Raw genomic sequence first — 70482 nt, 5'->3', positions numbered from 1 at the left:
CGGTTATTTTACCCAGCCGGACTGCAGCACTACAAAGCCTTCTTATCACCTCAATTTAGAAGGTACCTCATTAAATTGCTTTTAGCCAATTCGCTTTCTAAAATACTCACATTTCACATACAATAAAAAAATTTCTTTAGCTTTACTCTTTTAACTTGCACTTGATAGCATACAGGCATTCATTAAGTTTTACTGTCAGCAGAACAGCACAAATTTAACAGTTTTGTGATCCATTTTTACTAAATAACAGAAGAGAAAGTGTTATGTTAAGGGCAGTGTGAGTTTAATTTTCTGTATCATTTAAAATTACTTAAGTGCATCCCCAAAGAAAACTAATATATTGATCAGATATAATTCACTTCAATGTTAATAAAACCTTAGCATGAATTGTTTGCATATACTAGCAAAAGATATATAAGTGAAAATAATCTACGAAGGTTCATAATGCTTATATAGCACACAAGAAATCTATGGGATAATAATAACAAGAGACAAAATTTGATGTGTATAAGAAGAAATATATTTTAGTGAAAAAAGTTTGATATTTAATTGTGGCTTTAAAATACTCTTCTATATTAGATTATATAAATACACAAAGAGAAATATTGCATCCTGGTCACTCTCCAGTAATCTGCCCATGTCACAGACGGGTGGACGGACAGCACTCTGACTCACCCTGTGCAGGCAAGCAAGGAGCTTCCTGTCCCAGCCACATCAGAGGAAGATACAAGACAAGCACCAGTTCACCTGCCATGGTATGAGGGAGGATCTAGGGACCAATGCCCAGAGACACATTATTTTTAACAAATGCAACACTCACTTTCTCAGCCACTGGAAGTGGAGCATAGGTCTACAGGGGGGAGTGGCCATTCTGACCTATGGCCTCTCACCCACCTACCAGCACCACTCACCAGGGTGCTAGGAGGTGCTGTCATTGGCTGACTGCACCAGGCATGCTGGGTCACAGTGATTACTACATCCTTCTTTCAGCACTCAGGGACCCCTCAGTTCCACTGGACCTGGGAGAGACTGGAGGGGGATGGGAGGATTTGAGGATATACTTTAATATGTGTATATATAAGTATTTACTTATTATATCTTTATATGTATATATGTATATATTTTACATATTTATCGTGTCTTTATATGTGTGTATATATTTTATGTGTGTATATACATACATGCTTATGAACTTTATACTTCCATGTGTATATTGATACTTAATTGAGAGTAGAGCTTCTATTTATCATCTTTATTTTTTTGCATACTGTTTCTTCCATATTGATAACTCTGGTTTGGAAGCATAGAGGGAATAATTTAATTTTCATGTCTCATAAATGCTCATTTCTTTTGTCCCATAATACATATCAGTCAAAGAATAAAATTGCAATACTTCTACAGTATGATTACTGGAAGCATTCTGGGGTTTTATTGTTAGTTTTGGTTTTGGTTTTTAGCATATACTCTCTCATTTCTTTTTTTCTTTCTTTCATTTTTATTTTTTGCATTTTCTGTTTCTTTTTTGCCAGTGTTTTTTAAATTGATTTTTAAAAAAATTAATGACAGCAGAATGCATTACAATTTTTATGACACATATACAGCACATATTTTCATATCTCTGGTTGTATATAAATTATGTTGACACCAGTTCGTGTCTTCATATATTTACTTTGGATAATGTCTATCACATTCCAACATCCTTGCTAGTCCCCTTACCCTTCTTTTTCCTCCCACCCCTCTGCCCTATCTAGATTTCATCTATTCCTCCCATGTTTCCCATCCCTACCCCTCTATCAGTTAGCCTCCTTATATCAGAGAGAATATTCAGCATTTGTTGTTTTGGGATTTGCTAACTTCACTTAGCATTATGTTCTCCAACGCCATACATTTACCTGCAAATGCCATGATTTTATTCTCTTTTATTGATGAGTAAAATTCCATTGTGTATACGTGACACATTTCTTTTACCCATTCATCCACTGAAGAGCATCTAGATTGGCTTCATAGTTCAGTTATTGTGAATTGTGCTTGAGCCACATCCCCAGCCCAAGAAAGATAATTCTTATGGAACACAAACACATTTTCAAATGAGATGACTGCCTCGATAGTTAGCACACAGTGGATAAAAAGGTTGTGGAGCCTGGCACAGTAGTGCATGCCTACAGTCCCAGCTACTCAGGAGGCTGAAGCAGGAGGATGGCTTGAGCCCAGGAGTTCAAGGCCGGCCTGGGCAACACTGTGAGACCCTGTCTCTGTCCCAGGAGTAATGACCTCAGATTCTGGAATATGGGATGGAATCCTGACTGTTTTATCTTCTAGTGGTGCAACTTCAAATAAATCCCTTAATCTAGCTGTTTCCATTTCAGCATCTGCAAAATGAGAATAGTGCTAGCAAGGACATAGGGTTGTTGTGATAGTTAAAAGAGTCAATGCATGTAAAGTGCCATGAGCAGTGCTTGGCAGTAGTAAAGTAGAAGTGTAGCTCTTATTATTGGGTATAACTTAGCCTTTCTCCGTATTCAGTCATTAGTATTTCTTTATTCCAACTTTGATTTTATAGGAAGACTTCAATGAGAATGTTCCTGCCTGGCTTGTCTTACATCCAGCCGGGAGTTAGTAGTCCTTGTGGAAAGGAACCCTTCATTCAGTTCTTGGAACAAGCCCTTTTAGGCCTGTTTTAGCAATGAGCTCCAACGACCGTGGCTAGAGTGTGTTCTGTACAGTTTCCACATTTATCAAAGAGAAGCCTGTAGTTTGCTTCTTAGTACTCTAAATTCCTGAACCCAAAGTGCTCTTTTGGCCTTTTCCTGCACCATTGGAGAAAGAGCAGAGAGTTGTTGCATTGAGTGTTCTTGTCTTGAACTGATTTTATGACATCTTCTTTGATCAGTGTGGAAACCAGTACAGGAAGACACTCTCAGGTTTTCTCCACTCAGAGGCAGGTATCATCTGCTCTAATCATAGCTAGCGTCAGGTCTTCCTACCTTGTTGAAGCTGCAAGTGTGGTCATGTGTGTTTCTTACTGCCCACTGCAGACCTCTCATTGTTTTAAGATACATTTTTAGTTGTAGATGGGCACTGTTTTAGTCAGCTTTTTCACCTCTGTGACCAGAACCAACTGTGGAGGAGGAATGTTTATTGGAGGGCTCATGGTTTCAGAGGTCTTAGTCCATAGAAGGCCGACTCCATTCCTTGGAGCTCCAGGGGAGGCAGCATCATGGCAGGAGTGTGTGACTGAGGGTAGCAGCTCACATCATGATCAGAAAGCAGAGAGAGAGAGACTCCACTGTCCAGATACAAAATATATACCCCTTAGCCATGTGCCTGATGAACCCGTTCCTCCAGCCACACCCACCTGCCCCAGTTACCACTCAGTTAATCCCATTAGGGATTCATTCACTGATTAGGTTAAAGCCATATCCCAGTCATTTCTCCTCCAAACCTTCTTGCATTGTCTCAGATGTGAGCTTTTGGAGGACACCACATCTAAACCATAACAGATGATACCTTTATTTTATTTATTTTTATGTGGTGATGAGGAAGGAACCCAGTGCCTCACGTGTTCTATCACTTGTGTTCTATCACTGAGCTACAACTGCAGCCCCCAGACCTCTTATTTTTGGAGCTGTTTTCTGAAAGAACTTGTGTCCTTATTCACAGACTGTTTGAAGCAAAATCCAATCAAGGTTTTCAAACAAATATTAAATGTCTTCACGCAATTAACTTAAGCATCCTTTTCTTCTGCTTACCTCTCATTCTGTTATATTTGATAATTAAATTTTCCCAGTTCATGCAATGGAAGGTGAGGTAGCACTTTTGACCACTGTAGGGTGGTCAAACCTGAAGTCTGGGGCAGAAATGTCAGTTTGAAGGATGAAACCAGTCAGTTGGACTGATTTCTGATTTTCACTAGGACCTAGTCCTGCCTTGTGTATTTTCTAGTTCCCTATTTGTGTGTTGCTCATCATGTTCCTTTTTTTTATGGTTTTCAGGTGGAGTTGGCATGAACTTAAAAGCAGCAGATACTGTTATTTTTTTTGACAGTGATTTTAATCCTCAAAATGACTTGCGGGCAGCTGCCAGAGCTCACCAAATTGGCCAGAACAAGTGAGTGAGTTAGACATTGGCACCTTTCTGCTCTGTTGGCTTGCAGCTGTGGATTGGGGAGGAAGGTGGACCGTGTAGTCCTGACAACAGTGCCACGTTGGAGTTAGAGACCACTGGGTTTGAACCCCGTTGTGCTACTGGCTTGTAGAGTCATGTTGGGGGATCAGTGGTCACATGATCAGTTCAGACTCACTTTGTTGAAAAGAACAGTTAAATTCCAAAATGATTAGAAGAAACTTAGAATTTATTTAGTTCATGTTTCTCACATTAGATCCTAATTCAGTTTAAAAATGAAGTTAAAGCCAGTGGGTGCACATGCCTGTAATCATTATCAGCATGGGAGACAAGCAGGAAGATCAAGTTTAAAGCCAACCTTGCAACTTACCTAAACCCTGTCTCAAAACTTTTTTTTTTTTTAAGGCTAGGATTATAACTTCATGGTAAAGCTCCCCTGGGTTGGGTTCCCAGTACCACAAAGAGGAAACAAAGTTGTGTTCAGCTACCCTTTGACTTGAGGTAACATGCCTGCCAGGGGTTATCCTGGCTACAGATGAAGGCCCAATAGTGGTCACTTCGTCTTCCTTCCTCTTCCTCTTTTGGGGAAAAGTTCAGGAAGAAGTTGAGGCCAGATTTCTCTAACAAATGCTCAGGTCCCAATGAGCAGTGTCTTTTTCCTTTTTCCCTCAATGTGGCATTTGGTTCTGCTTCCTTTTGGGTGTATTTTCCTGGCATGCTTTTTTCCCCAGCTTTGCAGACTCCTAACACTGCTCTCATTTGACTCCAGTACAGGGCTGGGAAAGTGATCCGGCTGATTGGCCGAGACACTGTGGAAGAAATAGTTTATAGGAAAGCAGCCTCCAAACTGCAGCTCACCAACACAATCATAGAAAGAGACCATTTTACTCTGGGAGCCCAGAAACCTTTGGCTGATCCTGACCTCCAGGTAAAATGTATTCTTTTTAGAGTCTCATGATTTATAACTAGTACTCTCTGTGGATGAGAATGCAAATAAAAAGGACCAGCATTAACCACCCATTGTTGCAAATTACCCATTTTTTTCATTGGCCTAATTCTTACCCTCTCAGTACCTAACTACATGCAAGGTGCCATACAAGCTAAAAATGAGGGTGGCATTTAAAGGCAGAGAAAATAGAATAAAGAAAATGAGCTTTGAACCATCTAACTTGGATTGAAATTCACATCTTATCCCTTATTGGATGGATGACTTTGAGCATGTAACTGAACATCATGGATCTAATCTCTTCATGGCTTCTAAAGATGAGTGTGCCACGAGTTACCTCAGAATTTGTTTAAGTTCTTTTTTTTTCTTTAAATCAGTGATGATTAGTTTCATACCTCCTCCTTAATCCCAGACCCTTTGAGTAGTGACTTACAGTACTCATTCCATACTCAGAGATGAGTGAACAAGATTAGGAATTCAAAATTATGCCATAGGATATAGGGATGAAAGCACTAGAGTTAATTTGTTGAAGAAGGAAAAATTAGATGGGAGTCAAATGCTGTCTTAGAATATCCTAGAGAGCTCTCTTTTGGTAAGAGGTTTGGAGTTATTCCTTAGCAGCAGCCTTTGAGATAAAATTGAACCTATATTATAATATACCCCAGGTCGTTTTGAGGGATTAGATGCAGAGAGATCAACCCCTAGTATCTAGTATGATTCAGGCATGAAGAGAGTAATAAATGTCTGAGAAAAGGTAGTAGCTGTGGGAAGATCTGCTGTAGGAAACTGCAGAGAAATGACAGGAGTTGGCTCTTGTTTTGAGGCAGGCAGTGAGAGAGAGCAAGTTCAAAGATGGCTTTAAGCCTGAAAGATGAGAGTAGAAAGTAGGAGATAGGGATAGAAATTAGAAGGATGAAGATAATGTAGGCTTTAGTCAACAGAGTTTGTAGTAAAAATCAATATACATTATTGTTAGAAGGAGACTCAGAAAAGAAAGGAATTAGAAAAGTTTGCAAGAAAAACCAGGCTTTAAAAGGATCAGCTTATCAAACAAAAAATTCAAGAGGTATGTGAAAGGGAAAAAATTACACAGTATTACAAGCAGAATCATCAAATTTACAACTAGCCCAAGCATGAGTTTAAAAATGGCAGTTTTCTCACATCTGTATCTTTACACATCAGCATTGCAGACAGGGAAGGTGCTGTTTTTGTTAGGGAGTCACTGACCTGCAGGAAAGGTTCACAGATTTGGGGGTACTAGAACCTGAAAGAAGAACTCTAGGTTTTGTTTGTTTGCTTGACGTTTGTATATCTTAGAGAGTAACTGGAGTCTTTGGCCTTTTGTGTTTTGAGTCTTCTGCATGCTCATCTGTCATGGTGGCTGGGCAGGCTGTGCATTTTATTTTCACACTATTGAAGAGGCAATTTCAAATGGAAGGTGAAAGCTTGAGAGAGAGGTGCATGTACACTGTAGGTGTCTAAATACACTTCTTCACAGGATCTTGGGAGAGGAGCTCATCATGGGCTGTTGTGAAGGCACAGGTGTCAGGAGTTAGAGGAGACAAATTCTCAGATGCTCGATGCTTCCCCAGTGGAGGAAGCTCCAGGCATTCAGTCAGGGGTTTCTCTATGACATTGGCTGCTAGCACATCATTGTGAAATGCACAGGCACAAACTCTGCCATGGGACCAGATCTTGGGGCCAGTACAAACTATGGGCTGGTGGAGAGGACCTCGGTGGGACTTCCTGCACAAGCCATGGCAAGAAATCACACTCTGGTTCTGTCTTGATTCTTTCCTCCCCACCAGACTGTGAGTTATTTATGGTTGCCAGGAACAAGGGTGATAACTCACTGCCTTGTCTCAAAATACAGCAGGACATTTTTTTTAAGTTATTAAAAGAATCTAATAGTAAAAGACGTGGTTCTGGTTTGATAAATCTAAGCAGTATACAGCAGTGAAGTCCTGAAAAAGGAGAGCAGGTTCCTTGTCTTAGAAGGAGAACACAACAGAAACAGAGAACAGATAAAGATGCGGTGAACACTTATTGAATGCTTACTGTGTGCTAAGCATTGTGTGACGTGCACTTTTTCCAGTTGTTTCAGAAGAAGAATAACAAAAAAATGAGATAGACGTTGTCTTTACCTCCATCTTAAGAAATTTTCCAAACATCAGATTCATGACTCTAATCCGAGCACTCTTTAACTTCCAACTACATGCTCTTAGTTACTATAATAAAGTGGTTTTCATTTAAAAAATGGGTAGTTCCTTAAAGACACGTTGTGAGTGAGCAGTAGCGAGGGAAGCCAGGAGACATAGTCCAAGGAGTGGACGAGTGAAGGGTCCCAGTATGGACTGAGCCTCATCATAAATACTTGGCTTTCTTCTGTTTTGGGTACTAAATGCCAAAGCCATTTGGCTTGGTTTTATATATATATATATACACATACATATATATATATGTACACCAAGGTTAAATATAAATATAACAGTTATGGTTTTGCTTAGTTTTTGTCATAGTTTTTATCTTGGATATTTTCAAGCTAAAGTTTCCAAGTTACAGAATAGGCAATGTAGAGATAACTAACCAAACCTAAAAGGGCAAAATGAAAATGAAGTCCCATGATGTGGATCCCAATTGGTTCAGAATTCCTAAGAGATAGTACTTAGGGAGGTGGAGAGTTGCAAGTAGCAAATGAAAGCCAGGTAACACTATCTAAGATTCTGGTTCCAATAGCCGTAGGAAATAGGCTGAGTATATCCCCTAGGTGGAGCAAGAGGGCAGGATGGGGAGTGCCGCAGGACTATCCAGGGAGATTGAAATTGAGAAAGGGATTTTGGGTCTGGTGATCAGGGTGGTTATGGTTTTGCCAAAGTGGGTCCCATAAAGCACTGTAGTAGCAAAGCGGCTTGGCAAGGACAGGTGGCAGCTCATGGTGAGATGAGGTATTCAGTGGCACCTTTTCTTTATAAGAGTTTGGCAGTGGGAGAGGTAAGAAGGTAGCCAACAGGGTCTCTGACTTCTCTGGGGACTGCTGGAAGTGCCTGTAAAAATTGCTGGTGAGAAGTGCTATAGAAGATGCTGGGAATCATTTTATCTGCCCCCACTCCTCAAAAAAATTGGAGGCCAAAAAATTTTTTTGGTATTGTAAATAATTGTCAAAGTCAACATCTCTGATCATCATTTATCACCTCTCTGCTTATTCCTCATCCAACTCCAAAACAGCCTGGCAGGTGTCATTTGTGATGGAAGAGAAGAAAGTCCATCAGGGAAAGAATTACCTGGTGTCATTTAGACACTTAGCAAGTCACACATCCTCATCTGTGTTTTCATGAGAACTAACTGGATCTCTCATTTTCTTCATTCAAGTTGAGTGACATACTGAAATTTGGCTTGGATAAACTGCTGTCTTCTGAGGGGAGCATCCTGGAGGACGTAGACCTGGAGTCCATCCTGGGAGAGACAGAGAACAGCCAGTGGGCCTCTGATGCCCTGCCTGCAGCTGGAGGAGGGATCAGAGAGCGGGAGGAAGGAAGTGAGTTGGGGTTAGGTGAGCCAGTGACTCCATCACCTCAAGCTAGGGTGTGAGTGAGATGCGTCCCCACGGGTAGTCCTGTGTCCTGCTCTGGCACCTCTCTTTCCTACCCAGCCCTATAGTCATCTGTTGACATTCTTAAGGCTTCCTGGTCCAAGAACTGCCAGAGTAATCCTTGTTCCCTTGAAGCTGGACTTTGAATCCAAGTGATGATATTAATGTTTATGGTCCTGTCAGTCTCAAGGATTAAATTTGAACCTTTTCTCTCTTGACACAGACTTCTTCTCTGGAGTTTATTTGGTAAACCTGCTATCTTTATGATGGTGCTTTGCACAGTGATACCTCTTCTCAATAGTAGAATGTTTTTTAAATTGCAAATGATATTTATGGACATTTATTGTGTTCATCAACAGTGCTGACTATGTCATGTGCTTTAGGTCTTTTAAGACCCATGAGGTGGGGGGCTGGGGTGGTGGGTCAGCGGTAGAGCACTCACCTCACACGTGCAAGGGCCTGGGTTCAATCCTCAGCACCACATAAAAACAGAAGTAAAAATGAAGGCATTGTGTCCAACTTCAACTAAAAAAATACATATTAAAAAAAAAGACCCATGAGGTGTAGGAGATCATTTTGTCTTCCTTTTTCTTTTTTCCCAGATTTGGTGTCTGTCTGTCTGTCTGTCTGTCTGTCTCTCTCTCTCTCTCTCTCTCTCTCTCTCTCTCTTTATATATATATATATATATATATATATATATATATATATATATATATATATATTTATATATATATATTTTTTTTTAGTTGTAGATAGACAGCATGCCCTTATTTTATTTTTTTAATGTGGTGGCTAAGGATCGAGCCCAGTGCCTCACACATGCTGAGCAAGCACTCTGCCACTGAACTACAGCCCTAGCCCCACTATTTATCTTTTTGTCCGTTTTCTGTTCTGAAATATTTGAATTTCAGACTTGAAAGGAGTTTTGTTTTGTTTTGTTTTTTTCCTCATGATTATTTTTAAAATGACTGTTTTCCTGTATCAGCAATAGGGAGTCAATCTGGGCTGGTGTGAGAGGGTTTTACTGACCTTTTTTAGAATTTTTTATTCATATATGACAGCAGAATGCATTGTAATTCTTATTATACATATAGAGCACAATTTTTCATATCTCTGATTGTATACACAGTATATTCACACCCAGTTCCTGTATTCATACCTGTACTTTGGATAATAATTATCACATTCCACCATCTTTAATAACCTCATGCCTCCTCCCTTCCCCTCCAACCCCTCTGCCCTATCTAGAGCTTGTTGTTCCTCCCATCTCCCACTCTCTATCCCACTATGAATCAGCCTCCTTATATCAAAGAAAACATTCAGCATTTGGTTTTTTGGGATTGGCTAACTTAGCATTATCTTTTCTAATTCCATCCATTTACCTACAAATGCTATGATTTTATTTTCTTTTATTGCTGAATAATATTCCATTGTATGTGTGTGTGTACACACACACACACACCACAGTTTTTAATCCATTCATCTATTGAAGGGCATCTAGGTTGGTCCCACAGTTTAGCTATTGTGAATTGTGCTGCTGTAAACATTGATGCAGCTGTGTCCTGTAGTATGCTGTTTTTAAGTCCTTTGGGTATAGATTGAGGAGAGGGACAGCTGGGTCAGATGGTGGTTCCACTCCCAATTTTCCAAGTAATCTCCATACTGCTTTCCATATTGGCTGCACCAATTTGCAGTCCTATCAGCAGTGTATGAGTGTGCCTTTTTCTCCCACATCCTCGCCAACACTTATTGTGGTTTGTATCCATAATAGCTGCCATTCTGATGAGTGAGATGAAATCTTAGAGTGGTTTTGATTTGCATTTCTCTAATTGCTAGTAATGATGAACATTTTTTCATGTATTTGTTGACTGATTGTATATTATTTTCTGAGAAGTGTCTGTTCAGGTCCTTGGCCTATTTATTGATTGGGTTATTTGTTTTTTTTTTTTTTTTTGGTGTTTAGCTTTTGAGGTTCTTTATATACCTAGAGATTAGTGCTATATCTGATGTGTGAGGGGTAAAGATTTGCTCCCAAGATGTAGGCTTGCTATTCACCTCACAGATTTGCTTCTTTTGCAGAGAAGAAAGAAACTTTTTAGTTTGAGTCCATCCCATTTATTGATTCTTGATTTTAATTCTGGCACCAAAAGAGTCTTATTAAGGAAGTTGGAGCCTAATCCCACATGATGGAGATTAGGGTCTACTTTTTCTTCTATTAAACGCAGAGTCTCTGGTTTTATTCCCAGGTCCTTGATCCATTTTGAGTTGAGTTTTGTGCATGGTGAGAGATAGGGATTTAATTTCATTTTGTTGCATATGGATTTCCAGTTCTCCCAGCACCATTTGTTGAAGATGCTATCTTTTCTCTAGTGCATGTTTTTGGTACCTTTGTCTAACATAAGATTATTGTAGTTTTGTGGGTTAGTCTCTGTATCCTCTCTCTGTTCTGTACCATTGGTCTACCAGTCTGTTTTGGTGCCAATACCATGCTGTTTTTGTTACTGTTGCTCTGTAGTATAGTTTAAGGTCTGGTATAGTGATGCCACCTGCTTCACTCTTCCTGATAAGGATTGCTTTAGCTATTCTGGGTCTCTTATTTTTCCAGATGAATTTCATGATTGTTTTTCTATTTATATGAGGAATGTCATTGGGATTTTGATTGGAATTGCATTAAATCTGTATAGCGCTTTTAGAAGTGTGGTCATTTTGATAATATTAATTCTGCCTATCCAAGAGCAAGGTAAATCTTTCTATCTTCTAAGGTCTTTTTTTGATTTCTTTCTTTAAGGTTCTGTAATTTTCACTATATAGATCTTTCACCCTTACTGAGCTTCTTAATTCAAGAGTTCTTTCTAGCCTGGCACAGTGGTGCACACCTGTAATCCTGGTGACTCCAGAAGCTGAGGATCATGAGTTCAAAGCCAGCCTCAGCAAAAGCGAGGCACTCAGTGAGAACCTGTCTCTATTAAATACAAAATAGGGCTGAGGTGGCTCAGTGGTTCATGCCTCTGAGTTCAATTCCCAGTACTAAAAAATAAATATTTAAAAATCTCTCTCCTCTCTCCTCCCCTCTCTCTCTCTCTCTCTCTCTCTCTCTCTCTCTCTCTTAAAAAAAAGACACAACTGATGTGACTATGTGTACAACCAGAGATATGAAAAATTGTGTACCATATGTGTAATATGAATTATAATGCATTATCCTGTCATATATAACAAGTTAGGATTAAAAATAAATAAATTTTTTAAAAAGATAAAAGTGGGAAAATCAGAAAGTAATATCGTTCCATGCTGTACATATCACTTCCCTTTCTCAAGTACAATCTGGCACAAAATGTGTTGAGAAGAGATTCCCCTCCAAAAAAACAAATCCACTGGGGCTGGGGATATAGCTTAGTTGGAAGAGTACTTGCCTCACACGCACAAGGCTCTGGGTTCAATCCCCAGCACCACCAGAAAAAAAAATCTGATATTATATCCAATGGCATGAACAAGATTTAAAAAGCCACATAACCATAATGAGAGCACAAAGCACACAAAAGGCTTTCTAGATTCCAATCTAGAAAAAAAAAACAAACATATCCCAAGGGAGGAGAACAATGTTCTTGCAATTACTTTTCTCTAAGGAGTATCTTAGTATGGTGATGAATGACCTTTTTCCCCCCCAGCACTGAGGATTGAACTGAGGAGTGCTCTACCACTGAGCTACATCTGCAGTCATTTAATGTTTGTTTTGTTTTTGTTTTCCTTGAGACAGAGTCTCACCAAGTTGCCCAGGCTCTCCTGAAACTTACCATTCTCCTACTTGTCAACCTCCTGAGTAGCTAGGATTATAGGCATGCACTATTGTACTGGCTACAAATTATATGTTTTTAAATCAGGAAATTGTCATTTAGAGAATATTATTCCCATGAGTCCTTTCTATATAAATTATTATAGAGCAAGCTTCACACAACCAATTGAAGAGACATTATCGTTAATAGATTATCCTATATTGTAGTTAATTGTATGGAAAAGAAACAATGTAGCAAAAATGAAATCATAAAAACAAAGACATTTCACATAGTAATGTAGATTAAAATGTCATCCAACTATAAATTCCCTCAAAATGCATGGACCAAGATCCTACCCAAGATTGAGACTTGAGGAAGGACTGACTGTATCCTTTAAAGGCACAAACTCGTTTTTTCTTCTCTTTGGTACCCTGTGCCACACTGTAAAGAAGCCCAGGCTATCTTGCTAGAGGGAGAGTCCATTTGAAGAAAGCCCCTGACATTTGAAAGACCACATGGAAAGGGAGACTACATAAAGCCAACAGTCAGCACCTTAGTTCCAGACATACAAAGCCATCTCAGACCTTGTAGTCTAAATCAGGCGTTTGCTGTATGGGTGAGCCTAGGTGACACTGGAGCAGAACCTTGGTTAAAGTCTTGACTTACAAAATTATGAGAAATAAAATGGTTGTTTGTTTGGTAGTGGGGATTGAATTCAGAGGCTCTCGGCCACTGAGCCACATCCCGAGCCCTATTTTGTGTTTTATTTAGAGACAGGGTGTCACTGAGTTGCTTAGTGCCTCGCCATTACTGAGGCTGGCTTTGAACTCTCGATCCTCCTACCTCAGCCTCCTGAGCCACTGGAATTACAGGTGTGCACCACCACTCCTGGCAAATGGTTATTTTTTAAAGCCACTAAATTTTGGAATTTTAAAAAATATAGCAATAGATAACTAAAACACTGTTTATTGATGATTTGCAGGGCTTTTATTTAATGACCAGTTTTATTAAAGAATACCCCATTTATTTCTACTGTGATCAGCAAACAAACTGATATTCAATATTTAAAATTTTTTGAAACTGATTAGTTTGCCAAGAATATAACCTATCTTGCAAATTTTCATGAGGACTAGAAAAGAATATATATTCTGGAGTTGTTGGGCATTGTCAGTCAATGTCAATAAGGTTAAGGTGGTTGATAGTTTTGTTCAGACTCTTGTGTATCATTAGTGATTTTTTATACTGTTACTATCAGTTGTTAAAAGGCTGTTAAAAATTCAAAGTATGGATTTATCTCTTCAGTTTTGTCAGCTTTCATATATTTGGGGCATATAAATGTTTGGTTGTATGGTGTCATGTTTCTGTGTTCTTAAAAAACACATTATAGTATTATGAAATGTCTTTCTTATCTCTTATAAAACTCTTTATCTTGAATTTAAATTCATCTGATGTTAGTATAGCCTCTGCATTCTTCTTGGCTTACTATTAATGATGTATTTTTATTTAATGTAATTAAATAAAATTACATTAAATAAAAATTAAATTTTATTTAATTTATCCACTAGCTTTTAGCTGTATTGCTTTACATTATTGTTTTAGCAATGTTTCCAGGAATTATGAAATGCATTCTTTAATTTATCACAGTTTTCATAGTTTAAATTGTGATACTTTCTCACATTTCCCCAAGTCTTTTGTGCTTTGTCGTCATACATATTACAGCTGTATACCCTATGTTTTTTACCTTAGTCATGTTTCCAAGAAATTAAAAGAATAAATATGTATACATATTGCCTTTTATATTTACCTACATTTTACTATTTCTAGTACTTTTCATTTCTGTTTATGGTGCATTGTCTTTAAAAATATCTACCCCAAATTCTCCACATTCCTGTATCATGTTGCTTCTCTCATTATGAAGTAATATCTATTTTCCCACCCACTGAGTCTGGGCTGGTCTTTTGTCTTGTTTTAATGAACAAAATATATTTTTGGTGAAAGTGATTCCATGCCAATCCTAGACATAACACCCTGGGAAGGTGTATACATTCTACTATTATCCTCTAGAAATCTAATCAACAAATAAAAAATTTTAGAATGACTGAATGACTAAAAGCATTTGAAGAGATAAGCCTGACCCAACCAGTTGAGCTAGCAGACATGTAAACGAAGCTATTTTGTCAGTTCTACCTTTGGTTAAACAATTCCTGCTAAAGGAAACCACGTAAGCAGTAATAAATACCTAGAGCAAAGGACCCATCAGGTTATGTAAAGCCAAATCATAGAATAAGGAGAAATAACAAAGAATTTTTATATTAAACCATTAAGTTTATTACACAGTGAACTAAAGCACACAGTGCATCTGTTTCTACCTGATGGATCATCTCCTTTTATCCTGAAGAGGTTCTTTTAGCATTAATAGTAGAGATCTATTGGTATTGAATTTTCTTTTTATTTATTTGAAAAAGTCTATTCTGCTTTCAGTTTTGAAGAGTATTTATCCTGGATTAGCAGTTTTTGTCTTCTAGCACCTTAAACCTTTCCATTAACTTTAACCTCTCATTTCTGATAAGAAGTCAGCTATCATTTTAGTCATTTTTACCAATGTAAAACACACCACTTTTTTCTAATTGCCTTCAAGACCTTTTTCCTCCTAATTGATTATTTACAGTTGACTCTGATGCATCTAGGTGTGATTTGCTTTGTAACTAACCTTAGTATTCACTGAGTTTCCTAAATCTGTTAACATCTTTTTTGTTAATTTGGGATAATTTTAGCCATCGTTGTCTTAAATATTTTTTTCTGTACAATTTATGCGTCTATTCTTCTAGAAATCTAATTATATGTATGTTAGGTCACTTTGTACTGATAGTAACCAAGTCTCTATTTTTTTCTTTCTGATTTTTAGAACAGATAATTTTTATTGGTCTATCTCCAAGTTAACTTTTTGCTGTTTTTGCACTATACAATCTGATGATAGATTTGTTTCATGAATTTTTCATTTCAAATACTATACTTTTTATTTCTTTTAAAAGAATTTTTTCATTTATATGTTGACACCCATATCTACTTATTCATTATGATTAAGCTTTTCTTTAACTCCTTGAAATTAGTTATTAAAACTATTTAAATTTTTTTTCGGCTAATCCTAACATCTGGGTCAGCTCATGGAACTTTTTTTATATGTGATATTTTCTCTTGTGGTTCTCATTTTTCTATCTTCTTTGCATTCTGGCAAAATTTAATGATATTCTACATGCCTATAATCCCAGCGACTCAGGAGGCTAAGGCGGGAGGATCAAAGCTAGCCTCTGCAACTAAGGGATGCACTTAGCAACTCAGTGAGACCCTGTATCTAAATAAAATGCAAAAAAGTGCTGAGGTTGTGGCTCAATGGTTAAGCACCCCTGGGTTCAATCCCTGGTACCAAAAAAAAATTTTTTAATTATATTCTGGTCATTTATAGATGATACATCATAGGAAGTCTGGATTATGTTGTCTTCCTATAAAGGATATTCTGTTTTATTTGTCATGCAGGCTAATTACTGGTGAATTGTTTTGATCATATTAGATTTGGTATTACTATTATTATTATTATTTGGTTCCAGAGATTGAACTCAGGGTACTCAATTACTGAGCCACATCCCCAGACCTATTTTGTATTTTATTGAGAGACAGGGTCTTGCTGAGCTGCTTTAGCACCTCGATTTACTAAGGCTGGCTTTGAGCTCGTGATCCTCTTGCTTCATGCACCTGAGTCACTGGGATTATAGGCATATTCCACCGCGCCTCACTAGGTTTGGTATTTTTCTTTATTTCCATATTTCATGGTGCATTATACTTGTACATAATGGTGGGATTTGTTGTTATGTTTGCATGCATATGTACAATACAGTGATAAAACTTGGCCAATATCGTTCTCGAGTATTTCTCTTTTACCTGCTTTCCTCTCTCCCCTGATCCCTTTCCTCTACTGATCTCCCTTTGATTGTCGTCAGATTCCTTTCACACACACACACACCTTTCTTTTTCTTTTTCCTTTCTGGCTGCCACATACATTTTCAGCATGAATCAATTTTGGTTTCAAATTTAGGTCTACCTTTTTCCCTTTACTCTTTTGTGTGTGGTTCTTTTTGCTAAGGCTTATTTCTGAACTCTTAATTAAGTACCTGATATATTAGTGAAGCTGCTGCAACCTGACTCTGCTGGAAACCTAATTTCTTCCAACATTGCCATTTAGCATCATCTTCAGTCTCCTTTATAGCAGTCAAACTCTGCTAAGCCTTAAAGAGTCTCATCTGGTACATTCATATGAAAAATGAATTTCCTCCAGGCTTTTAGTATTCTCTCTCTAACACACACACACAATCACATTGCACCCACCATAAATAGCTCAGACATTCTTGTCCACAAAATTCCAACCACTATGATAATCTTGCACTTTGATAATTTTCTCCTTAACTCAGTATGACCTCCATCTTACTTGAGCTTCATCTCCCTAATTGTGTTTTGTGCACCAGGCCTACAGTCATGTCTGAAATTAATACCTGAAAATGTTTAGTTTTCCTAGTTTTATACACTTTTGTGTCAGGAAAACAAATCCAGTACAGTAGATCTATAACAGTTTCAAGTAAAAGTACTAAATTACTTATATCCTTGCCCATCAATAGTGGTAGAGGCACTTAGGTGAACTTACATAGAAACTGCAACATCTTACATACTCAACAACAATTTCATTGCCCATGGAACCCAAAATTAATTGAAAGAGTAAACCCCAAAATGGATATCTGAAAAATAAACTGGTCAAAATTAGTAAGGCAATCAGACTTAAATAATCATATATTTTACCAATAGCACTAGCTTAAAAGTATGGGTCTACAATAACTAGAAAAATACAAGTTAATGGCTAGAGTCATAAAAGTTTCTATTATGATAGGCAGTCTCTTATGATGCTTTAATATTATATGATAGTTGTGAAATGATTACAAACTAATAATGAACATAATCTATTTGCAGATTACAATATTCTTCCCTGTATTATCTACAAAGTTTAGATACACCTCAAAATGCCCTGGAAAAGAAATTTCTTAAGTCTCATCAAAATGAACTGCCAGGTTTTTTTCCTACATTTGACATGACACAGTGCCAAGATTTCTAGTCCTGAATACACACTTTCTATAGGGAAGGGACATTTATCTTGGCAATTAATAGATCATTTATCTCATTTCATACAGCCAATTTTAGTCGTAAGAAAAGAAATGTTTATGTATTTATTCTGCTGACTTTAATCTATAATCTAATCAGGGATCAACAAACTTTTCCTGAAAAGAGACTGATAATAAATATATTAGACTTTGTAGGCAAGTCTTCATTACCACTCAAGTGCCAATGTAGCACAAAAACAGCCTAGACTGTGGGTAAATAATATAAGCTTCTGTATTCTAATAAAACTTTGTTTACAAACGCAAGTGTTATTGTTGGACACCGTGAAAGAAAGAAAGAAAGGAGGAAGGGAGGGAGAGAGAAGGTGTGGGGAAAGAATGAAAGAAAGAAAGAAAGAGAAAAAAGGAATAAAGAGAACAATTTAAAAAAAAACAGTGTCAGGCTGACAGGTATGATTTGCTCATCACTGTTCCAGAGTATTAATGTTTATGCTCACAATAGATGTTTGGCTAGGCTGTATACATACATACATACATATATACATGAAAGCAATTTTGTTCTTTTGTTTGCTTTCTTTTATTTTTTCCATTTTTTTGTTGATACATTATAGTCGTAAATCATGGCAGTATTTGTCGTAACATATTTCCACATGCACAATATAACACTATAGTTTGGCCAATATCATTCCCCAGTATTTTCCATTCACTCCTCCCTCTCCTGGTCCCTTTCCTACACTCTACTGATCTCCTTTTGATTTTCACTTTTCTTTCCCTTTTTCCTCTCTTGCTTCCACATCCGAGAGAAAACATATGCTCCCTTGATTTTATGAGTTTAGCTTATTTTGTGTAACAGAATGTTCTAAAGTTTCATCCGTTTTCCAGCAAATGACATAATTCACATTTATGGCTGAATAAAGCTCCATTGTGTGTATATGCCACATTTTCTTTATTTATTCATCCTTGATAAGCACCTAGTTTGGTTCCAAAGTTTGGCAACTGTGAATTGTGCTGCTATAAACATGGGTATGCATATACTACTCTAGTATTATGACTTTAATTCTTTAGGATAAACATTGAGTAGTTGTATACCTGGGTTATATGGTGGTTTCCTGCCTAGTCATTTGAGGAACCTCCATACTGATTTCAATAGTGGTTATATTCATTTACAATCCTATCAACAGAGAAAAAAGTGTCCCTTCTCCACATTCTCTCTAGCATTTATTATTGTTCATATTCTTTTTTTAAGTAGTTGGACACAATACCTTTATTTTTATTTATTTATTTTTAATGTGGTGCTGAGGATCGAACCCAGGGCCTTGCACGTGCTAGACAAGCAATCTGCTGTTGAGCCACAACCCCAGCCCCATATCATTCATATTTTTGATGGCTGCTATTCTGACTAGAGTGAGATGAAAGCTCACTGTAGTTTTGATTTGCATTTCCCTAATTGCTATTGATGTTGAACATTTTCATAGATTTGTTGTCCATTTTTATTTCTTCTTTTGAGAAGTATCTGTTTAATTCATTTGCCCAATTAAGCTAGGATATTTGAGGTTTTGGTGTTAAGTTTTTTAAAGTTTCTTATATAGTCTGGATATTAATCCTGTGTCAAAAGAGTAGTTAGCAGGGCTGGGGATGTGGCTCAAGCGGTAGCACGCTCGCCTTGCATGCATGCAGTCCAGGTTCGATCCTCAGTACCACATTACAAACAAAGATGTTGTGTCCACCGAAAACTAAAAAATAAATATTAAAATATTCTCTCTCGCTTTCTTTAAAAAAAGAAAAAAAGAGTAGTTAGCAAATATATTTTCTCCCATTCCATAGGTTCTTTCTTCATGTTACCAATTGTTTCCTTTGTGTGCAGAAGCTTTTTAATTTGATGCCATTCTGTTTATTAACTTTTGTCATTATTTTCTGAGCTTTAGGAGTTCTAATAAGAAAGTCATTGCCTGTACCTATATGCTGGAGTCTCAAACCTATATTTTCTTCCAAGGATTTGCATAGTTTCTGGTCTAATTCCTGGGCTTTTGATCTCTTTCAAGTTTGTACAGGGTCTAGTCTTATTTGTCTACATATGGGTAATCAATTTTTCTGGCACCATTTGTTTAAAGCCTGTCTTTTCTCCCAATGTGTTTTTGGCATCTTTGTCAAGAATCAGATGACTGTTAACTGTGTTGGATCTTTTTCCGTGTCTTCTCTTCTTTCCCATTGGTCTATGTATCTGGTTTTATGACAGAGCCATGCAGTGGTTATTTCAATAGCTTTGTAGTATAATTTGAAGTCAGGTATTGTGATGATGCCTCCAGCTTGCTTTATTGACTTAGAATTGTTTTGGCTATTCTGAATATTTCATTCTTCCAAATGGATTTCAGGACTGTTTTTTCTACTTCTGGAAAAATGATATTTATTATTATTATTATTATTATTATTATTTTAAATTTATATGACAACAGAATGCATTACAATTCATATTACATATATAGAGCACAATTTTTCATATCTCTCGTTGTATACAAAGTATATTCACACCAATTTGTGGGTATTTTGATGGGAATTGCATCAAATCTGTATGTTGCTCATAAAACCAATTTCAAACATATACAATCATATTAGTAGTGATTTTAGTGTCCAAAAAGAGATCTACTAAACAGTAATTACTGGGCTGGTTTGGTGACTTGTAGTCCTAACTACTCAGAAGGCCAAGCCAGGAGGATTGCTTGAGTCCAGGAGTTGGAGATCAGGTTAGGCGACATAGCAAGACCCCCATCTTAAAAATAATAATAATTACTGATGTCAAAACACATCTCAATCATTATGATAGTCACTAACTCTTCATTGTTTTCCTTGAAACTCTAATATACAATTAGTGAATGTCAATTTAGGACTAATTGGGCTGTTTTATAGAGGAGAAAGCTGATTATAATAGTAAATGAAATCAGCTATCATGAACTGATTTGTGTTTATTTAATTACAATTATCATGCTGATGACTCTAATATGTAAAGTCTCCACCTATAGTTCCCTAGGTGCTAATTTTAAAAACGTGAGTTTTCACTAAAAATAAGAAAAGAAACCCCTCCATATGCATTGCAATAATTCAAATTGTATCATAATTTGACTATTAACACAATGCAACTAGTTCAGATTTAAATTCAAGATTACACAGTGCAAAAGAGGGAATAGTCTTGGAAAGGAAAGTAGAAAAATGTAAGATCCCTCTTAGAGGTCAGAAAAAATAAATTCAAAAATGTGATTTTTTTAAAGGTAGTGTTAACTTGAAGTGGAAAACAAAAAGCAAAAAAACCTTTGAAGCAAATTCAGTTGTGTTTACAAGGGCCTTTGAGTTTCTTTGATGTTTTAGTGATTCTGGTTTTTAAAATGTTGATTTGTGGAGGATGGGCACAGGGGATTGAATCTAGGTGCTTAACCACTGATCCACATCACCAGCCCTTTTTTACATTTTTTTTATTTTGAGATAGGAAATCCATAAATTACTTAAGGCCTTGCTAAATTGCTGATGGTGAGTTTGAACTCAAGATCCTCCTGCCTCAGCCTCCAGAGCCACTGGGATTACAGTGTGCATCATGAAGCCCAGCCTTAAATGTTGATTTTATAATCCTTTCTTTTTAGCTGATAAGAGAAATTACAAAATACAGAATACTTGCAAACTACAAAATATAGGATACTTACAACTAAAGGTGCTTTGTTAAATGATCAGAGTTTAACTAACATTTCAAGCAGTGACTCTCAAACTGGGAGAGTGATACTAGTCTTTTCAAGAGAAGTTTAGAAATGCCTGGGGGCATTTTGTTGTTGTTTCACCATGACTGAGGAAACTACTAACATTTTTTGGCCAGGCCCATAGATAGTATATAACCTTCAGCTAGTAGGAATAGTCCAAACCAAAGTACCAATAGAGTTCTATCAAGAAACCCTGGTGCAAAGAAGTAATCTAACAAGGAAAACACAGTTGCAGTTAAGTAAGAGAACAGAGCAGGTGCCGGGTGCAGTGCTTCATGCCTGTAATCCCAGTGGCTCTGGAGGCTGAGGCAGGAGGATCGTGAGTTCAAAGCCAGCCTCAGCAAAAGTAAGGCCCTAAACAATTCAGTGAGACCTTATCTCTAAATAAAATACAAAATAGGGCTGGAGATGTGATTCAGTGGTCTAGAGCCCTTGAGTTCAATCCCTGTTACCAAAGAAAAATAGACCACCCAAGTGATTTGTTTGTACCAGTAGGTCTACCTAAAACGAAAAGGGATTTTATGCAGTCAAATTGTTTTATTATCCATTTAAATATAATTCTTTATTTCTTTATGTTTGTCAAGAAGTAAATATATTTAAGATAACAATGAAAAATAATAAAAGAATGACAAGTGTAGGAACCTAATGATGACTTACACTTTTTGATTACAGACTTGACATTCATCTGAAATGACAATGCAATCCCTAGCTACTGCAACAGAAATCCTAACCTCTGAGTGAAAAAAAAGAGGGATGTTGAGATACCTTCAATCATCTTTTCTCACTTCTGAGTAAGTACCAAGAGAGGTTGGCCAAAAATATTTTAAAACCTAAAACATGCTATTAAACTTGGCTTTTCTTTAAAATAAGTGCAAGTATATGATATGGCCTAGTGTTAATTTACAATCCCTACTTTCTTATGCTTTGACTGTCTTTAAATGTGCCCAGTTTGAACTGAGATGTGCCATAAGTCAGATATCAAAGACTTATTATGAAGAATGTAAAATAACAGTTATATTTTTATTATGATTACAAGTTAAAAGGATGTCATTTTGAATATATTGAATTATGTAAAATGTATTATTAAATGAAGCTCATCTGTCTTACTTTTTAAAATATGACTTCTAGAAAATTTAATTTACATGTAGAGTTAATATTATATTTCTATTGGTGGTTCTAAGGGATCAGTGAGAAATAAGAGAAAGATCATGTTCAGATTCTCTATTTCATCATTTGCGTTTGATGTCATTCACTGATCCTCCTTATGTATTCCAAACCATTTCAAATTTCATTTGGATTTGGGTAAGACTGAGCTTTCATGCTAATCACAGAGAACTTACTTTCCCATATATATTTGTTCAGTGTCCCCCACTGAGTATAGTCTTCATAATAGTGTTTATGGTCCTGTTTCTAATTTTATACTGCATGCATCAGTTAAAATGCTGAAGATTCAGGAGGGTTTGCTTTGCTTCAGTGTATGCTCTGGTAGACTATATGTTATCCCGAAGAACATATTTTCTCCTCCACTCTCCCTGTCTCCTCCAAGAGGTGCTTGTGATCTTCCAAGCACACTTTTGGAGGATGTTATCAGCCTTACTTTGTTTCAGTGAGAAGAGAACAGTTTCCAGAGTATGCACTATCTAAAAATGTCTTCTTAGTGATGAAAGCATTTATTGCCAAGACTTTTGTTGCTTTGTCAATTGTCTATATTGGCTGTAACCGCCAGGATTTTGCTGTTTAATTATTTAAACCACATAAATGGGCAATCTTTCATATATTATCTCATTTTCTTCTTAAAAAGTGAATTATAAAATTTTAACTTTGACCCCATATTTGTATAGATGAAATATCTGAGACTCAGAAAAGTTAATGATTTCCCTATAGTCACACAATTAGACTTCTGACTCTTACTACAATCTTTTTGGCTATATTCCTTACTTCTGCTGCTGTTCTAGTAAGGAAGTAATTTATATTTCTGAAAACTAAATGTATAAAGCCCAACAGTGCACTGTGGAAATTGAGATGTGCAGGCCACAAGTCCCCAACATCTGTTCTGCATTTATTTCAACACACCAAATATTTGACCTCCGTGAAAAGAATGCCAAGGTAAATTAGGCAGAACCAGAAACAGGAACTCATATATGCCATATATTAGTGGCAATTTCAGATGTTTGAGTTTCTTTCTTTGTACAGTTGAAAGTGGAATAATATTTCAGGGCTAGACAAACAGTAGATGCTGGCAGAAGACCTTGCCTTGTATATGACTCACTTCCATTAGTACAGTACACTTCAACATGACTTTTTAATTGTGGGGAGTGCCTCGGCCCTACTGGTCATGCCCAGCCTAAACCTCCATCTTCCCTGGATTTAAGGGCAAGATACTTGTTTAAATTCCACTTAAGTTATATGATCCCTTTACTTAAAGTCTAATATTTTCTGCATTTTTATTCTATTAAGTCTAAATCCTTATGCTTGATTTTCAAGGAATTTCATAATCTGACCTAAGCACACAAATATGTCATCCTTTATAGAATCCTTTCCTCTTAGCAAAATGAGGTGTCCTTACTGTCCTTTAAACATACTTCTTTCTGCTGAGTCTTTCTTATGCTGTTTAATTCACTTGCCTTTTATTCTCTTTTTAGAATCTGAATCCTATGTACTTATCCAGGTCTAGCTCAAATCCCAAGACTCATCTCTTACTTTTAACTCTTTAGTGTTTACAATTTGTACCAAAATACATTTTAGCATTTATTTTGTGGCAGGGTAGTGCCCTTTCCACCCCCCCACTACACTAACTTTTACCAAGGAGGAAACTGGTGTTACCAAGAAAGACCTGTTTATTTTTTTAGGAGTTCCCACTCTCGGGATTATAATGAGGATCTAGAGTCACCTCCACCCTTGGAGATAGATCCCAGATTGGGGTCCTTCGGCACAGGTGTAAAGGTTGATCCATTGCCTAAACCTCTTACACTGGCACAGAAGATGATGTACACACACACACACATACACACACGCGCCAAAACTCGAAGGAAGGAAGGGAGGGAGGGAGGGAGACCCTTTGAAATCCATTGAGAAATGATACTGTTCTGGTCAACCTGACAGAAAATGGGTATTTGTTGTCATTTTCTGACTTACCATATTGTGACCAAGCATAGTGCTTTTATTTTTATTATTTTTTTTTACTAAGACCTTTACTAGGATTCACCTGGTTTATAACTTTCTACCTTTAAATATAACTGAATCTGCTGGAAGGTGGTGGCAGAGTCTGTAATCCCAGATATTCAGGAGGCTGAGGCTGGAGGATCACAAGTTTGAGGTAAATGTGGGGAACTGAGCCAGACTCTGTTTCAAAATAAAAACTAAACTGGTGGCACACACCTGTAATCCCATCAGCTCAGAATGGTGAAACAGGAGAATTGGGATTTCAAAGCCAACCTTAGCAACTTAACGAGGCCCTGAGTAACTCAGTGGGACCTATCTCTAAATAAAATACAAAAGAGGGCTGGGGATGTGGCTCAGTGGTTGAGTTCCCAAGAGTTCCATCTCTGATAGCAAAAAAAAAATTAATAATAAATGAATAAATAAAATGGGCTAGGGAGTAGCTCAGCAGTAGAGCACCCCTGGATATTTGTACTAGGGAGTACAAAAAAAAAAAAGAATTTTCAATGCATATTACTTTTTGTCTAGTTTATTTCATTCAGAATCTCCCTGTTTTTGCTATTATCAATAGTTCTTTATTCTTGCTAAGTATGTTTCCAAAATTTATTATCTATTTTCCTATTGATATACATTGGGGATTTTTTTTTAAGTAAACCAGGTTATATTTATACAGTGGAAAATTATTAAGCAATGAAAATAAGAAGTACATTCACATTCAACAACTTGGATAAATCTTATAAAAATACATATGGAGCTAAAAAAAGCCACATACCAAAGATCACATGTGTATGATTACAGTGTATAAAGTAACAAAACAGGCAAAACTAACCCTTGTTATTAGAAGTTAAAATAGTGCCTAACTCTGGGGGAGCGGAGGGAATAATTAGGGGAGCAATAAGAAAGGGCTCATGAAGGTGCATTTGATGTCCAGTTTCTTGACCTGGGTTAGGGTTCAGTGGATATGTTTACTTTGTGATAATTCATTGTGCTATACGTGATTTTCTTTTGTCTGTTATATTTAATAAAAGAGAAGCTCTATTAACAGTAAAAAAAATCAGTCTCTACATTCATGTAAAAGTTAGTAATCAAATGCCTACTATATGGTTAATATGAGTATAAGGGTTCTGAGGCATGTAAGACAGACATGTTCCCACAGTCCAACATTGGGGATTTTTTGACTATTACAAATAAAACCACCATGAATAGTTGTGCACAAGTCTCAGTGTGGATGTATGCTTTTATTTCTCTGGAGTAAATATCTCGACAGATGTGATTTAACTTTTAAAGCAACTGCCAAACAGTTTTCTAACAGTTTGTGCCATTGTTTGTACTACATGTTATAGTCTGCAGTTCTAAGAGAGATACTATAGTCTTCATCTTTGTCAACATTTGTTATGATCAGTCTTAAATTTTGTCCATCCTACTGTATGTGTAATAACATTGCAGTTTTGATTTACATTTCAACTTACGTTGGATATCCTTTCATGTGCACATTCACCATATTTGTATCTACTTTGGTGAAGAAAAAAAAATCTTCTGCCCATCTTTTCAAATTGGGTGATTTTTCTTATTAATAAGTTGTAAGAATCATTTGTATATCCTAGATATCATTCCCTTGAGAGAGATATGTTTTGCCAATACTGTGTCCTAGTCTGTCAGCTTACCTTTCCATTTCCATAACAATGAATATAGAATAGACAAAGTTTGTTGTTGTTGTTTTTGGTACTGGGGATTGAACTCAGGGGCATACCACCACTGAGCCACATCCCCAGTCCTATTTAGTATTTTATTTAGAGACAGGGTCTCACTGAGTTGCTTAGTGCCTCACTTTTGCTGAGGCTGGCTTTGAACTTGCAATCCCCCTGTCTCAGCCTCTTGAGCAACTGGTATTACAGGTATGTACCACCACGCCCAGCATGAGACAAAGTTTTTAAGTCTGATTTATTTCTGAGAGGAGAGAGAAAAAAGAGAGCATGAGGCAGAGAGAGCTAGTTAATTTTAAAAGTCTCTGCCAAGCAGCTTTTTATATTTTCTTCCAGAAGTTGTATAGGTTTAGCTGTTACATTTAGGTCTGTAGTCTATTCCTACCAGTAGTGTGTGAGGGCTCCTATTGATCCACATCCTTGCCAACTTATTATTATCTTCTTGATTATAACCATCTTAATAGATGTGAAGTAGTATCTCACTGAGGTTGTACATTTCCCTAATGGTGCTGGGTATCCTTTCATTTGCTTATTTGCTTTTGCATATTTTCTTTGGAAAAATGTCTATTCTAATTTCTTGCCATTTTTTTTCATATTGAACAATAAGAATTGCTTGTATATTCTAGGTAGTTATATTCTAACTACATGAATTGTAAATATTTTCTTCTATGATTGTGTTTTCACTTTCTTCGATGGTAGCCTTTAAAAGTTTTAAATTTGATGAAGTTCATTACTTTATTATTTTTTTCTTTTCGTGCTTGGGCCTTTGGTGTCTTAACTACAAAGTCATTGTCTACTCCAAGATTTACCTATGCTTTCTTACATTTAGTTTTGGTATATATATATATATATATATATATATATATATATATATATATATGTGTGTGTGTGTGTGTGTGTGTGTGTGTGTGTGTGTGTGTGTGGTCCATTTTGAGTTCTTACATTTATGTCTGTGGTCCATTTTCAGGTAATTTTTATGTGGGGTAGGGTTTAACTTAATTCTTTTGCATTAAAGACTACATCATTTTGAAATATATTTTCATTTGGAATGCAATTCTAGGATGTCAGTGTTTTTTTCTTTCAGAACTTGAAAATGTTGATGTACTGTTTTCTGCATGGTTCTTGAATGAATTTTGACATTTTACTTTCACTCCTTTGTACATAATGGTGTCTGTTTTCTGTAGATGCTTTTCAATTTTTAGCACTGGTTTTAAGCATTTAGTGTATATTTGTGTCATCTTTATCATTTTTCTTATTCATTGAGCTTTTTGAATCTGAGTGTTCATCAGATATAGAACATTTTTATTTATTATTTATTCAAATGTGTTTTTCTCACCTCTTTTAGGAACTACCATAACATACATATATATATGTTGGACTGGTTGAAGCTGTGCATACTGATGCTCTGTTCAGTTCAGTCTCTTTCTCCATGTTTGATTTTGGAGTCTTTATCACTGCATATTCAGTTTGCTGATATTGACTTCTTCAATGTCGAATTTGCTGTTAATCTCATTCAGTGTAATTTTCACCTTAGCCATTGTTTTATCTGATTTTATCTAATTTTATCTGTTTTATCTAATTCAGACATTTTTATATCTTCTTTTTCTCCTTTACATGCTTATTCTTTTCCATAGCATCTTGAACATATGGTATACAACTGTATTAATGTCCTTGTATAATAACTCTATCACAGTGTAATTAATGATCATTTCTATTAATTTTCTTTTCAACATGGGTTATATTTTCCTACCTCTTTGCATGCCTCATACATTTTTATTGGATTCCAAACATTGTGAATTTACCTTGTTGAGTACTGGATATTTTGTATTCGTTTAAATATTCTTGAGCTGTGTATAGCTTTTTTTTCTAAACTATCTTGGAAGCATTTTTATCTTTTTAAGATTCTGCTAGACTGGAGTTACCTTCAATCTTGGGCTAATTTTTCCCTTTTACTGACTATGTTACTTGATGCCCTTTTATTATAGATTTTCCATTCTAGCTGGTGATTACAAAAATTGATCTCCATGCCAACAATCACCACCACCTTCCATTCTGTTCTTTTCTGAAGGTTCTTTCTCTGGCCTTACATGTGTGCCCATTGTTACATAGCCACAGACTTCAGGGGAACCGTCCATAGATGTCTAGAGAGCTAGTGCATGTACACACTCTCCCTCCCTCTGCAATTCCCTACTCTCCCCTTTATTCTGCTCTGGGACTTCTAGCTGCATCTGTCTCTTCAGACTTTAAAATCCATCTCTTCAACTCAGGAGATTTTCTATTTGAGTTTCCCTTCTCTGGATGTGGCCTGAAAAAATTCTTTCCAGGGAGTAAATTGGGATAATCCTAGCACTCATCTCTCATGCTTAACTTTATCTTAGAGGTCACTCTTACGCTGCTTATTATCTAATATCTGAGAACTGTTGTTTGTATTTTGTCCACTTTTTTCCAATGTTTTATATGTGAGGGTAAATCTGTTGCCCCTCTTGGAGAGATTTAGTCTTCCATAAATGTTTAACACTATTTTCTGACTCATCATTTACAATAGATGAGGTTCTTCCTGGTAACAGCAGCGTTAGGCCTACTGAATGCTCCTAGGCAAGTGCCTTCACAAGTTTCCAATGGTATATGTTATTATGCTGCCAATTATTTGTTTCAGATATGTTTTTCTTGTCTCATTTAGATTGTACTCTGACATTAGGAACCCTTCATATCTTAGAATTTTATGTCCCCTCCACCCAAACTGGTCACATTTACCTTTAACCATTACTCATCCCTTACCCCGTAAGATTTCCCTTTGAGGTATTAAAGAATAATGCACTTGAGATTATTTATCTCCATGCCAACAATCACCACCACATTCTATCCTGTTCCTTTTCTGAAGGTTTTTAATATAACCTTATATTAAACATCATGTTAAACATCAATGCCACAAATTTAAATGCCATGAGTAAAAGTGAATGCTGATTCATCCACTAATTGTATGTATCCTGATAGAAAGAACTACCACTACCTTATTGTGGCCAGTTGAGAAATTTTCTTCTCATTATCCACCAGACTAGTTAATATGTCTTTAAGGCAATAAGTTTAAAAAATAATACTGATAAATCAAAGTATTGAAAACTCTACAAAATAAGAAGCTAGTTCTTCAGTAACTGGAAGCACTGACTATGCATATAAAAGTATATCTGATTATGAGTCAAGGTAAATATCAAGAAGATAATATGCAATTAGATCATTTTGCTATTCTGATTTTTCCACCAATGAATTATCATTAATTTCTATTCTACAATAAGAAAAATTCTACAACATACCATATTCTATAATAAGAAAAATAAGAAAAAATTAAAGCTAGTTTTAAAAGATCTACTTAAATATTCCAGTATCATGTAACCAAACAACTACTCTCCACACAAGTATGTTTTCATTCAACAACAAACACATTCAGGGGTACATTCCTGGAGCTGAGGATGCATGCTGCTGAGAGGTAGACCTTAAATGCCTTGTTCTCATAGCTTATTTCCTCTCAGTACTATTTATATATGGGGGCTTAATAGTTAATATAGGTGTTTAGGTTAATAGTGTAGTATATTTATAATATCATTGGAACCATGAGTTTACCCAACAAATCATTTGTTAACTCTCTCATACATTCTAGGCATTTCCCTAGTCACTGATGTAACAGTAGTGAACAAAACAACTAATTTCCTGCTCCTGTTGGAAATTGTGTTTGAGGTTGGCTCAGAGCAGTGAAGTAGATAAACAAATGTAAGGAAAGTGGTAAGAGAAGTCGAAAGTGGAAAGGCAAGTCTGAAGAGAAAGAAAGGCAGGGTAATGGGCTTGATAGTCATGGCAAGAGGCTCTATTTTGTGTAGGATGGCCAGGGAAGGCCTTTATCACATGAAATGCCACTGTTACAGAGACATGATAAAGTGAAGGGGTAGTTAGCTAGTCAGATGATTTGGGGAGTTAAGGTTGAGGCAAAGTTACAAGTGTAAATGCTCTGAAGCAGGGGTGGGCTTGGTGTATTTAAATGGAACTAACAGACAAGAGAAGAATGTTAGGAAATGGGGAGAAAAGGATGAGGGGAGTCACATTGAATAAGAGCAGTCCATAATAAGCCAGGGCAGTCCATAATAAAGTCATGGCTTTTTTTCCTGATACCAGAGATTGAACCCCCAGGGGCACTTAAACACTGAGCAACACCCACAGTCCTTTTTAAAATACTTTATTTAGAGATAACTCTCACTGAGTTACTTAGGGACTCACTGCATTTCTGAGGCTGGCTTTGAACTCAGGATCCTCCTGACAGCCTCCTGAGCTGCTGGGATTACAGATGAATACAACCAGGCCTGGCTAAAGTCATTGCCTTTTATTTGGAAATGGGAAGCTATAGGAAGATTTTGAGCAGAGAGACACAATCAAATTTATATTTAAGAATATCACTCTAGTTGCCATCAGTACAATAGATATTGGGGGAAATGAGGGCAGAAGCAAGGACAGAAGAAGGCTAAGGGAATCATTCAGGTGACTTGTGATGTGGGTTTGGCCTGTATATTGGCTTAGCAGATGCAGAGGAGTGGTCAGATTGGGGGCATGTTTCAAATGCTTATTTGGAAAGAAGGAAGTCAGAAAAATAAATAAATAAAAATAAATAAATAAAATGTTGTATAATTTATATCAAATTCTAGAAAATGCAAAACAATCTATAATGACAGGAGATGTTTGGAGACAGCCCAGAAAAGGAGAGGGGAGGGATTACAAAGAACGATGAAAGACTCTTTTGATTTTGGTGATAGTCTCATGGGTATACTCATGTCAAAACTTATCAAATCGTACACCTTAAACGTGCAATTTATTGTAGGTCAACCATATCTCAATAAAATTATAAAAATAAAGACATAATATTGTCTAATGGACTGGAGTTGGAATGTGAGAGAAAAGAGATCAAAGATGGTTTGTAAGTTTTGGGCTTTGAGCACCTGGAAAATGGGAATTAAATTGTCATTCTTATTTCTGAGATAGGGAAGACTGAAAGGAGCAGATTTTGAGAGAAAAATGAGTTCAGTTTTTTCAACATGTTGTTAGAGATGCCTACTAGATACATTTTATAATAAATACATGGTAGAAAAGAAATGAAGAATGACTCAGACAGTTTCTCTCTATGATCCACTGGTTCTCCAGAAAGCGCAGAAGTACACTGGACCAACCGGGACCTCTCATGGCCCCTGTAGACAAATGTTTGTGCACACCTTTTTTCCATCGTTTTCTTTATTTAACATTATGAGCATGGTGGACTACATTCTTTTCTCTAAGTTTTAAAGATTCAGTTAATTTGGGGAAACAACTGATGGGTTCATTGTTGGAGGTTGATGAATAACCTTAGCAGAGACTATAGTGACAAGCCCTTGGTCACAGACAAACGAGAATGGCTCCACCCAGGACGGGAGCATTGCAGACACTCTTCCTTGGGCTGGCTAGCTTGTGCCTTCCCCCTGTTAACTGTACATATCAATAATTCAGCTATATTATGATTTAAATCAGATTTTGCTCCTCTTGTCAGAAAGTACAACAATTGCTTGTTAGTTGATAGGTTGTGATGAAAAGGAGTCTACTCCTTTGGCTTGAAACTTAGCTTCATTACTCACTGGATGTGTGACTGCCTCAATTTACTCTAAAATAAGGATTTGAGTAGGACCTACTACTACTGTAAGGTACTATTGTTATGAAGATTAAATGAATTGATATATATAAAACCTTCAGAATAACAACTGGACATAAAGCGTTCAAGAAACGTTAGCTAGTAGCTTTCTTCTCTGACAATCGGTTTTGTCAGTTGGTTCCCACTAAGTTGTGGACTTTTTCCGACCAGGACCAGATATCTTGTCTTTTGATTTTCATCCACTCCAACACCATTCTAGGGCCTTGTCCAGCGTCTGGCATGAATGGTAGCACAAAATGAGAGTTAAAAATATGCTTTTGAATTAAATAATTTCTTCCCTTATGGATAAAGATAAGAATCTCAAGATCTTAGCTGGAAGACTAATGTCCATCTCTCTGCCCCCACCTGTCCCCGCCTTAAAAAAAAGCAGGCCACTGTCTCCAGTTTACACCCTCACTCACAGTTCCATTCACCTTCCCCTTTCCTAATCAGAGGGATCTTGGGGTGGGGCTTCAAGGATCCTCAAGGAGTTTGAAGGGGAGGGAGCCTGGAACCCTAGACTAGCTGTGACAAGTCATGGGTGGGATTTGGTAGTTCAGAAAAGGAGGTACCAGACCAGGAATGGGGGATGGGAGTCATGGTGGAGTGGAGTGGGCTAGTTCAGGATGGACCAGAAAGGAGACATTGAGGAAAGCCAGAAAGGACCGGTTGGCGGAGTGGGGGGGGGATGGGTGGGTGATGACTTGTGAGGGCATAGAAGCAAAGGCAGGTGATTGGACGAGAAGGAGAGTTCTAGTTGCCAAGGCAGCGACTAGAGGAGAAGGTCTTCAGTTGAGGAGAAGGTCTTGACTAGAGAAGGACAGAGCTCTGGCTCTGTGAGTTCTCCAGTAGAGTCTGTGCATCTACCCCCAGATATCCCTGCTGACGTGTCACCCGGGAAAGGCTTAAGCCTTCCCGGGCGCCACCCCTCCCCGCCTTGCTACCCACCACCCCTCCCTGCCTCGCTACCCACCCGCCCCCTGAGCCCCCTCCAGCGCCGCCTGCCACTGCCTGCCTCAGCCTACTCCACCGCATCACGGGCTCACTGAGGTGACCACAACATGGCTGCGGTGCCTGGGCTGCTCTTCTGGCTGTTCGTGCTCTGTCCCACCTGGCGAGTGCCGGGCCACCCGGACCCAAGCACCGGCAGGCGCTGCTCGAAGCACAAACTCTGTGCAGACTACGAATGCACCAGTGAGTGAGCAGGCGGGTGGGCGGCCCGGGGTCTCTGCGGTGGCTCTTTGGGGCTGCATGGGGCTCCGATCCCCTGGTCCCCAGCCCTGTGGTCTGGGCTAGGGGTTCGAAGGACAACGGGTGGGGTGCAGGAGTGACAGAGCCTCGGGACCCTGTGTGTGTCCCCTCCGTCTCTGCCGGCGCCCTCCTACTTGTTGCCAGCGTTTTATTTTTCTCTACTGACTGAGGCGGGGGTTGGGAAAAACTCAGAGCGCATTGAAAGTGCATTCTCAGAAAACACTATGGATGGTAGGAACAATTTTTGGCTCAGAAGAACCATCCTCATGCAGATAGTCAAACAGATAATGCTCAGGGTGAACAAACTTCATTTGAACTTTTTGAAGAAATACTACCAGATAAATTGAAAGTGCCAGAAAGTGAAAGCAACAAAACCAGCAACATTTCTCAGGTCTCAAACGAACAGGAGAAGACTGATGCTTATAAACTTTTGAAAAAAGAAATGACATTCGACTTGAAAACCAAATTTGGCTCTACTGCTGATGCACTTGTGTCTGATGGTGAGACGACCAGACTGGTGACTTCATTAGAAGATGATTTTGATGATGAGGAATTGAATGCTGATTATTATGCATTTGATAAGGAAGAAGAGGAGAATGAGGAAAGCTTTGGGGAGCCCCCGTTACTAACCTTTATAAATGAAGAAGACATGAAATTCACAGTGGAGTTTGGAGTGGAGAAATATTCAATAGGTGAAGAGCAGAATTCAAATGGAGAAGATAAGGCTGAGGTAACTCTGCCCCCGGGCATCAAGGATGATGATAAAAATATACTGACAACCTTGGAGGATACTTTATTTATTGGCACAGGTGGTGATGAGAAAACAGATATGATGGATTTGGAGAATTCTTATTCAGAAGAAGAAGAAGAAGATGAGGAAGATTTAGTCCCAGATAGAAAAAAGAAGAAACCACAAGCAGCAACAGATTATATTTATCCTGAAAGTGCAGAATATGGTCTTTTTGTGGAAACCTCTAAGACAGATAATGATGAAGAGCCAAAAGTGGACATCGAACTTCATATTAAAGGAAAAGAGACAGATGTTCAGGAGATGTTTAGGTTCCACCACAAAGTGATGTCAATGACCTCTATAGGTAAAATCTTCCCAAATGTCATTTAATGTGTCTCAGGTGCTGAGATGCTGAGGCAATGGGGCAGACTTCACCAGCAGTCAAATTCATAGACCAATAGTGAATGGAGGGCCTGGGGTTATAGCTCAGTGGTAGAGCACTTGTCTAACATGTGAGGCACTGGGTTTGATTCTCAGCACTGCATACAAATAAATAAAATAAAGGTCCATCAAAAACTAAAAAAAATGGCTGGGGATGTGGCTAAAGCTGTAGTGCGCTCGCCTGGCAAGCGTGCGGCCCGGGTTCGATCCTCAACACCACATACAAACAAAGATGTTGTGTCCGCCGAAAACTAAAAAATAAATATGAAAAAAATTCTCTCTCTCTCTCTCTCTCTCTCTCTCTCTCTCTCTCTCTCTCTCCTCTCTCAAAAAAAAAAAAAAACTAAAAAAAAAAATTAGGCAAAAGCTTAAAAGAATAGTAGTGAATGGAATCTCAGGGTTGAGAAAGACCTTAGAAGCAACTGGTCCAACTTCTTAATAACTGCATGTTGGACTCCTGCTGTTTAATCAAACGTACCCCAGGCTCATGTAACTCATACTGAAATTCCACCCCTACAAGCTCTCAGTTCTAACTGGAATTCTACCTCATTCACAGAGCCTCAATGCAGGTCTGTACCCAATTCCCTTTAGTCTCTCTTGGTATTACTGTGTTCTTTTTAAATAGCTGTCATCTGTCCATTCAATACATAATTGTTGAGTATCTCTGCCAGGTGCCAGATGCTGTGTTAAGCCTTGGCTCATTCCACCTGCAAATCTGCAAACCAAGACTCCCTCTCTTTCAGCTTTCCTAAAATTTTAAACACAAAGTTTCACCAGCACTAAATCCATGTTTGTTGAATGTGACCCTGTCTACATATCTCTGGTTTTAAAATTTTTCCTTGAGTTAATATTGTTCTGGTAGCAGTTGTATGGCCATGGAAGTAGTGGAGAGTAGACTGGAGATTGTTCATTTTATAATTGAAGGGTCTGACAGCTCTAATTAGGATTTTGAAGTTTTCTTCTCTGTGTTAATTGTCTTTAGGAGAGCCACATATTCCAGGCACTGTGACTCATATATTTAGTGAAACACTCGATGAATATTGAAACTGAAGAGAGACAATTCTTATTCTATAACATAAAATAAAATAGCCATTTCCCCTTTCAATTTTAGAGCTACTTATAACAGAAGGTACTCCTGTTGATGCTGCTGATACAGAAAACCAACTAGCGATAAAGGTAGAAGAGCCAGCAGATGTCACCCTTTTGGACAGCATACTTTTCTTGTTACATTCATTCTTGCTTTATTTGTCTAAGATGGTAAGTTTGACATAGTTTCTTCATTTAGAATGTTGATTATTTATTAGTTTGTAAGTGGCTTCTGGTCATGAAGTGAAGAACTTAAAATGTCTTTATGAAAATGACTCCTGACCCTTTGAGTAGATAGCTCCAGAAACAAAAGCCATAGGGGTGTGGCTTAAATGGCTACTTGGTTTAGCACATGAGGAAGATTTGCTGTCTACCAAGGCTGGTCATTTGCATACCTGTAAAAACTTGGTTCTTCCCCTCAGAACCTTTCTTTCTGGCAGGGAGATAACAGCATTCACTTGAAACACAGTAAGATAATGGCAGAAAGAGAGGTATTTATTTGATGGTAGAACATTATTGTCCATAAATGCATTTATTATGGTTGGAAGGGTGATCAATAAGGTCATAAAGTAGTTGAGATGTGTTTGAAGCACTGGCAAAGGGCAAACAGGAGTCTGACATGTAGTTTGTTGTTGATTAGACAGGCTGGGGTGGAAGACGGAGGGGGAAGCTGGTAGTCAGAAGAAATGTGTTCAGAGAAATGGAAACATCAAGAAAAGGATATTTGGGGAGGGCAGGAGAATGTGAATAATTGGTGTTGTAAAGTGTGAAGTTGGAAGGGGATGGTCTGTTGGAGAGGCCAGCAAATCTTAAAGGAAGTCATGAGCCAAAGTAGCATTAGACCATTAATAGTGGGGATCCTTAGAAAGTTTTAAGAATGAAAGGAATTAGGTTAGATCTGTTTCTTAGAGTCACTTAAGGCTGATCTTTCTAAAGAAAATCATGATCCAAACAAGACATTTAATCTGTCTAGAAGCTTATCTAAGCATTTTAGGGCTTACCTCCCCCCCATTGGTATTTGTTGATATTGGACTTTTAGAATTTAATTATAGGAATGAGAAAGCTTTTAGAGGTTGGAGGATAAGATGGTCCTAGGGCCATTGTGACAGTAATCCTCCTAAACTGAAGTTGTTTCCTGTAGATTGTGTTATTTCAAGGCTTGAGTAAGAAAGATGATGATGTTGTTTTCCTTGTAAAATGTATAAATTTTGTAGCCAGGTAGATCTGGTTTCAAATCCCAAGGTTATCATTTAGAAGTTTGGGCAAATAACTAAACTTTTGAAAAAAGTTTTCCTCATCTGAAAAATGTAGATAATGCTTACTCCAATCATAAGAATTTAATGATTTGACAAGGTAAAGTGTCTGGTGAGGTGTCTGGCATTTTGAAGGGTTTTACCCCCACGTACCCCCTAATTCTCATGTAGGCAGTCAGAAGGTGGTATAAAGACAATGAATATACCTGGGGAGGAAAGACCACCAGGGTGGAAAAGATGTGGTGGGGAGAAACAAATCATTTTTCAGTTGGCTCCATGTTTGTTCATGATGGTGGCAGCCACCTGAGTAAGAGGTATATAGAAGCCAGGCAGTTAGAATAGTGATATTTCCAGTGATTAAAGCAGTCTTCCACAGTCATAATTTGATTATCAGAATGAATCAGCATCACTTGGAAAGTTAACAGCCTCACGATATGGGAAGGATTACTTTATTCATATTTTTAGGTATGCACAGAGCCCTCCTCTAGTTCTAGGTCGGGGGACACAAATGTGGTGCAGGTATGGTCAGTGATTGTACGGTGATAGGTAAGACATAGATGTGAGTGGTAAAGGAGAGGCACAATGTTAGGAGACTGATTTGAAAGGAGATTTCAAAAAGGCATTTTGATGGCCCAGTATGTACAGGACATTGTGCGAGGACTAAAAGAGTCTAACAGGTATAAGGCACGATTGTGATTTTTGAAAGCCTTAAGAAAAGGACTTAACAAATATATGCAAAAATTATGAACAAGTCAATGTAAAATCTTAAACAAGTAGTATGATATCTGATAGGACTGGAGAGTAATAGGCTCTGATGTGTTTGGGAGATGTGCACCAATCAGATTCATTGATCAATGGAATCTTAGTAGAATCTTAGTGTTAGAAGAAACCTTGGAAGTCAGCTAGTCTAGTTTCTCATTCATTGCTGTAATTTTCTTTACTGTGGCCCTGACGAGTAGTTATGAGGCCTGTACACCAGTATTTCCTAGCATGAGTCACTCTCTTACAAGGCTATATGTTCTTCTGTTGTCTAGTTCATCCTTGTATTGACTCCAAATTTTCCTTCACATGATTTTCTCTATAAAATTGAATTCTTTTCTACATAGAAATCCTTTAAATATTTGAAGTTATATCTTAATTTAAAAATTATTTTTAGTATTTTTATCATGGAAACTTTCAAATAAGAGCAGAGAGAATAGTAGGGGACTATAGGTAACCATAACATACTGTCCATTTCAGAATACTAGAAGAAAAGATTGTGAAAGTTTTACCATAGAGAAATGATGTTTGAGGAGGTAGATATATATTTAACCTGATTTAAACGTTACATAGTGTATACATGCATCAAAATGTCATGTTACCTACTTCAATAATTGTAGTGTTTGTTTCTATGTACTAGTTAAAGAATAAATTTAATTAGAAAAGCTTTAAAGAAAAGCATAGAGAATAGTATAATGAACCCACGGGCCATCACCCAACTTAACAGTAATTCCTTGATAGCCAATATCAGTGAGGTTTTTTTTTAATTTGTTCTAATTGGTTATACATGACAGCAGAATGCATTTCAATTCATTGAATATAAATGGAACAAAACTTTTCCTAGTTGTACACAACACATGTGTAGTCCTACATGTACCTCGGGTAATCAGGTTCATCTCATTCTACCATCTTTCCTATCCCTATGCCCCCTCACCTGTCCTACCTCCCCTCTGCCCAGTCAAAGTTCCTCCATTCTTTCCATGCCCCTTACCACACACCTCACCCCCATTATGGGTCAGCATCCACTTTCAGAGAGAACATACAGCTTTTGGTTTTTGGGATTGGCTTACTTCCCTTAACCTGATATTCCCATTCACCCACAGATGCCATAATTTTTTCTCTTTTAATGCTATAAGTAATATTCCATTTCATATATGTACCACAGTTTCTTTATCCATTCATCTGTTGAAGGGTTGGTTCCACAAAACTATGGAATGCTTCACAAATGTGGGTGTCATCCTTGCTCAGGGACCATGCTAATTTTTTCTGTATTGTTCCAATTTTAGAATATGTGCTGCCAAAGCAAGCACACTCTGAGTTTTAACAAATGTAGATACCCATATAAAAACTACCATAATCAAGATATAGAACAGTTTTTTCACTAGAAAAGGGGTTTCCTTGGGATCCTTCCCAGTGAGTTCCTTCACCACCTGTTTCAGGCAACCACTGATAAGTTTTTTTTTTTTTAACTATAGATTCATTTTTCCTACAGTACTATTTTATATATATGCCACTATAAGTGGACTCATATCTAGGAGTGCAATTGCCTCCTACGTTTAATGTATGTTTTTATCTTGTGTGATACTGTCAAGCCATGCTAAAAATGACTACAATCATTTTATACTTCCACCAGCAATTTAGGAGACTTCCACTTGACTTCATCTTCACTAGCACTTGGGCCATTCTAGTGGGTATGTCTTTGTGAGTTTATTTCCTGATAATTAATGATACTGAGTGAACTTTTTTTTCTTTTGAGATAGGGTCTCACTAACTTGCTTAGGTCCTTGATAAGTTGCCAGCCTCAAACTTGGGATCCTCCTGCCTCAACCTTCTTTTTTTTTTTTTGTTTTTGTTTTAAAGAGAGAGTGAGAGAGGAGAGAGAGAGAGAGAGAGAATTTTTAATATTTATTTTTTAGTTCTCGGCGGACACAACATCTTTGGTATGTGGTGCTGAGGATCGAACCCGGGCCGCACGCATGCCAGGCGAGCGCGCTACCGCTTGAGCCACATCCCCAGCCCCTGCCTCAACCTTCTGAGTTGCTGGGATTACAGACATGTGCCATGATGCCTGGATCAAATACTTCTTCATGAGCTTGTTGACCATACTGTTTTTGTATGTCAACTCTCTCTGGCTAGCTGGAATCCAGACTTCTCTCAGCTCAGTGCCAACTGTGGGATTGGTTAGCTTATAGTTGTTCTTGGCCCTCACAGGTACTGCTTAGAATGTAGCCCCAAACTGAAGACCACCTCCATGCAGATTTCTGGAACTCTTTTTCTTGTGGCTCCCATCTTTCTGGTAGTTTTCTCTACATATTTTTGGCTGCTTAATCTCCTGGAACTCTGGTCTCTCTCTGCACAGTGAGACTGTTATGCCCCATTTGGGTTCTCCTTCCCAAACTGAGGTCTAGAGGGTGCCTCCAGGTAGAATGCTCACCTATTTGTTCTCCTGCTCTTAGGGGTGACAGTTGCATGTCCCTTGTGGCTTTCTATCTGAAAAATAGCTCTTTAAAAATATATTTTGACTGGGCATGGTGGCACATGCCTTAATCCTAGCGGCTCGGGAGGCTGAGACAGGAGGATCACGAGTTCAAAGCCAAAAGTGAGGTGCTAAGTAACTCAGTGAGACCCTGTCTCTAAATAAAATACACAATGGGGTTGAGACTAGGGATGTGGCTCAGTGATCAAGTGCTCCTGAGTTCAATCCCTGGTACCAAATATATATATATGTAACTTTTTGCAATAATTGAAAAAATATGTTTGTGGGACTTCTAGGATATATTATAGTTTTGGTGAATAAATGACATCCCCTGGTACAACAATTTAACCTGTTTTCTCTATTGCTTTTTTTTTTTTTTTGGTGGTGCTGGGGATTGAACCTCGGGCTCCATGCATTCTAGGCAAGTGCTGAGCTAACAACCTCAGCCTCTGTCTGTTGCTTTATATTTCTTGCAAATTGGTAGTCAGGTTTAGGTTCAATTCAGAATAGTAAGGTATTCTTCTAGCATTATCAAATGATACACAAAGGGGCTTGAAATCTTTTTAACTTTTATTTGTCAATATGATTATCATGCATTTAAAAATATTTGGTGTGTTTAATCCAATTAGGAATAGTAATTGTTCTTACCTGATGCTCCATTCCCCCCCCCCCTTTTGCCTTGTAGAAGCCTCTTTATCTTGGCTCCTGGGACCCTTTGCCACCACCTAGTGGTCATTGTTACCTATTTCCCTTGCTTTTGAAGTATGAGATGTTCCACGTTCATCTTAAACATTTCCTGTCCAGACCTTGAAGGAACTACTTCTCTAAAATAACTTTGGTTCCTTTCAATAAGAATTCATATTTAGAGGCTACATTCCAAGTACTAGGATTGCTTATTGCTCAAATTGACTGTCATTTGTAGGCCTTTTTAGTGAACAAAGCTCAGAAATATGTGGGGGTTTTTCATCATGTCATTTAGATAATTCCCATGAAAATTCAGGATGCTAGAGATTTTACTTCACTTCATCTATCTTAGATTTGTGTTTTCTTTCTCTGATGTTGGAGTTCCAGTTTTCAATGACATCAATATAATTGTTTACAGTATTGTGCCACTTAATGACATTTTGGTCATTAGTGCATAATAATGGAGCTAAAAAATTCTTGTCACCTAGTATTTTTAATATCTTTTCTGTGTTTGATATGTTTAGATATATAAACATTTACAATGTTACAATTGTCTACAGTATTCAGTATAATAATATCTTATAGGTTTTTATCCTCAAAGCAATAATATACCATATATGAATACCTAAGTGTGGAAATGGCTATATTTTCTAGGTTTGTATAAGTATACTCAATGATGTTTGCACACTGAAATTACCTACGATGTGTTTTTCAGAATTTATTCCCATCATTAAGCAACATACGACTATATTTATATTATTTAAAATACTTTCAGAAATGTATTCCTGAAATGAAATGAAATTCTCTTGTCTTTAAGCTATATCCCACTAAGGTGTGTTTGAAATAACTCATTTCTGTGGTTTGTCACCAAGTTGATATCACAGGTTGTTTCATTTTTGCTTTCAATATTTAGGTATTACTTTTTAAGATTTTTTAATTTATTTTACAATTATTTAAATATTTAGAAGAGCCAAAGTTAATTTGTAAAAATAAGTTGTTTCTGTTTTTTTGTACTGGTGATTGAACCCAGGGCTCCTATCCACTGAGCCACATACCTTGCCTTTTTATATTTATTTAGAGATAGTTCTCACTAAGTTGCATAGGGACTTGCTAAGTTGCTGAGGCTAGCTTTGAACTTGTGATTCTCCTGCCTGATTTTGAAAGAACTCTAGCTTTTGTCCCAGTTCTGTCTATCCTGATGTTACTCTCTTTTATAGTTAACTTTAAAAATTTATTTCATTATGTATTCTGCTATTAAAAAAATAAGCAAATGAGAAAAGGGATATGTAACTCAGTGGTAGAGCACTTGCCTACCATATAAGAGGCCATGTGTTCAATCCCCAGCACCATAAAAAGAAAAAGAAAAGCAAATGATTTTTACATCTAGCTATGATAGGTTTATATAGGTACTGGCTTCACCTTCCCAACTGAAACAACTAAAATAAATATGAAAAAACCCCACAAACATAAAATTTGAAGATCAAGCAACATTGAAGATCAAGCAACAAAGAATGGTTCTGGAAACATAAGGAACAAATGCTATGAGCTCTATAGTTGTCCCAGCTTTTACTATGTTAAGAGATTCCCAAGCCATGACAAAGAAGGGGAAGTCGGGCAGAACCAGAGGATACCATGAATTGAGAGATGGTGCTGAGATTCCAGGAAAACCAAAGTGACTAGAATTCACAGGGTGGAGTAACAAAAGAAGGTTTCTACATTGAGAGACAATTCTGGAAATTTGTGAAAGGCTCCCTGAGTGTTCAGCAGAGTATTGATCAGCACATAAGTGTGATGAAACTGCTTAGCAAGTCAGAGAAACAATCTTAAGTGATTAGAAGGAATAGGTCCTAACACAGGGACCAGAATAGCACCTGGAAAAAACTATCTAAGGAAGTTGGGTAGAATAATCAGAAGGGTGTTACCTCGGACTGACTATTACAATTTATGTCATACCTAACAAATATTCAGACCCAAGAGACTCAAATTGTTTCCAGTAATTTAACTGTATACAAAATATTAAGAACAGTAATTCGTAATGCATGGCATCGAATCAAAGCTTACCAGGCATGCAAAGAAGCAAGAAAAATACAATCCACAATGATGAGGAGAAGAATCATCCAATCAAAGCCAACTGAGAACTGGCGGAGATGTTAGAATGAGGTAATGGCATTTTTTTTAAAGTTATCACTATTATATTTCGTGTGTTAAAAAGGTAAAAAGAGATATAGAAGATATATTTTAAGAAAATCAGACTTCTAGAGTTGAAAATATATGATAAATACAGTGGATGGGATTAATGCCAGAATAAGCATTGCAATGAAATTGTTAGTGAACTTGCGAAGACATAGCAAGAGAAGTACCCCGAATGAAACACAGAATATAGTGGAGTGATACTTTTAATATATTTGAAGAGCAATAATGTTGGCCGATAATATCGTGCCCAGTGAAATATCTTTCTAAAATGAAGACTTGTACTTACATACAAGCTGAAAGAATTCACCCTACACTTGCACCAAGACAGCAGATGGAAATAATGGAATAAAGGAGTAAAGAAAATGGTTACTGTGTGCATAAATGTTTAAAATAATTTTTCTTATTTGAACATTTTAAAAAGTCATTGACTGTTTAAAGACAAATATCAGTGTAGTATGGGACTTAGAAAACATGTAAAGTAAAATACATGACAACAGTATAAATCTCAGAAGGGTAGTAACTATTGTAACGTTCTTATTGAATATGTGAAGTAATATAGTATCATCTGAAGGTAGATTGTGACAAATTAAAGATGTATATTCTAAACTCTGAAGCACTAAGATTAGAAAACAGAGTTATAGCCAATAGAGGAATAATAAGCCAATAGAGGAATCACTAAAAATACCGATAGTGGTATTTCTGCAAAAGAAGACAGAAAGAAAGAAAAGAAAAAGAACAAAGAACAGAAGGAACAAATAGAAGATTATATTAAGATTACACCTATGTACAGCAGTAATCCAGGGACAGGTAAGTGTCTTTCCTTCTGGAGTCCTTTCATTTGGACTCTTCCGCTTGGCTCTCCTTGAGCTGTCCCCCGCTGGGCTCTGCAGTTGGTTCTTTCCGCTCCCAGCCCCGCCCCTCGGCATCCTCCATCTGCTCACTGCAGTCCACCCAGTGGCTTTCTCTGATGACGCATTTTACGTGCTTTGGGCAAAAAGCGCCTGTGGAGGAAGGCAAAGTTCACTCCCAGTACCCGCCCCCTGCGCTGGGTCCTCCCAAAGTAGGAAACAGTGAAAGACAGGGTCCTGTGCTGTTCTGCAGGGAAGCATCACTTCCGCTCAGCTGTCCCTACACCATGGACTCACAGTACCTGCCACTGTGCTTCCCCGGGGGACCCGGAGCTCCTGGGACCCCTGTCCATGCTCTACGCAGCCCTCATAGCCAAGCTACTGGAGGTGACGGTCCCATTCCCAGGGAGGGACCCCAGCTCTGGCAGGCGGGTGGCTGAGTTCTGGCAGAGTGGGTGCACTGACTGTCATGGCGACGGAGAAATGGAGTGTGTCAGGCCCAAGGCAGGCAGGATGTGACTGTATTGTTAAGCGAGGCCGGTGAGAGTGGACTTGAGCTTTCCCCACTTGCACTTTTTTTTTTTTTGACGGAATAGAGGTGACAACCTCATGGTATGTTCCGAAATGCAGCCAACAATCCAAACAGCTAACGTTACTACAGGTCTTTTCCCTTAGAGACTGCTGGGGAATTGGGCCCAGATGACAGTTATCTGGTATTACCTGTAGAGGGCGGTGAAAACGGAAGAGTAGGCAGGTGTTTACTACACTGCCTTTGAGCAACCATTTAAAATTAGGCTTTGAATTTTATAGAAGGATGTTAAATTCAGAGAAGTTTATCTAAGCCAGTTTTCAAGAGTTGTCTGAAATTACATGTCACTTATCTGTTTATATAAGAGTGGAATGGAAGTAAGATATAAAATCTTATACATACATCATCATTGTTTTTATTTGTTGCCATAAAATTAATTAGTTCTTTCATATATTTAAGTTTTTGTCTTAAATGAATTTTTTAAATTCTAAAAACCAGGTTATCAGAGAAAAGAATGATCCAGAGGGATTCTAGCCAGGTGTTAGACAATGTGATGATATAGGGCCTGTTACAAACTGGAAATGTATGCTCAATTTAAAGTATTTAGATTCGGGCTGGGGTTGTGGTTCAGTGGTAGAGCGCTTGCCTAGCATACATGAGGCACTGGGTTCAATCCTCAGCACCATATAAAAAACAAAACAATGTGTCCACCCTAAAACTAAAGATACATAAATATTTTTTAAAAAGTATTTAGATTCATTATACTTGAAAACACTGCAAGAGAACAAAAAATATGAGACTGCCAGTATCCTCTCTCTTGAAGACGCTATTGGAAAATATTGAGGAGGTGGATTTCTGATGAGGAGGTTGGTTTAGAATTGCCATGATTCTTTGTGACTGTTTTGTTATAAATTTAAGGTTTCCCATTTTTTCTAATTTGTCTGTTTCAGCTGTTTACTACATTGCCTGATGATACTCAACCTGGGCCTGATTTTTATGGACTACCATGGAAGCCTGTAGTTTTCACTGTTTTCTTTGGGATTGTATCCTTTCTCATTTTCTTTTGGAGAACTGTTGTTGTTGTGAGTAAATTGACTTACTTATACCTTAGCACATAAGCACAAGGATTATTTTATATAGTCACTGCCCCCCCTTTTTTTTTCTTTTTCAGTTGCTAAAACACAAATTAGTGGTTTAAGTCAAACTAACCTTATAAAATAATTTAGTGTGGGTGCAGTTGGTATAACTGGTAATTCTTACAGCCATCCTAACCAGTAGTTTCATATGTATCAGAAGTCTTAAAAGTGGGATAAAAGATGGGATAGGTTAGATAAATATCCTTTTATGTAGCATATATGTCTAGTAGTCTATCTTAAAGAAATAACTATGCTTTGAAGATTTTGGTAATGTTTTTCAATGGAACAGTGTATTAGATTGAAGACTTAGCACAACATTATTTAGGGGTTATTGTATGTTTGATTAATGGAATAGTAGGCAGATTTATTTATTTCAAAGCTTTGAGGTACAGAAAATGCTCACAATTAAATGTGAAGTGGGGAAAAAAGCAGAAACTAAGATTTAAATGTTGATGAACTGTATGTTAATATAAACACATATAAACAGGGGGAAATGCTGCAAAGAAATACAGTAAAATGAGAAAAAGGAGATGAGATAATTTTTCCAGTCTTTTATATAAATTTTCCCAGATTTTATGATTTGATCATATGTTCAGAAAATACCTTTTTATTTGGAAGTATAGATTATGTGTTGTCCAAAAATCCATTAAATGTTTTGTTCATTAAGTTTTTTTTTTTCCTGAGCAGAATTAGTCTATGTCTGTGTATGTGTGTACATATATGTATAAGTGTGTGTGTGTGTGTGTGTGTGTGTAGGCTTATACATACTTATGTTTGTACTGTAGGTTATTCTGTTTCATAGTTATTTAACATAATTGGAAGAAAATTATTTTAGGTAAATGGACTTTGCATATGAAAATCCTAACATTTAAAGAGGCCAAAAGCATTGGATACAAATCTTTTCAAATCTGAGTGTTCTTTTTCTGATTTCTTAATTATTTCAGACATATCATTGTTAAGATAAGTTTCCTCTCCTTGTACAATTGAGAGTAAAATCTCTTAAAAAGTATTCCCTTCTTAAATAGAAGAATCGTTTGCCTGGATTCCTGTGAGGAATTTTCTAATCTCATTGAACTTTGTCTCAGCTAAAAGGAAAAAGGAAATAGAAGGATAAAGAGAAGGGAAAAACATGAAACCATTTTATATTTCTCCCTCTTGTTTCTTTCATTTCAAGAACTGCGGTACCTGTTTCTCTTTTCACTAGGTTATGTGGGATCTGGTTCCTAACTTGTTGCTCCTCAGTTTCAGCATTTGACTTTGGAACTTTAGTCCCTACCTTAGATGACTGCTTTTATGCTACTTCCCATTTTCCTCTGTTGCCATTTTGAGTAAAAGGTTAGCAAGGCTATGACATTAAAGAAATGTTCATTTATTTCTGTGTTGGAGTTTTCTGAATGCAATTTCCTATTACGAAGATCCCATGGATGATCCATGGACACATCTGAGTATCCCATCACCATTAATAACATAAGTTTGAAAGGACAAGTAATATGCTAAGTTACAAAGAAATTTAGTGATGTTTTAAAAAAAATTCTGCTTAGGTTTTATTATCAGGCAGTTTATTGCTGTCTTTTGGAAATGATTGTTTTTGTCCTTTCCAGAATATGTTAATTGTCATTTCTCTTGTTGCTTGTGCATTTTCTTCTAGCAGTCTTCCCTTTCAGATTTCTTGCTATATATTTAGTGGTTTGCAGAAATAAGATGATGTAGCCTCTTAGTTTCTAAATTCAGCCAATAGCCAAATTTAAATTGGAGTTCTAAGATGTTTTCTGGTGAGTGAAAGTGGCATATCTTAGTACAAAGATTATGCCTTTAATATTGTTTCCTCAGATTCCTTTTGAATAGTCATTGTTTCTAGACTTTATCCTGGTTATTTAGAATTGTCAAGTAAATGATTTTGAAGACACACACACACACACACACACACACATATACACACACACACATCTTTACTGTGAAATAAGGTACATATCTTAGTGTTTTTATGTCAGAGGCTATTTATGAAATCTCACTACCAATTATATTTAAAAGGCTTGTTAACCTTTACTTATTTTTAATCCTATAAATTATTATCCTGAACCAGAATGTTATTAAATTCTCACTTGGTTATGATTCTGACTGTTGTTTTACTGTTTCTATTGAGCATATGTTTGACATCAAATTTAATCTTTTTTCTCTCTCCTAGGTAAAAGATAGAGTATATCAAGGTAAATTTTTAGGTTTCTTAAACTTGTAATAACCCTTTGTATTGGTGTTTGATGTGTGTTTTATGTATGTTAGAAATAGATACAGTGACTTTTAATGTCTATTATCTTTTTTACCTCCTGAAAATTTTACTATTCCTAGGTTGCTAGCATGGATAATAGAGTAGATGATGATGGTTCCAACTCTGAGATAGGAGATAAAGAGGAGGAACAAATTGTGGATAGGGAGATGATGATAAGTTTTAATTTGGGGCAGATTAACTTTGAATATTGATGTAATGCAGATGTATTACATTTGAAGAGTATTTCTATGCTAATTATTTAATCATGCATTAAGTAATTGAGTAGATAATTTAAAGAATGGTAATGTGAATCAGTATGTTTTCATTTCTGTTTTTCTTTGCAAAGAATGAAATGATTCCATTTTCTGAAAAGAAAGTGTTTTGAGAAGGGAGGAATATCAAGCTACAACACTTTACTGTATTTCCCATCTGTGAAATAAGCTTAAATTGAAATATCATTTTGGATGGGAGGGGTACCTGTGATTGAACTCTGGGGCACTCTACTGAGCCACATCCCCAACCCCCTATATTTAGAGACCAAGTCTCACTTAGTTGCTTAGTGTCTCGCTCTTGCTGAGGCTGGCTTTGAACTTGGGATCCTTCTAGCTCAGCCTCCTGAGCCACTGGGATTACAGGTGTGCACCACTGCACCCAGCAAAATATCATTGTTCTTATATTTTTCTTAAATTTTAATAATTTTTATACTCTTATTGCTAATAAGCATAGATTGCTTTTTAAAAGCATAATAGTTATGCTAAGAAGTATTTCCTCATAGTACCATATAACATGTCTTTGCTTTTAGTAGATTGAGTAATTGAATTTCATTTAGTGATTGTAATAATCTTGTGTATTTCCCCCTTTTAGTCAATGAACAGCAAATTTCCAAAAAGGTGAACAATTTCATGAAAGAAAATGAGGAACTAATGCAGAAATTGTCAAATTATGAACAGAAGGTATAATTATTCTTTTTCTTTCTCCCTTGGTTCTAGCTTGAATCATTTCTACCTGTTTTAATTTAAAATCGTATTTTAAAATTTTTGTTTCATTATTTCCTACAAATCATCCAAATTCTAAGCAGTCATATGTATTAAGTACTGCTTTCTTCTGGAAAGGGTCACTTGTCTGGAAGTAACTTGTATAGTAGCACTATAATTTGTGTATCTTAATTCTGAATGCTTTATTTACATAGATGAAGGAATCAAAGAAACAGCAGGTCCAAGAGACCATGAAACAAAATATGATTCTTTCTGATGAAGTAACTAAATATAAGGTAAAAATCCCTTCTTTGGGGGGAATTACATTCTAAACTCAAAAGTAAATGTAATGAGTGAGTGATCTTGACACCTTTTTTTTCCAGGATGAAATGAAGCTTCTTGAAAAAGCTAATGAACTTCTGGATGAGAGAGCTAAAAGTCTTCTTGTTATGTTAGAATCTGAGAGAGAACAGAATGCTAAGAATCAGGACTTGGTATGAGTTTTGCTGCTAAGTGTTACTGCAATTTGGCTTTTGAAATATTTTGTAAAATTGGTTAAGTTGAACTTAGTCCAGCTGTTAACTAAAGTAAGATTAGGAGTCAAGGAAGTTGAACACACTTCTGCCCATTTTGTGGAACTTTTAAGTACTGATACAACAAATTATTTTTATGGGCCTAGGAAATATTTTTATTCTCAACCTTGGATAATTTTCATATTGCTTTGCTCTGCCCTTGGAAACATGCAGAACAACTAAAAAACTATTGTCCAGTTGAATAGTATTTGTTTACTTTTTACTTGAAAGTGTAATGAATTAATGAATTTTCTGCACTTAAAAAAATTTTACTTACATATTTCATTTTCAATTTCTATAAGTTTCTGTAATTACATAAAAGTTGCAAAAGATAGTAGAGTGTGTTCTGAAATATCCTACCCCCAAGTAAGCTTGATCACCTAGCTGAGGTAGTATTTATCAGATTTCTCCACTGTAAAAATTCTTTCCAATCCTTGTCATATTGCATTCTTTGGAAGTTACCATGCACAGCCCACAGTTAAAGTATGAAGAGTTACAAGCTCAGGATGCAGCTCATGGTAGAGCACTTGCCTAGCATGCATGAGGCCCAGGATTCAATCCCAGGCATTGCAAACAAAGATTGCAGAGTTATGTCCACTTCCTTAAGGAGCGAGTATCTTTATAATTTTTTTGGAATTCTTCTGTATGTGAGATTAGTCTATTCTTCCTTAAATTTTATCATTTTTTACTTCAGATAAGAAAATTTTAAAAATGATCTTGGGAAATTTTTTTCTCTATCACTCGAAAAAAATTACTAATTTGAACTGGTTTATTTGAAACAGTAATTAATTAGTTAATTTTCTATGCTTTAAAACATTTTATTTACTTATTGCATTATGGTTTTCTATACTTTGTCCTTTTTTTCTGGTTATCTCATAAACAGTAATGTTGTGGATGCCATGAAATATTTATGACTTCATTTTCCCTCATCTCTTTCATTTCTTGATTTTTTGCTTAGTCCAAGCTGGATCCCCTGCATTTACCTGAAATTTAATGGGATGGCTTGACAAATATTTTGTTGTGTTTATCTTTTTTAGTATATATATATATATGTGTGTGTGTACACACACACACACACACACACACACACATATGTATCAGTATTTCTACTGAAATCCTAATGCATATTTTGTGTTCTGTTTTTACCTGGCAGATAATGGAAAATAAGAAATCTATAGAGAAGCTTAAAGATGTCATTTCAGTGAATACTTCTGAGCTTTCAGAGGTAAAGCTGCCAACTCTTGCTAACGGATATTAATACTACATCTTAGTTTTGTTGCGAACCAAAAATTTGAGGTGTGCTAAAATGTGCAAAAAATAAGAACTATATGATGTCTGGTTTGGGAAAGTATAACTTTGTTTTTTCTTTGGAACTAATTCACTAACTGTAGTGTTTTGCATTAGCTTCAAATTATCCTCAATGAAACTAAGCTTCGTGAAGAGAAGGTGAAGTTGGAATGCTGTCAGCTTCAGAAAGAAAATACCATGCTTAAGAAGGAGAAAGAGCAGGTAAAGAAAATTTGATGTCATACATAATGTAAACTAGAGAAGTGAATCTTTCTTGGATCTGTTTCTGAGGTAAGGAATATTCATGTAGGACCTTTTCTAGATATGCAAAGTTTAAACAATGCTCCCCAAATTGAGTGCATATATATGTTCTCCATCTGTTTTGGATTTTTGGATTATTGCTTTTCTTATAAAATATCAATCAGTTATTAACTTGCATAGCCTCAAAGAAACTTTTTAAAACAGAAAATTAAGTATTTTATGATCCTGTTTTGAGTAGTTACTGATTCACCGGCCAAGGGAAGATTACATGATAAGGAATCTAAATTTAGGAGACAGTCATATGTGCCCAGCCATTCCTGCTGGAGGTAAATTATTTGAATTGACAGCAATTTTCTGGGGAATGCAATAAAACAGGGTCAACTTCCTGATAGCTCTGATGTTCTTACTGCAGCTGTGAGAGTTGGGGCCACTCTGCCCTCTTCCTTAACCAAGGTCTCAACCCCCTCGTTTGAGGCAGGCCACCGAGGAGTATGGCTCTCTATTTCTTTGTCTAAGTCTTGTAGTCCTAATGTATCCAGTGCAGAAACCCCTACCTAACCCATAGGAATTCATGTGTTTTGACTTTTCAGTTGCAGCAGGAAGTCAAAGACTGGAGTACATCACATGCTGAGCTCAGTGAACAAATCAAATCATTTGAGAAGTCCCAGAAAGATTTACAAGTAGCTCTTAGTTACGAAGATAATACTAATAAAGTAAGTTTATACTCCAAATACATGTTTCATCTCATGAATTCTCCTGAAATCTTCTGAATTAAAATCGAAAGTCTTCCAACCTTTTGCTTCTTTTCTAGGCTTTGACTAATTATATCACACTGTTGAATCGGTTACAATGTGAATCTAAATCTGAGGATCAAAATAGAGAAGATGAGTCAGATGAATTAACCAATGGAGAGAGAGCAGGTAAGATCAGTCTCAGGGAGGTTGAATCCTTTTTTGCTTTCCTGTCTTTAAGTATACAGATGCCACTTTTCAGCTGGATGAATTTCTTCTTAAGCTTCAGGGTTGTAGACACATATCACTGGATCTATAGATATGTCTGTTGCATTGGCAGAGGTGGGTTGCTGCGGTATAATGTAGCAATAGGCATGTGAAGAACACTGACTTTTTCTATCCCATTGAAAACTAGTAAGTACACTGCAGCTACAATAGTCACATCCTATACCTCTAAGTATTGAACATTGTACAGTAAGAGAAATTTATTTCTTAACTTATGCAGATGATACTTGATTTTGATACTCATCATCTCTATGGCTCTGTGGTTTTAAGGTCCACAGTCAGTCTTAAGAGTCCAGAGGCAGTTGGAACCATAAACTAAGGCTGTGAGAACAGAGGCTAGAGACTATCAGAAAGCTAGAGAGGGAGTGTAACAGTGTTTACTGATGAGGAAAATATTTCCAGATGTTTTCTCCCAAGTTGGATATTGCTTACATAGCAAGTATTTCAAACCACACCTGGTAGTAGATTCAGGGAGAAAATATAGGATTGAATCTTTCTAAATAAGACACTTACTTGCCCAGGTGAAGATAGATCTGAGAGAGAAGAAAAGCTTTTATCTTACAAGAATAGCAGAGATAACATTTTAGTTGTGCAAACTAGAAATTCACCTTTTTTTGGTTTCTACTTCTATTTATTTTTATGCTGAAGATCAAACTCAGTGCCTCACACATGCTAGGTGAGCACTCTACCACTGAGCCACAACCCCAACCTGAAATTCACCTCTCTCTCTCTTTTTTTAAATCTAAGCTTGCAATTCTCTTAAAAGTCATTAGTCTAATCAGTTTAATTATTTAATTGATTTTTTTTTCTTCCGGTGTTTGAACACGATCATTCTTTAGTTTGGGGAAGTTAGGAGAATATAGAGTTAAAAGTAAGGAAAGAAAAAGCTAAAGTCTTTTGTTTTTTAGGTGATCGGAACGAGAAGATCAAAGATCAAATTAAGCAGATGATGGATGTCTCTCGGGTATAGTTCTTTGTAAGAGTCCCATAGTGCCTGTGAATTCTTCCTGTGCCTCACTTTTAAGAATACCTCTCTTTTCTGCAATTTTTAGACACAAACTACAATATCAGTAGTTGAAGAGGATCTAAAACTTTCACAACTTGAGCTAAGAGCCTCGAAGTCCACAAAATGTAATCTAGAAGGTGGGTTCTTCTTGAGAAGAAATTGCCATGTTGGAAAGACTTAAAATTTTATTGGAAAGATAAAGCTTCTTGCTTTCATGCTTCTTACTTTTCTTGGCACTACTCCCTCAAACAAGTTCTTAAGTCCTTGTACACATATAGAGATAAACTGTTTTATCCTTTACAGACCAAATAAAGAAATTAGAAAGTGACTGCAATTCACTACGGTCTTCTAAAGTTGGACTGGAAGAGGAATGCAAAACTCTTAGGCAGAAAGTGGAGATTTTAAATGAACTCTACCAGCAAAATGAGATGGCATTACAAAAGTAAGATTTTCATTGTTTGTTATTGTTATCACTGTGTGAACTAACAGATAATTTTATCTTTTCTTAAGATTATTTACAATTTCTTCTAGTTGTAATAAGTAGAGATTTGTCTTTTTTCCTTTGTGTTTTGTTTCCTATAAGTTGCATTTTTCTTTCCATCGTCAGTCTTAAGAGTCCTGAGGTAGTTGGAACCATAAACTAAGGCTGTGAGGACATCGTAATCAATTGTCAAATTCATATGAAGGCAGGAAGTGGTAAACTGGTATTAACAGTCACTTATGTGGAAATACCTCTCAAAGATCTAGACCCTTTCTATGATCCCACTACTTATTTTAATTACCTTTCATTGTGATCAGTTATGTAATTCTAATGTTTTGAACTTGTATCTCTAACTCTGGACCTTTAAAAATACTGAGTGATTTGGAATGACATGTTTTAGTAGAATAAAAACTTCAAAAAGGAATAATATTTACTTATTGATGGTACAAGTTTTGGACTTGAATATCTCAGATGTTCACACTAAAAATTGAACTGTGGCAAGGACCTTAGGAGTTATGATTACAGAAGTACTTGTTTGTAGTATATATTTATATATTAATCTTCTCAGTGTGGAGCTAGTTATTTTTTGAAAGTTCATTTGAAGTTTTTAATCCACAAAAATACTTGAATTCTCTAAAAATAGTTTGTGTGTCAGATTTTATTTATTTGCACCTGATTTTACTCTTCAGCATTTATATATATATATTCTTTTATATAATATATATATAATTAATATATAATATATATAATATATATTACTTTATATAATATATAATATATATAATATATATTACTTTATATAATATATATATTCTTTTATATAATATATTCTTATTAATTTTCTCTATAGCCGCTTGAGTGGACTTTCTAAAATATAAGTCTGTCCATGTCAATATGTGCCTGTGGTTTATGAAGAATTTGCTTTCTATTTGATGACCTGTTCTTTTTTTTCTTCCTTGTATCTTTTTTTTTTTTTTTAAAGAGAGAGTGAGAGAGGAGAGAGAGAGAGAGAATTTTTAATATTTATTTTTTAGTTCTCGGCGGACACAACATCTTTGTTGGTATGTGGTGCTGAGGATCGAACCCGGGCCGCACGCATGCCAGGCGAGCGCGCTACCGCTGAGCCACATCTCCAGCCCCCCTTGTATCTTTTTAATAGTTTAAATATTTTTAATTATTTTCCTCATCCCCTGTATAAGCTTGATGTAATCCTAAATTATAATGGAATTATAATTATATAATTATAATTATAATTTTATTCATCTTCTCATAATTTAAAGGCCATGGTATATATTCTGGATTTAATAACAACCTGACATAGATTAATAGGTTTATTATCTTTTTATGGGCTTTAAGTAGCTCCTGAATCAGATAACTGTTGTGGCATTGTATGTTAGTACTTCATATACTGTGAACTCCACAAAACATTCATTCAATTTATACACATATTTAAAGTTTCTGTAGTTCTGCATTCTACACTGTTGGTTTCTTATTTGAAATTATTTTCATTCTATTTGAACATTGTCCTTTAATGATAGATTTGATTAGTGTATCAAAGTAGTACAAGGATAAATAGAGAATAGTATTTTATCCACTAAATATTGCTACCTTTATAATCTGTGTTAGGTTGACATGAACTTCATGATTAGAGTTAAAACCAGTTTCCATTTTTTAAAGGTTCTTTCTTTTGGCTACTGAATTTTGACTGTTACTTAGTTTTAGCAATTTAAAAATATCCAATTAATTACCATCTGTTTTAAATTTTTTCATTAAGGAATCCATTATCATTGTTGTTTGGTCTTATCCCTCCCCTAGTTCCTGTAGTCATTTCTCTGTTTTTTTAACAGTTGTATTGGGAAGTGCCTAGGTGTAGTTTTCCCCACCCCACCCACTTTTTCTCTTGCAGTTATGTTGCTTGGGACCATTAAACATTTCTTGAATTTTCGAGTCTTTTTCTAAATGTTGATTTTACCTCATTCTCTCTTCTGATTATAATAATGCATATTAGAATTTGATTTCCCATGCCTCCTACATTCTGGATTTACTTCTTCTGGATATTTTCTTCTGACCTATCTTAAAAGTGCTAGGATTTATTTTACTTCCCAAATCTGCTGCTAAAATCATTCATTGAGTTTAGGATTTTAAAAAGTTCAGGGTTTAAAATATTATTTTAGTTGTAGAGGGACATAATATTTTATTTTATTTTTTATAGGATTTTTTAAGAGAGAAAGAGAGAATTTTAATATTTATTTTTTAGTTTTTGGTGGACACAACATCTTTGTTTGTATGTGGTACTGAGGATTGAACCCGGGCTGCACGCATGCCAGGCGAGCGCACTACCGCTTGAGCCACATCCCCAGCCCAACACAATATTTTATTTATTTTATGTGGTGTTGAGGACTGATCCCAATGCCCCACACATGTGGGGCACGTGCTTCACCACTGAGCCACAACCCCAGTCCTATTTCAGTACTACAGCTCAAACCCAGGACATTGAGCCATGTGCTCTACTATTGAGCTACCTCCCCAGACTCCTTGCTCTTTCTCATAAGGGACTAGTGTCTTACTGCTTTCCAAGCTATCTTTAATCTCATCATTCTGCCTCTGCCTCTTGAGTATCTTCTACTGTAGGTAGGTCACCACACCCAACCTTTTCTTGGTTTTATAGTTTCTAATCCTTTGACAAAATTCATAATCTTTTTTTTTCCTCTTTTGTGGTGGTGGGTTTGAACTCAGAGTCTTGTGCATGCAAGGCAGCATTCTACCAACTAAGCTATATTCCCAGCCCTGAAATTCATAATCTTGACTTTACTCTTTTGACTGTATAAAGCACAGTGATTTTAAAACATGTGCAGATAACCCCATTAGGTGGTTTTCTTTTCTGTGGGATTTTTTCTCACAGAATTTTGTCTTATGGAGTGCCTGGTCAGTTTTGATTGGCTAACATTGTTGTGATAATTATAGATGAAATTTGAGGACTAAGATGAAGTTATCTTCTTATAGAAAAGTGTTGAGGTTACTTGAGTAAGATTGTCACTTTAAACTTAGTCAGCAATTAAGATAATTCAAAAATGACTTGTCTTTTCAATGTTTCAGTATTATTCCTTTTGGATTTTTTGCCTGTTCATCACTTAAGTGTGCAGTATTTTCTAATCTAAACTCAAAGGCTAGGGCTTTTATTAAGGGTCCCTTTATTTGTAGCCCCAAACACTTCTTTTTTTCTTCTAAGCCCAAGAATTGGATGAAGGCTTAGTTCAGACTCATTATATCTTTGTGTTATGTTCAATATGTGGGTAAACCTAGGAGAAAAGTACCTTAAAGTGCCAACCTTACTTGTAATTCTGAGATTCCTTTTTCTAATGGATCTTGGCCACATCCATATATCTCCACTGCCTTTTTAGCTTGGATCCCTTCAAACACAATTTTATATTCTTATAAAGATATTTTGATTTTTCTTAGTGCTCCTCAGACTAACTCTTTGATAATTGGAAACAAAATTCTCTCTGTCCTTCAAGATTTAGTTTTCTCCATATTCCTTCTTAAGCCAGTGGGGAAAATTATTATATTCCTTTAGGCATCATTTATACCTGAAACAGTGAACTCTTTTATTCTTTAGCATCTTACAAGGTAACTAGTATATTATAGCCACTCATAAAATACTTGCTGAAGAATTAAATGAGAAGCTATATAAGAATATATAATCCCCTTTTTCTATTTGGTATCAATAATCCTTTTTTACTATAGTTCTTCTGATTTATGGAAAATTAAGTTTCAAGTTAATTATCTTTTGAATTGGAACTATGGCTAAAGAGGGTAGTACAAGGATAGCAGAAAATAGTATTTTTTAAATCATTAAATGTGTCTACCTTTGTCTCAGTAGATGAACATCTTGAGTTTCATGATCAGAGTTAAAACTTGTCAGTAGATAATACTCTGATTGTAGGTCAGTTTGGCTTCTTTTTCTGGTTGACAGGCATTATCAAAACTCAGATTGGTCTTTTTGCTTAATTACAATTCTTTTGAAATAGATATCTAAAGTGTGAAAAATGTTCTGTGGTAAATTGCATAGCTAAAAGACATATTCTAGAAGATTTTTTCTTTGACTGACTATATCTTTATTATGGTACCAGTCTTGGATTGAGAAGAGTTCCCCCATGACAAAGATATACTTAATGTCCTACCCATGGCAGAAACGAGAAAAGAATTATCCCCTGCTTTATCCTAATATGTTTAATTATGTTAGGTTGATCAGTCCTGATCTTCCACATTGAAGTAAAGTGAGTTTTTATTATCTTACACACAGGAGACTTGCCCTTGGGGCACATGTTGTTTTCACATTTATTTTATTTACTGGTAAGTAGAGAATTAAGAGGAGAAGTTAGAAAATGTAAGTGATTTGCCAGAGTTTGATTTACGAAATTGCAGGTTTGAATTTCTATTTTATGTGCCTAAGCATTTTATAGAATTGTGGGAAGTGATATTCACAAAGAAAAACTTTTGATTTGATAACTGGCTTTATTTTAGGAAACTGAGCCAAGAAGAATACGAGAGACTAGAAAAAGAGCAGCAGCTGTCAGCTGCAGATGAAAAGGTGGTTTCCGCTGTACAGGAAGTTAAAAATTACAAGTGAGTTCAGTTTCTAAAGGAGGGTGTCAGTGTCTAATGAACTAGTGTTAGCTTTCTTTTTAATCTTTTTTTACATTGTGTAGATAGAAGAAAATAGCTTGGAAGTATAAATAACGAGAGGATATGAATACATTCAATTCACACAGGAGAAAAAATAAATTTCAACTTAACAAATGAAAAATGTTAACAAAGATTTACTTATACCTAATGGGCAAGACCATAGGGAACTTGGTCAATGCAAACAGTTCTGGGGGTTTTGTATGTTGTAGTAATTCTTTAAGAAATCAGTTTGCTGTGTGATGTATCAAGACCCACAAAAGTGTGGCATTTGATAGACCTTGGAAATCTTCTATGGATATAATTTGAAAAAAACAAAAAAAGTTTTAAGGAGGAAGATATTTCTAGCAGAATTACTTGAGAACACACTCATGAACAGTTAAGGAAACTATAATTTATCATTCAGAATCTCTAGCAATTAAATGATAAAGAAGTTATTAGTATTAGGTTTTTATTTAATTTATTTATTTATTTATTTATTTATTTATTTATTTATTTATTTATTTATTTATTTTTGGTGCTTTACTACTAAGCTACATCCTTAGACCTTTTTTTTACTTTGAGCCAGGGTCTCAGTTGCATAGGTTCCCACGTAATTGCTGAGACTGACCTCGAACTTGTGATCCTCCTGCCTCAGCTTCCCAATCATTGGGATTACTGGCATGTGGCATTGCACCTGGCCTGTAGTATTAGTTTTGATCACACTGGATTCATATAACCATAGAAATGTTTTTCTTATGTATGATAACGTCTTTAAAAGTATAGCTGATGGAATAAAGGGAAAATGGTCAGAATGTTTCAAATGTTATTCAATTGTTGTAATTCTTAGGCGGAGAATTGAAGAGATGGAAAAAGAACTACAGAAAACTGAGCGCTCATTTAAAAACCAGGTAGTAATTAATACTGTCCTGTAGTTGCAGAATTCTTTGATATCTAATACAGACAATTATAGGCTATTATAATGAGTCCCTAAAAACATATTTTTTTAATGTGTTGTCTTTTTCAGATTGCTATGCATGAGAAGAAAGCTCATGATAATTGGGTAAGATTTTTCCCCCTTTTCTTTATTTTGTGCATAGCCTACCGCAACTGAATTTGAATATTTTCTCTTTAATAGCTCAAAGCTCGTTCTGCAGAAAGAGCTATAGCTGAAGAGAAAAGGGAAGCTGCTGATTTGAGACAGAAGTATGTGATTTTGGTATCTTACTATATGTTTTATAGTGTTTTAAGGTTATCCTAGATATTATCTGTGAAGGAATAGATTGCTGTTTCATAATTCAGCCCATTCTTTCTCAATATTCAAGACTATTGGAAATGACCCAAAAGATGGCAGTGCGGCAAGATGAACCCGTGATTGTAAAACCTATGCCGGGAAGACCAAATTTACAAAATCCTCCTCGGAGAGGTAGGGGGCACTTTGTAAAAGGAGCTATTTTATTTCTTGGTGCATAATGTATGTAAATTACTTTTTATTTCTGTGTGTAATGGTTATGAAATAATCTGAATGATTTGCTAAAGCGGGAGGTGAGGGTTGGTGTCAGGGAGAAGGCTGCCTTAAAGTAGTAGCACGGCATTGTTGTCTTTAGGTCCACTGAGCCATAATGGCTCTTTTGGTCCATCCCCCTTGAGTGGTGGAGAATGTTCCCCTCCACTGACAGCAGAGCCAGCTGGGAGACCTCCTTCTGCTACTCTTAATCGAAAAGATATGCCTAGAAACGGATTTGGTTAGCATTCACATGTTGCTTCAAGGTTTTGTTTTTTTTTTCCCTTTTGAATATTTTAATGAAAACATATAATTTGGGCCTGTACAATATATAGAAGATAATTTCTTACTTTATCTTAGTGAATGTTTTCTGTAAAATCTGTTCTAGAATAGAAAACATTTTTTTTTTTTCCTGGAGGTCTCTGTATTGTTTTTTTCTTTTAAATTTTACTCTGTGAAGTGTAAACCTTTATCTTTAAATTAAATCTCTATGGTGTTCCTTTCCCAAATATTATAAAAGTAGCCTTAAACTTTATGTAGCATACTTTATTTCCTACATGAAAATACTGAGTCTTATTTCCAATTCTAAATAGGACTGTAGTCTTGGTAAGATTGGAAGTCAGGTTATACAGACTAAAGAAAAGCCAGCCTACACATACTTCAAGTCTATAGCTTAAAGTTTAGGACCAATACTTATTAATCTGCTGTTCTATCAACCCAAGGCAGTTCTTTATTTTACTTAAGTCTCTTCATAAATTGTGATTTACGTATTGGGCAGCCCATTTTTTTAAAAAAATATTTTTAATTGTAGATGGACATGATATCTTTATTTATTTTTTAAATGTGTGCTGAGAATCAAACCCAGTGCCTCACACATGCTAGGCAAACACTCTACAACTGAGGTATGACCCCAACCTCTGGGCAACCCATTTTTCATTTTGCTTTCTAGGTATTGTTGAATCCTGACCTGTCCACCAGTGGTTTATTTCTTCTGAAAAATACATACAAGGGCTCTGATCTTTCTTTCCCAAGGGTCAATGGATGGACCTTTACCTCGTACTGGTCTTCTGAGGCATCTGGGAAACCTGTTGCCTCTGGTAAAGGGACCAAGTAATTTCAAAGAATCTGTAATTGTGGATGGATGATTTTTATTCTTTTCATGTTAGAATAAGTCTGAATCCATTCTTTGATCTCTAACAGACCCAGGATGTGTTCCACCTCACATGAACAGCAGCTCCAGAAGTTCTTCTCCAGCTAAGGTTACGAATGAGGGCAAGGTAAGTTCTGTAGTTACTGTGAATCATGTGGTCATGCAGGAACATGTAGCTTTCCTACAGTACTTGCTCTTTGCTTTATCCTTCTTTGTGTTCTATTTGTACAATCCCATTTGTTTTTTAAAAAGCAAACTGTTCCCCAAGAACCTGAGACCCCCTCAGTCTCCACCATTACTTCTTTGACTGAGCATCCAGTTGGATGCTTAGAGGTTGAGAACTGAATTGGGTTTTATTCTGTGCATTTCTGGGAAGGATATTCAGAGCATGACACTGATCTTGTTTGCTGTAAACTGCATGCAATATTGAGCTTACTTTTCTCCTTAACTTGGGAATGTTGCTTAAGTGTGTACAACTGTAATGAACTACAGAATGTGAAAAGTTATCACTCTAACTTTATATGGTGTTTTGTGTTGAATGTTCTAAGGCAAAGTAAATTCATTATAAATTATATAATTCATATATTTTTTTATTTTTTTGGAAGAATGTTATTTAAGAATTCCTCCATTTGTGCAAACCCTATTTTGAGTGATTTGAATTAGATTGGTATCAGATTTTCTGAAATTGAAATACTGTTTCAATGAAACAATGATCATCTAAAATGACCTCTTGAGCCAGTCCCAAGAAATGGTCTCATTTGTTCACATAAGTATATTCTCTTGTAACTGTGTTGCTATTATATCTGGTAGGTCTTCTGCAGCTCTATAACAAAATAAATTTTAATTGTTTAGTTTCAAACCCACTACTCATAGGAAATGATAAATCAATATCTCAAATGGTGTACAGTAAATGAATGTAAATATTAAAGCTTTGTCTTCCTAATTTGTGTATATAGCACTGTGATGGAAAATACTTCTCAAGTTCCAGTGTATATATATTCCAGGAATATACATCTCTAGAGAAATCTAAGGGCACCTTAGATAAGACCCCAAATCCCTTTGTAGTAGAAGATTTAAAAGAGAGAAAAGACCCATTGTTAGAGAGGAGTAGAGGTGGGAAAAGCATGGCTTGGAGGCAAACCTGGGATTGAGTTCCTTTAATATGCAGTGTGGCCTTCAACAAATTATGATATTCCATTTGCTTTTGTTCCCTCTTATTTAAAATAAGACAGTCTACTTAAAGATCTCAGAGGTTGAATAATATATGAAAGACTTACTGAAGATACTCTGAATAGTAGCTATTATTACATGGGTAGAGAATGGATTTTTCATTTTATTCTGTTCATTCTTAATATGGAAGTAATGAGCTATTGTGATGAAAGGGAAGTGATGGGGAGGGGGGGGACTCCCTTTGAAATAGATTGTAGTGAATACAGCATGACATACTGGTCAGAAATCACCTCTGTTAATAACCTCTGCCAGTCCTCTTGCCTTTCCCTTTCCTGTGCAGATATAATCAGTAACAAACTGCTCCCTCTTGTGGCATCCTTCCAACTTCTGTAAGCTGTCGGTGGGAATACACAGGAGGGGTGGGTAGTTTTGTTGCACTGATGGTGTTCTCTGGACAGGTGCCTGTTTTGGGTTTTAGCTTTTATCGGTGTTGGTACTTTGTCTTAATACATAGGAATTTTAAAACTTTTAACTGCTTTCAAATCTTAAATTGCAGGTTCATATGGCTATGAAAGGGCCCCCTCCTTTCTCAGGGGTACCCTTCATGGGACCCCCGATGGGACGGCCTCCACCACCTCCCATTTGGTATGGACCGCCACGTCAGCTTGGTGGGCCTTTTGGGCCTCGGCCAATTCCTCCACCGTTTGGTATGATGATCTGAACAGTAGTGATTGACTTATAAATCACATTCATCTTTCATTTCTATTGCTTGCTAAAACAGTTGGTTGCTATCTCAGGTCTTAACAATGGAAGGATAAAGCTGAGTACATTTTAACTTTTCCTCCAGTTTTCTGGGACATATGGGACACTACATAATCTTATACTGAGATAGGCAATAGCTATCTCTCATAGACAAGGATAAGGGGCTATATACAGAAAAGCCAGAAATATTACTTCTGCAGATGTTTGTTGAAAATCTGTTGATATGCACTGCAATAGATGGAAAGGTGGATGAGACACATGCCATAACTTAAAATTTTGTCACAGATATGAAAATCCTATAACATAAAGTTTGTAATCACCCATAATGGAAGCATAAGCAGTAGGTTATAGAATATAGAAAAGTCAAACCCTCCTTACCTTGAGAAAAGTCAGAGGGAAGTGTTAAAGAGGAGGATTTAACAGTGACCTAATAAATATTGCTGATTTAATTAGGTGGCTTTGGAAGGCCTTTTTCAGGAGGGCATGCACCTTGATTCTGATGGCATGTGTAAAGTCCATGCTGAAATACTTCATGAATTTTTAATGGATACAGTAATTATAGTGGAATTTCCTTTTATCAATATTTCTTTGATGTAGTGAAGTTCTTATTTCATGATCTATCATCTTGTCATGGTAATATAGTACTTCCAAATATAAATGGAGCTCTTGTGAGATAGAAATAATTCTGCAATTATATAGTAGGGAAAGAAAAAAGACAAGCCTGGAGCTAGGTAGAGCCATGTTTAAATCCTTAATATGTTGCTTCATGGCTGGTTGGTCAAAGGCTATAACTAAACTTGTTCCATCTCAGTTTGCCTCATCTGGCAAGTCAGGATGTTCACCAGTTGATGTTCTAGGCTTGGGAGAAATTAAAGACTATATTAACATACTTGAAATCACCCTAGTTCAGAAATTTCTGGGTATTTACATAACTTCCTTTTTATTTTCCAGGTCCTGGTATGTGTCCACCAATAGGCTTCAGAGAATATGCACCAGGTGTTCCACCTGGAAAATGGGATTTGCCTTTTGACCCTCGTGATTTTTTTCCAGGACCCGCACCAGCACCATTTAGACCTTTAGGCTCATTTGGCCCAAGAGAGTACTTCATTCCTGGTGCCCCATTACCACCTCCAACTCATGGTCCCCAAGACTATGGGCCACCACCTGCTGCAAAAGACTTAATGCCTTCAGGCTTTAAAGATGAACCTCCACCTACACCTAATTCTCAGATTAGTGAGGGCTGTTCACAGGCCTTAAAACAGGGCCCATAAAATTAACCTTTGACACTTAGTCAGAAAATGGACTATAAACTATTCATCAAGTTAAAGGATTATTGGCTTCAAAATATAAAAGTTTATTTTAAATGGTTTATGTTTTTAGAATGAAGCTGCCTTGGTGCAGTATACATTTTGAGCCAAAATATTTTCCCCCTAAATATCCCCCACTTAAGCTAGAGTATCCTTCCAATTTTAAAATGTGCAATAAGGAATACATTTGTTTTAGTTAATGTAGCATATACAATTGCTAAATGATTTAGAGTGTCATAATTATGGACATTTCCTGTGGAAATGCTTTAAGAACATGTATTTCCATTATCCTATTTTTAGTGTATTCCAGTTGATAACAGAGAAATGGTGTTTTATAAGCTTGATTTTTTTTTTCTCTTTCAATATCTGGTCGCAGAGACTGCTACACTAAAAATTTTTACTCAAAGATCATAAACTTCATTTTCCTTCTTGCTGAAGTTCTTTGTTGTAATAGTTCATAAAAAATGTTTATTAATATTTCCCAAGTGTCTGTTGATTCATTGGATCGTCATGAGACTTTGTGCCATTGGGGAAGCATGTCAACTCACTCTCAGAACTGAAGATGGTGACTTGTCAGCATATTCCCTGTTGCTCACTGTTAAGGAGGCTGGACCTTGGTCAACTGTGGACTTCTACAAAGGATTTCTTTTACTTGTGAGAAGTCTTGTGGCTCTATTTTTGTAGCACATTCATGTACTTTTTTCTAACCACTGTCCATGTGAGAATGGTTTTCTGAGAATGAGTTTACATTGGTAGCAAGAGTTGTTTGACCTGAAGTTCTACTGCTTTTGCCATTATTGCATTATAACAGTAAAATATAAGGTGGTATGTTGTGTCTATAAAAAATTAGGAAATTTCTTTTTAAAAATGTACACAACACACTCTTCTCTTTCCCATACCTTGCCACTGATTTTCAAGGAATATGATAAAAAAAATTAGAAAAGTATAATCCTCTAAGAATGAATGAAACTCTAAGGCTTATAATGTCTTTAATCAGCAACTATAGGCTGAATTAAATTCTTTTTTTTGATAGATACTCAAATATATTTTATTTAAAAATCAATTAAAGCAAGTCCTGAATCTGTAACTACTGTCTTTAAAACAATGTTTCTAAGAACTAGCTCTCCAGAACTGTAATTTTAATTACGGCAATTTTAACAGTACATTTTAAAGAGGTTTAAGATTTAAATAAAATTATAAAAGCCTGGTACTTTTGCTTACTGCTAGACCAGATTCTTCCATTCTTTTAAATTCTAGAAAGTAATAGGATTGTTGAAACCTAGAACATAACATATCATTGTTCTTTTTATGTCCCCTAAGTATTCTCAAAATAGGGGCAAAAGCTTCAGTGTGAAACAAAATCTCTGTGAAACAAAATCTCTAAAATTCTGAAGATAACTCAGAATCAAAAAGAATTTGAGTCCTTTAGGAAGAATTCAATCTACATAACCTCCATTTAATAGTAGAAGCAGCAGCTGTGTGTAAGAGGAAAACCATATAATAGCTTATGCCATTTTTAACCATGTAAAATAAAATTTAAGTCACAAACACATTTTGAATGTATCTTTCAACCTCTACAGGACACAAGGCAATGCTGAAGTTACTATAACTCCTAATTTTAAAATAGCATTTAAATAAAGGTGATGTCAGCTAGGAAGATAGATTTTCAAGGAAAGGCAGATTTATTATTTTATTCAAAGCAACAGTAGTTTTCCCTCTAAAGCCTTTTTTGTATTTATTCTATTAGTAAGTTATAATGTGTTCTATGTAGTTTATCTGAGCAGTTCTGAACCCACCCATAGTTGCCTCTCCTTACATCCATCTGATTGTACCACTTCTGTAGCAAAGCCCAAGGTAGCTGCCCACGTACAGGTTGTGTAGAGAATACTGTCCCTTGATTCAATTATACTTTTGTATCAAAAGTTTTAGAAGTCCTCTCCAGCAAATTGTGTTTGAATTTAGTTACTAAAATCATTTCATTTGTGAAGCAGTAGTGTTTCAACCTGAAAGTATTACTGCTATAGTTGTAATTATTGTCCAGTGACTCATCCCCTCCCACACTAGAAAGTAAATTTAAACAACTAATTTGTGAGATACAGATTGCTTTGTGTTAATTGCTTCAAGATAAAATCACCTTTTTTGGGGGGGGAGGTTTGGTCATTCATATCTTAATTAAAGCTAAGCTGATGACAATGTTCAATTTAAGTTTGTTTAATGCTGATGAAACAGACATTCATACAAAGCATCCTTTTTTTCCATATAACCCCATTCTTTGGTGGCAGCTGGGGTTGTGGCTCAGTGGTAGAGTACTTGCCTAGCACAGGCAAGGCCCTGGGTTTAATCCTCAGCGCCACATAAATAAATAGAGGTTAAAAAAGCATTCTTATGTGAAGGATGCTAAATGTTTCTTCATATAAATTATCACTTTGAGGGGCTGGGGTTGCATGTGAGGCACTGGGTTTGATCCTCAGCACCACATATAAATATAAAGGTACTGTGTCCATTTACAACCAAAAAAAAAAGGTTTTTTTTAAATTATCACTTTGATATACATGTTTTATAGTATGAGAAAACAGAAAGAACAATGTATCAGTTTTGCTACATTTTAATAGTAGATTTTAAGGGAGCAACATCAAACATCAGTAACATCAAACAAAAAGGTACTGAGTATTCCACAGGGTACAGAGTGCTGCCAAGCACCTTGGAAAGTTTACATGACATGGAGAACATGAGGCCCTTCTCTTGAGAAGTTTAGAGTCTGGAAATTTTGACTACTCAGAGTTTCAGTTGAGTGAACATTTTATTAAGGCAAATTCTTCATTTCCTAGAACTACTGTAGACTGAACTACTTTTGTACTTGTGAAATTAACCCAATCCAGATGAAAGAAAAGACTAAATTTGGTTGATAATTCTTTCAGGCTCATATAGTTTTGTTAACATTCATCTAGTAAACAAAACTGACCTAACAGACAACTGAAAAATTAAAGACTAGATCTCTTGAAGTGCAAGGGCTAAAATAACTGTTATTCGTTTTAAAAAGCAAACGGATGGTATCATTAGGTTTTACACTAGTTTAAAAATAGGCCAAGTATTGCATTCCCTTCATGCATTGTTCATTTAAAATAGTGAATATTAAAATACGTGGGTTCTACATGTAACCCACAAAAAAGCTCCTCACAAATCTTTATGTTCTGTGTATCAAATATCCACCTTGTGTACTATGAAAGTTTTATTTATGTCTCATCAAGTTAAAAGTAATGTAAATAGTGAAATTATAATAGGCTAATGACCTGCATATTTTCATATGAATGTCAATATATCTAAATAGGAAATAAATGGCAGTCATATCTACCTATATTTAAAAAATAGAATATCTTTCCAGATTTTGCATACTCATCACTTTATAAAGACAAGGTATGCAGGTTTTAAGGTTTCACAATCAGTTGTCAGAAAAACAGCAGTTGTTCTTGCAGTATCTCATTAGCATCTCACTCAATTATTTTTAGATGACATGATTTAGAAGACGTAAACCACCCAAAAATTTGTAATTATTCTGAGAGAGATGGTTTTAATGTTAACCCTAGAATCATTAATGTTAACCCTAGAAACAATAGCAATGTGATGTAGAACAACTAATCAACATGACTAAAAATGTGCTCACTTTCAGAAAAACAATCTGGTCATCTGGAAAAAAATCACAGCTACAATCTGGGGAACACTCCCATATAAGATATTGATCTGATTAAGGCACACTATTTCTAAGTAGAACTATCAGATGAGGGTGAATTTAGGCCAGCTCTAAGGAACAGCCTATAAGACAGATCATAACTGATCCAATCTCCCTTCAAAGCAATCTGGTACTATCCTACCCACTTCAATTCAAAAGTTTGAAGTTAATTCAAATCAAAATATTATCAAAATGACCATACTACCAAAAGCACTATATAGATTTAATGCAATTCCAATCAGAATCTCAATGGCATTCCTCATAGAAATAGAAAAAGCAATCATGAAATTCATCTGGAAAAATAAGAGACCAAGAATAGCTAAAGAAATCCTTAGCAGGAAGAGTGAAGTAGGTGGTATCGCTATATGAGACCTTAAACTATACTACAGAGCAACAGTAACAAAAACAGCATGGTATTGTCACTAAAACAGACTGGTAGACCAATGGTACAAAATAGAGGACACAGAGACTAACCCACAAAATTACAATTATCTTATTTTAGACAAAGGTGCCAAAAACATGCACTGGAGTAAAGATAGCATTTTCAACAAATGGTGCTGGGAAAACTGGAAATCTATATGCAACAAAATGAAATTAAACTCATAACTCTCACCATGCACAAAACTTAACTCAAAATGGATCAAGGACCTAGGAATTAAGCCAGAGACTCTGCATCTAACAGAAGAAAAAAGTAGGCCCTAATCTTCATCATGTGTGTTAGGCCCCAACTTACTTAATAAGACTCCTATGGCACAAGAATTTAAACCAGGAAGCAATTAATGGGATGGATTCAAACTAAAAAGTTTTTTCTCAGCAAAAGAAACAATCCGTGAGGTGAACAGGGAGCCTACATCCTGGGAGAAAATCTTTACCCCTCACACATCAGATAGAGCACTACTCTCTAGGGTTTATAAAGAACTCAAAAAGCTAAGCCCTGACAAAAAACAAGTAACCCAATCAAAAAATGGGTCAAGGACTTGAACAAACACTTCTCAGAAGAGGATATACAATCAATCAACAAATATATGAAAAAATTTTCAACATCTCTAGCAATCAGAGAAATGTAAATCAAAACTAAGATACAACTATAGTCAGAATGGCAGCTATTATGAAGACAAACAACAATAAGTGTTGGCATGGATGTGGGGAAAAAGGCACACTCATACATTGCTGGTGGGACTGCAAATTGGTGCAGCCAATCTGGAAAGCAGTATGGAGATTCTTTGGTAATCTGGGAATGGAACCACCATTTGACTGAGCTATTCCTCTCCTTGGACTATACCCAAAGGACTTAAAAACAACATACTACAGGGACACAGCCACATCAATGTTTATAGCAGCACAATTCACAATAGCTAAACTGGAGCCAACCTACATGCCCTTCAGTGGATGAATGGATTTTAAAAAATGTGATATATTACACTCAATGAACTTTTTTAAAAGAGAATAAAAACCTGGCATTTACAGGTAAATGGATGGAGTTGGAGAAGATAATGCTAAGTGAAGTTAGCCAATCCCCAAAAAACAAATGCCAAATGTTTTCTCTGATATAAGGAGGCTGACTCATAATAGGGTAAGGAGGAGGAACATGGGATGAATAGTTGGATTCTAGATAGGGAAGAGGGGAGTGAGGGAAAGGGAGGAGGCAGGGGATTAGCCTCCTAATGAATGTGGAATGAATCTGATTGATGGACATCATTATCCAAAGTACATGTCTGAAGACACAAATTGGGTGTCAACCTACTTTATATACAAACAGAGATATGAAAAATTGTGGTATATATGTGTAATAAGAATTGTAATGCAAAAAAACAAGTACATGTATAACGTGAATTGGCATGAACATACTTTATACAAAGATATAAAAAATTGTGCTCTATATGTGTAATAAAAATTGTAATAGACTCCATTGTCGTGTATTTAAAAAAAATAAAATCAGTAAAAGAAAAAGAAGGGAATGGGGAGTGGGTAGGGAAAAACTGTGGAATAAACCCAAACTAACTTTCCAATGCACATATGTGAATATACTATAATGAAACTCATCATTTTGAATATCTATAAGATACTAATTTTAAAAAATGTAAATAGATCAGTAAAGTGGATGAAAGGGAACAGTGGGAGGGAGGATGGGGAGGGTGAAGGGACTGAATTGGAGCAAATTATATTCCATGCATTTATAATTAGTCCAAATAAATCTAATGTCAAGAATACCTATTATGAACAAATGAAAAAAAAGAATAATGACTTCACTGTTTTTATAAAATGCATTCTCATAAACAATTCAATTGAGAGAAATGAAAAAAGTAAAAGAGAATGTACAATTTAACATCTCACCAACCATAACAATTATTAAGTCACTCTTCCATCTTTTTCCCTAATTTCAAGATTGTTCCAGTTTCCTTTTCCTTTTGATATTCTTTTATTTCTTTCAACAAAGGTTTATTTTCTACATAAAATTCTTATATTTCTTTTGTTGAATTTATAATAAGGTCCTTGATATTATTTAATACTACTATAAATATTATAATAGTTCATTTTCTAAGCAACTATTACTTGTTTGAGATAGAATTGATTTGTCTGTACAAATTTTATATCCAGGAACTGCATTATCTTATTAATGAGTTATGAATAGGTTTTTTTGCATATTCTCTATATATTCATAAATATGCAAATAAAGAACATCCCCCCTTTTATATTTCATTTTTCTTGTCCTAGTGCAGTAGCTAGGGCTTCCAAAACAATGCTGATGAAAAGAAGTAATAGACACTCTTGTTTTGTTCAAATTCATCATTAAATGATTTTGGGCTGTAAATGTCATGTAGCCATGTTTTATCAAGTTAAGAATGTTTTTCTGTCCTTTGCCAAGAATTGTTTAAAATCAAGGCTGTATTTCAAACTTAACTGAAAACTTTTTCTGCATTGTTGACAACATTATGAAATCTTTCCCCTTAATCTGCTAATGTGAACTATCTTGATAAATTCTGCTAATAATATATTTTGAAAAATCACTCATTAGTTCATGGAGATTTTCTGAATTATTTTCTACAGTATCCTATTTATCATA

The 70482-nt window shown here is 36.2% G+C and overlaps 1 non-coding gene and 2 pseudogenes across 1 annotated transcript; 2 read left to right on the top strand and 1 right to left on the bottom strand.

Annotated features, from left to right (window-relative positions):
* The first annotated feature begins 32948 nt into the window (after positions 1–32948).
* LOC144252698 (transport and Golgi organization protein 1 homolog) lies at positions 32949–34258 on the top strand (annotated as a pseudogene).
* A 1253-nt stretch (positions 34259–35511) lies between these two features.
* LOC144252707 (transport and Golgi organization protein 1 homolog) lies at positions 35512–64679 on the top strand (annotated as a pseudogene).
* Positions 38611–38717, bottom strand: LOC144252737 (U6 spliceosomal RNA). Its single transcript, XR_013343050.1, has one exon. It is a non-coding gene; the product is annotated as a U6 spliceosomal RNA (small nuclear RNA).
* Positions 64680–70482: the final 5803 nt, after the last annotated feature.

Source organism: Urocitellus parryii, unplaced genomic scaffold (assembly GCF_045843805.1).
Source record: "Urocitellus parryii isolate mUroPar1 unplaced genomic scaffold, mUroPar1.hap1 Scaffold_53, whole genome shotgun sequence".
In the NCBI taxonomy this organism is placed as follows: Eukaryota; Metazoa; Chordata; class Mammalia; order Rodentia; family Sciuridae; genus Urocitellus; species Urocitellus parryii.
The sequence above is the reverse complement of the archived record's forward strand: the minus strand, read 5'-3'. Positions and strand labels throughout refer to the sequence as shown.